At 56.7% G+C, this 70,405-nt stretch overlaps 1 protein-coding gene and 1 pseudogene across 1 annotated transcript in view; one reads left to right on the forward strand and one right to left on the reverse strand.

Moving 5' to 3' along the window:
- The first annotated feature begins 33,577 nt into the window (after positions 1 to 33,577).
- LOC112296781 (small ribosomal subunit protein eS1-like) lies at positions 33,578 to 34,434 on the forward strand (annotated as a pseudogene).
- A 28,557-nt stretch (positions 34,435 to 62,991) lies between these two features.
- SHCBP1 (SHC binding and spindle associated 1) overlaps positions 62,992 to 70,405 on the reverse strand; it is an 18,379-nt gene continuing 10,965 nt past the window's right edge. Inside the window, exons 9-13 of the mRNA XM_053916228.1 lie at positions 69,297 to 69,428; positions 68,530 to 68,648; positions 65,872 to 65,958; positions 65,400 to 65,541; positions 62,992 to 64,097 (exon numbers count right to left, since the gene is read on the reverse strand). Coding sequence (XP_053772203.1) covers positions 63,772 to 64,097; positions 65,400 to 65,541; positions 65,872 to 65,958; positions 68,530 to 68,648; positions 69,297 to 69,428 — 806 coding nt within the window. The 3' untranslated portion in view covers positions 62,992 to 63,771. The remainder of the gene's footprint in view (positions 64,098 to 65,399; positions 65,542 to 65,871; positions 65,959 to 68,529; positions 68,649 to 69,296; positions 69,429 to 70,405) is intronic.

Here is a 70,405-nt window from a genome sequence, read left to right on the forward strand (position 1 = left end):
AAATACCCCAACTCCAACGCCCTTGGAGGGGATAGCCCTGAGGTGTGTCTTACATATTTTCTCAGTCTTGCATGGCCTGTGCTTCCGCTGTCCCCCGTGGTTCCTGGACGATAGGACCCTGTGTCTCTCTCCACTTCTCTACCTGTTTCTCGCACGTCCCACCTAAATGACTGGCACTGGAATCCTTTCTCAGAGGTACCTAGCCTAAGACAGCCCCTTTCCTAAGACTAAGCCTGGGACGACCTATTCCACTAAGCTGACTTATTCACCATTGCGTCTGGTAATACTCAGTCAATTATTGAACAGAAAACAGGGAAACCATTTATCTTTAGTATTCACTGTGCAGATGCAGCAGCTTACTGGATTTTGGACAAACTTGGGTTCTGGGACCCCTGTGTGTCTCACTTGGGGGGAGGAAGGAAGGGCTTAGGACTGGACTTTGAGGAAAGGCTGCCGGATGACGGCTAACGTCCTCCCTGTCCTTCCGGAGTCAGGACTCTGAAGGCAGAAATGACTCACTCCTCAGTGTGAAACCTTCTGAGGTGTCAGCTCTTTGACAGACACTTAACAGGACTTCAGAAAGCGTTGACCTCAGCCGGCACATGGTCTCAAGGAGGTAATTCAGAACCGCAGCCACGTTGACAAGCCACTCCTATAATTGAGGCTAAAAGCAGGAGAAGCTGTAGCTATCTTTGTGGCATCGAGAACAGACATGTCACCTCTGGAAAAAAGTGCAAGTCGTCAGCATGTCACCTCCCACTACGGGCTATGCAGAGGTCTTAATGAAACATTCTCAGGATTAATCGGCTCCGAAGGCCTGCCTCGCCTGCTCCTGACAGCGGGTAATTTATAGCTTAAAGAGATGTCATCGGCTTTAATAGGCTTCAAATCTCACCTTAAAGCCGCTGGCTCCTATCAGGGTCCAGTGTTTCGGCTCCTGCCTGTCTGCCAATTTCACCTCATTCAGGAATGCAATCGAAGAGGAAAGGAGCTCTAAAAGCCCTCCAGCTTCAGGGCTGGAAAGGACCTTATTAGCCAAGGATTCACACAATGACATGTCTGTCGCGGGCAGCAGGGAGCGTGAGTGAACACTGTCGGGACCCGGGGAGGACCCGCTGGGATCAAAGGAGCAAGCACGTTTCCACCACAAGCCACTGTTCCCAGGCAGGAGAGAAGTTCAGGTCCAGAGAGGTCTGAGCCTTTTTATTTTTTCCAAGAGAACCTGAATATCCAGGTTTATAAGCAAACATTCCCCTGTTCTTGCATGCTGATAATTAATTTAACATTTAAAACATAATAGAAACAAATAATAATTATAGAGCATTATAAAATCACTACATGGGAAAGGCTGGTGGTTGGCTCGCATTCACCAGGTCTGCTAGGAAGGTCGTTAAAATAGTGGAATCCTTCCATTCGAACTAAGAAGTTATTATCCCGGGCCCTCCACATGACCCGCACCAGTGTCCTGGCAGCCCTGGCCTGCCCCAGAACCTGTCAGACTGTCCATCCAGCGACAGCACGGCCAGGTTCTGCCTGCCCTTAACCCCTAACCAGCATGCCCCCTCTCGAGCCCTGTTTCAGCACCACGGCCAGCGCCCCGCCTGCCCTGTGCTCAGCAAGTGTTTGTGGTATGGCCTCCGTGCACAGTTCCAGGGAAACACTGGGAGCATGGATCCTACAGGAAGCCAGTCTGGGAGCCCTGACTTATTCCAATCCCCCTTGTGTGACAGTCAGGGAAACAAGGTTTGGCACAGAAGAAGGTCCTTGTTGGAAGTCAGGAAGCAAGTCCCTGACAGACCCCTGATAGCAACCCAGGGCTCTCTCTCCTCTTCATCAATAGCCGCCAAGACGTCTAACTTCCTCACGTGCTCCAGGAAGCAGCACGGGGCCCAGGTATGGGGGTGGGCTTCCAGAGACAGAACACTGGACTCCCGGCCCAGCTCGGGCCCATTTGTCTCCTTCGGACCCTTCCACTCACTCCTGGCCATTTCCAGACTCAGAGGCAGAACACCTCTGGCTGCCTCCCCTCCCCCCAGTTAGCAACTGAGGTGAAGCTCTTGGGAGAACGCCTGACCTGAGTGGTCATTCAGAGTTGGAATGAAGAGGGTAGGAAGGAAAGAAATGGGAAGGAAGTCTAGAAGAGGACCCTGTGGGCGGGGTGGTACTGGATGACCGAATAGCCATTCAAGCCTTGAATGCCCGCATGAGCTCCTCGAATAGTAAGGACTATAGGTCCCCCCCCTTTCAAGGGATTCCTCCAGGAAGTCCGCCAGATTGCCTCCTCCCTTCCTCACCTCACCCCTACCAAAGCCTCACAGATGCAGTTTGAGTATTCTTCCCGATTTACAAAAAAAGCCCGTAAAGACATGCCCATCACTCAGAAAATTAGCTGCCATATATAATCAGGTTACTTTGACACAGAAGTCATCTGAAGTGGGAACCGTTGTTAATGATGAAAGCAGACATGGGTGGTGTCCTTGCTCTGAGGAAGGAAGGTGGCTGTCATGAGCTCTGCACGCAAATTGGCACCGTCCCTGTCCCAGAAAATAAGGCAGCTGAATGGGAAAACGTCACGGGGACCCAGAACCTCAGAAGAGCCCCCACTCAAAAACACTCCCTGGGGAGTTATAACTCTGTAGAAGCCGACTTCGCATTCGGCCAGTTAGAGACCCCTAAGGTTGGGCAAATTCAGGACGAAAGTGAGTCGCTTCCTGAGCCTCCTCTCTGCCTCTTGATCGACCCCAACGTGCATCCTCTCTGCTGACAACGGTCGCAGATGGGGCCCTGGCATGGGGACGACTGGAGCTTTCCACTCACTGGGTGGAAAGAAATACATGAGGTGGGGGATGGGAGATGCGTGTGAGTGGATCCCTTGTGACAGGTGCCGGATGCTCTGGGATTCCTACCAGCTGCCCTTTGTCACGTCACCATGGTGCCCACACACCCTGGCCCTTCCATCTCCCCAGCACTGTGACCTCCCAGGGCTCACTCACAGGCGAACACTCTGACCAGCCGCCCTAACGCTGAGAGACTGACACGAGGCCCGAGCATAACTACAGGGGGAAACTGAGCAGCCCCCGCTCCAGCCCCCTGGCCAGTCCCCTGGGAAGTTGGCTTTACCTCCCACACTAAGGCACCTGGGAAGGTCAGACCGGACTTTCTTTTCATTTCTCTTAAGGATGTCCTCATTAAGAAATCTCCCCTAATTACATTCAGCCGTAACAAAGAGGAGTGGGAAGTTCAGACACCAAAGGCATTTTTCCAAAGAAGACAAACAGATGCCCAACGAGAAAAGATGCTCAACAACATTGACCATCAGGGAAAAGCAGATCAGACCCCCAACCTGTCGGCTTTTTTATTTAAAAACAAACAAGAAATGACAGGTGTTGGGGAGGAGGTGGGGGAAAGGGATCCCTGTGCGCTGCTGGTGGGAATGTAAGTTGGTGCAGCCACTGCAGAAAACGGTGTGGAGGTTCCTCAAACAATTGAAAACAGTACTGCCATTTGACCCAGCGATGCATGTAGGAAAACAGGGTACGCAAGCGATACCGCAGCACTAGTCACACAGACGAGTCACGCAAACACCCTGAGTGTCCGCCAGTGGATCAGTGGTTACAGAAGTGGGATGTCTGCATGGAGCACAGTTTAGCCGCGAGAGAGAAGACGGTCCTGCCATTTCCGGCACAGTTTCCGCTGCGAGAGGAACAAGGTCTGAGGATCTAAAGTTAAGCGTGGTGACTGCAGTGGATGACTCTGTGTTGTGCCGCTGAAAGCTGCACCGAGAGCAGAACTCAAATGTTCTCACAAAAACAAAAAAAAAGGAAAGGAAAGGAAAGAAAAGAAAAGAAAAGGAAATGTGCAAGGTGAAGGACGTGTTAATTAACAATCGTAAGTTTTAAGTTGCTCGCCACTCCGGGTTGCAGAATGAAATCTCTTGCCCTGTACTCCCTCCCTCCCGGGAGATGAATCGTGACGCTGTCCAGCGTCTCCACGCCGCGCACACCACCCACCCGTAGGAGCCACATAGGTAGACGACAGGCAAGGCATCTGTGACAGATGATGATCTTGAATATGATGTCACCTACACTTAAAACGGGGTGCACCTTAAACATGTCCACCGCTGTGGGGGCGCCACAGGCTGCAAACATGAGAACTTTTCTGTCGCTACCGTGTTAACTTCCTGCCCAGACTTCACCTCCAAAAGGCAGAATGCACCCCGCGTTCCCGAGAGGTACAGGGATTGGAGACAAAAACCAGGAGTCTCCAAGCTGGAAGGGAGGTCGGAGACCACTGAGCCCTTTCTCTTCACTTCTTGCGGGGAAAACGATTACCCAGATTCGAGTAATCTGCCCAACGCCACACAGTAATGGAGAAGGTGTGAAGGTCTCAGCTCCTCGGACGGACGGTTTGGTCTCTTGCTCCCCAGAAACTCACAAGCCCCTTAGGGAAGACCCTCCATCTCCCCTCTTCCCTCTGCTCCTCCACCATCCACGCAGCACAAGGCACACGGCAGAGCCTGGGCGTGTAGACTCCAGACGGAAGGACAAAGGTTAAATTTAAACGATGGATGGACCCCTACCCCGCCTGTCTGCCTGGGCTACCAAAACTCATGACTGCCCGTTGAGACCGGTCTGCCCCCGTTGTTTTCATGATCAGAAACTACGAGCTGCAGGCACGGTGTCCCTTTCAGTGCAGTGACTAAAGTCACACGGCTACGTGCCTTCAGGCCAAAGGTCTTCCCACAGAAGAATGTAAATTTCACAGGGAGTCTTGGGAAGAATCTACATACCCTTTGACGAACCTCAAGGCCAACGTTTGAATTATTTTCTATCAACAACTGCCTGTTACATGTGTTGCCCTGGAATTCAGAATTTTCTCCCCAGTCCCGGGCTCCCTAACTGCCACAGACCCACACTGCAGTCTGTCCCTCTTGACGGCATTTCCCCGTCTGCTTCCTCCAGCAAGAAACCCTGAGACAAGGATCACAGGCTGAGGAAGTTATTGCAAAGGTAATCCCAGGAAACCCGGGTTGGGGAATAGAAAAGGAGATCAGGCAGCAAGGAACCAGCAAAGGGTGAGATGAGCTCAGCAATTGCAGGCAAATAGAGCTTCATTCTTCTGGGGACTCCGAAGCCAGTGTAGGTCACCCCTGAGACTTAGCTCACTGAAGGGACAAAGGGACATGGGCACTTATACACCGACACAAGCCAGCCTTCCATTGTGACATGCTCTCGGGGGTGTTATCTTGCCCACCGGGTCAGGGAGAGTGAACTCAGTCCTCGGGAAAAGCCCTCGGGCAGGTGAAGTCTGTATTATGACATTAAGACCCGAAGGGGGGTGGGTACAGATATTATCTCCCATGGACTTGTTGTCAGCAAAAGAACAGCTATGTCTCTACTAATCAGAGGGACCGAGTGAGAAGGAATTGATTCTTGAGACCAGGGCTTTAAAGAATTTTAGCTCAAGTCTCCTCCCCAAGATTGTGTGTGCTGCCCCAAAAGGCCCACTTACCCATTCACTGACTTCCCCAGTTCCTCACCCAGAGAGACTTGAAGGTCATTTCAGGGCATTCGGGGGTCAAACATTTGCCGTAATAAAGTCGCTGTGGATGCCGTGGGAGCTACTCCATGAGTGACCGTGTGCCTGAGCTCCAAGTTGCCCTACCGCTTCTCTGGCGCTGGGGAGAGGGCATCTCCTCACTGCCAGTGGGGAGATGGACTTCAGCACAGGTGGTCAGGCACCCAGTTACCAGCAGGGGCCTCCCCGGGCATGCCCCGTGAGGGAGACCACCTGCAGCCCTTTGCGAGGATGGGCACCCAGCACTGGGCAGGCTCCACCAGGAGTGTCCCGGTACCACCTGCCTGAGCTCACTGGTCCCTCCCCTTCCCCACGTGCACAGTGCCAGGAGGCTCTCTCCCTCGTCACCACTCAGCACGGGGCAGCCATGGACAGCCCGGGTTCTCAAGGTCGACCCTGCCCCTCCCGCATCACGAGTCTTGGCCCGGGAGAGCCATCGTGGGAAGATGGGGCCCTGGAGCGAGGGGAGGCAGACCTGGCAGTTCCAAGTTAAGAACAAGGAGGAAATAAAAAATTCATGAACCAAATCATTGGCTCGTAACTCTCCTTATGATGCCAGTTTGGGTCCAAGTGAACGAGACGGAGGGGGAGGGATGCTAATGGGTGGCGGTTACTGCTCTGAATGGGGAAGTGGGCAATTCTGGCTACAGGGCCACTGCGGGTGACCGTCCTTGGCTGAACCGTTAGCCTCTGTCTTCCATGCGGTCGTGTGACAGGCTCCCTTTTGGACGCTGGCCACGCTCTGCAGTGGAAAGAAAATCTTGCTGGTGGAGAGGAGAACAGGCGTGAGATTTACCGGCTGATGGGCAGCGGCGCATCTGCGCCCCCAGCTCCCTGCACGGCCTTGCCCGCCATCTGCACCTGGTACACCTCACCAAACAGGAGCCAGGAGTCCGGGGACCAGGCTAGGCCAGGGTGGGTGGGGCGGATGCTGGCGTTTCATGGAACTTCCGAACCCTCCCAATTCCCACCCAGTGCTACTTTCCCAGCATGCAGAGGTCGTCATTAGGAAAAATGACTCAGGGTAGAAACACAAATAAGGATACATGAAACCGTCTCTTTAAGAGACTAGAAAAGCCACCAATCCCGTGGACCATGGCGTACGCAACCGCCACCCGTAGGGACAGAGTCGGGGGCTTTTGCCCAAGTCCTTGCCACAGCTGAGGGAGCATGCCTCTCCTGGGGCCTGGGTTTCGTCAGGCCCAGGAGCCTTCGGGGCACACGCCCCAAAGTGTGACTCGTGCCCTCCGCACATAGCTGCCGAGACGTGGCCCCGAGGCACGTCAGCGTCCTAGCATCTGCCCAGCATCTGCAGCCTGCTCCTGCCCCCTGCTCCGCCTGTCAGCCAGGAAGGAGCCTTTTCATGACCCCAACCACCCGATAGACACATCAAGGTACAAATGAGATGCCCACTCCTCCCGTTACCACTGCGGGGGGCTCAGTGCCTGCCTGGGGTCCCAGCTGCCACCAGGGCTTGGCTCTGTTTTGAAAACAGCAGAAGAAACAATATGATTTTTCTGTTGCAAAAAAACAAGGAGTGGGCCCCCCAGTGAGCTATTTTTATTTCCTGACTGCCCGTCCTTCTGTGATCTCCAGTGGGTAGGAAATTAACTGGGGGCCTTGAAAGCAAAATTTTCCACAGGTGATTGAATAAATCACCTTCTGGGGTGGCGGGGGTGGGGGTGTGTTTCCAGTCCCAGGCTAGGAAAATTCAGGGCTGGTTTTTGCATCGACTGGAAGACATCATTTGCCAATTAGCTTCGAAATGCTTCGCTGGCTGCTCTCCAAAACCCGTCTGTCCTTGCTAACCCGAGACATGGGGGAGCTCTGGCCGCATCATTTAGCAGCTTTCTGGGCACTGTCTCCGCTAACACAAGCCCTCCCTCTCCGAGGGATCGGAGAGCAGCTACTTGGACCGATAACGATTCCCCAGCGTCACAGGTGAGTCGTTCTCAGTCCTTCTTCTCTGAAGAAGGGGTGGGGGAGCCCGTGAGGGGGCGGGTAGCAAGAAGGTGCTGAGATCCAGCACTTAACTAGAAGCCAGAAACAGGAAGTTGACATGCCAGCCTCCCCGCGTGCTAGCTATGTGACCTCAGAGCCCAGGAGGTTTAACAATCTGAACCCCGGTTCCGCCCACACGGAAAGAATTTTTCATCTATATCTCACCTACTTCCAGAAAGGGGCCCCGGGATTCGAATCCCCGCCCGGCCTTGAGTCATACCAGGGTGCCCGGAGGACAAATGAGCTCACGAAACGCGTTTAAACTGTGACCCACAAGAAATGGGGCTGTGAGTCACTGCTATCTGCGTGCCACCCTCCACGCCCCATTTACGCAAAACAGCCAACCCTTCTGTAAGCAGAAGGTTAGGTAAGACCTAATCCTTTAAAGGGCATTAATGAAAATCAAATCAACAGAAACGCCCCCAGCCCCCCAACCCGACATGCCCTCCTCTTCCCTTGGAGCCTGCCTCAGTCTGGGTGCGCCAGGCTGACTCAACAAAACTGCAGTCACAGCGCCTATTCCGTCGTGACGTGTGACGTGTGACGTGTGACGTGTGACGTGTGACGTGTGACGTCCTCGTGCTGTGCTGTCGTCCACCACCAGGAACAAAGAAAAGGTAGAACGTGTGACCTGTCCCTTCTCCTTTCTCACACCACAGATACACAGGCAAGCAGACAGCGAAACAGCTTTGGACTTGATGCCACGTAAGGCGAAGGTACGGAGAAGGGCCCGCCGTCCCTCCAACACTGTCTAAGGAAACGACCAGCACTGACCAACAGCCACCGGCCTCACGGGGCTCCCACGTCCTTGAAATATGTCTAATGCAGCCTGGGAGCGAAACTTCCACCTCACTCACTTTCGGCTCGCTTCCATTTCAACAGGCACGAGGGGCTGGCTGCTGCCGTCTCTGGGCAGCGTGGGGGGACGTTGGCCAGGCCCAGAACTGGCTGCATTTCACCCAAATCCCGGATCAGGCCCCCACTCTGTGCCCAGGCCCCGGAGGCCTGATACTCTGCTCACTGGTCTTCTGTCCCTTTTGACCTCCTGCTGTCCATTCCCCTCCTAAAAGCACGCTGACGTCCTTGGTGACCTACCCTTTCACACTCTGCGTGAGACAGCGAGGCCAGGACCCTGACCCCACCAGAGGGAGGCAGAGGGCACAGCTGGGGAGGTGGCTGACCCGGTGATGCTGGGCACATGGCAAGGACAAAACTGTCTGTTTCTTTGGTGTCTGCACCCCCTCCAGTCCTGCTTCCTCCCAAGCTTGGTTTTCAACCTTTACCCTACTTCCCATTCATTCATTTTTGCACCAATTAGCCAGACACTCCTGTTGGCCAGGTAGGCAGAGCACTACAGTGGGGTGGGGGGGGGGGGGACAGGGGGCAGAGAGAATGACGGGTCATGTGAAGGGGGACTGGACAGTCCCAGAGACAACCAGCAGCTTCTATTTGATTATTTCATGGAAACGGGGGGATTTTTGCTTCATATTCCTGTGGCCGTTATTCTAATATTGTTTAAAAAAAAAAGGCTTAAAATGAGAGAAAATGAGGCGAAATAAGCAAAAGAAAAGAGCTGCATGTCCCCCGCCCCTAGCAGGCACCCCCAGAAAGGCAGGCTGAGGTGAGGAAGGCACGAAGAAGTGCAAATCCCAGCCACAAACACAGCCACAAACACAGCCACGCGGACGCAGCCACAAACACAGCCACGCGGACGCAGCCACAAACACAGCCACGCGGACGCAGCGTCCAGCAGGGGGACTCGGCCAATAAACCCTAATAACCGTGTGGGGGCCAGGTGGGCACTAGGCTCATCGGGGGGGGCACTTTGTAAGTTCTATAAATGTCTCACCACTAAGCCGCACACCTGGAACTAATATGATATTGAATGTCAACTGTGATTGAAAAAGAAAAAAATTTTAATGCAAGCTGTCTGCTCAGAGGGCCAGAGGCCCCCAAACCTCGCCTGTTTAAAATCCTCTGGCAGAGCCTGGTCTCGGAGCTGGGGAAACCTCAAGAAAGGGTCAGGAAGGACAGGAAATTGGGAAAACATGACAAATATTTTTTTTCCACGCTCTGAAATACCAGAAAGTTCACTGAAATGGATTACTTTCCCTTTCTCATCAGGAAAGCAGCAGCAAGCTGGCCCCAGAGATGGGGCCACTCACTCCCGACGCCCAGGGGCCTCCCCTGCAGTGGGCAGTCGGCTCCATTGCCCTGGGTCAGTGTTCTTGGGACATCGGGGACAAACTCCATTAACCCTCTGTCCTGGCTTCACGTCTCCAAACAGGGCTGCTGGCCAGCCTCCGAGGGGCCCCAGCAAGCTCTCCGCCTTGCGGGTCTCCAGGGCCAGGTTTTCGCCTGCTCACTTGGACAGGGTCTCCAGGGTATGTCTCTGAGGCAGGCACACACCGAGAGTCCCCGAGACTCAGTCCTGAACTCAGCCAGAACGTGTATGTAAGGAAACGTGGAATCTCGGGCGTGTGGGAATAACTCGAACTCCTACCCGTGGTAGACACACGGATGAGCACGCAGGGCTCAGGGGAGAATGAGAGAGATGAGAAATTCCCCGAGTCAGCAGCTCTGTCTCGCAGCCTCTGGGATTGAGGCCGAGACGAGGCTGACAGGCGGAGCCAGGGAGCAAAATGAGGTGGGCAGTGCCACGCTCCCTCTCTGCCGCCTGCAGCAGGGGAGGCACAGACGATGCCGCTCAGGTCCCTCGACCCCCTGAGCTGCACGATCAGGGGCATCGTGCCCTCCCCCCACCAGCCTCACTGTCACCTATGCCCCCCCAGCTAGGGCAGCACCCCGATTCCAGGTGGTCAGCGGCCTGAGTGCCCCTCCTGGGTTTCTGAGAACCACTCAGAAGAGCAGAGGCGCACCCCTGGGGGTCAGTCACGACTTCCTGGGGCAGGAGAGGAAAGAAACCTGAGGCCCACACTGACATCCCTGAAGCGGGAAAGCTGGGAAGACAGGAACCTGTCCTTGTGCAGGATATTGCGGTCTTGTCTTTGTCACACTTTGCAATTAGAGATAAAGTTGTAGTATTAAAGGGGACAGCTGGACAGTGGCGTGTCCCCACTTGATAGGGCTGGGGAAAGAGGCCAGCGCCCCGACGTAGTCAGGGGTTGTGGGTTTTAAGCAATCCTGCCACTCCCCGGGCGAACACCGCCACCTCAAGGTACAGCCACCAGTGACCAGGAAGCAGGGACCCCACACTCCGATCAGCTCTGCCCAGTGGGGGCCCCGGGGCTGCCCTCGCGCCGCTGCACACAGACAGCAGGCAGCTCCGCGGCCTCACGGGTACAGGCTCTGTCTTACTTCTGTTGAAACAACCTGGCCCATCACGGTCAGTCTGCTTTCGACAAAGACACACGGAAACCTTTTCATTCATCTGCTAATTTTCCCACAAAAACAAACAAAAACACATAGGCGTAAGGACACGTGGCTCTTGGCACTCTGTCTCGGGCATGGTGAGGTGGAGGGCGGGGTGGTAACTGGCCAGGGATGTGGCCCTTCACAGGGGACGCAGCTTCTGTCCGCGTCGCCACCTCCAGCACGGCCCGGGGATGTCAGGCTGCCGACACTTTCCAGAAGCTAGAAACCCAGACTTCTGTGAAATCTGCCAGTCTTTCGGCGTCAGCCAGTAATTATTTCATTTTTAAAAACGAGTGTAGCCAGCTGTCCGCATGCCTTTAAGAACGACCCCGTCGGAACACCCGATCTGGTCTCTTGCTAGCAATGGCTGCATCGAAACAGGGGGTCCTCCGTGCCCCCTGTTAGCCGCTGAGGCCGGGACTCTCAGGACAAGACACCTCAGCTGGGCTCCCAGGTGCCAGCCGTGAAGTTCCGGGAGAAGGGTGGTGCCCACTGAGAAGCATTTCCAGCCGCCTACGCCAACACTTTGTCAAAACCTGGCGGGGGCGTCTCCACCCTCCTGTCACTCTCCCTGAGGCTGACAGTGATTAACACGCTCCCATGAAAGCACCGAATGAGAGCTTCACTTGCCCCATCGGTGTCGGGCGGTCCCCGTTATCCACACGACAAGTTAATGGGTCTTAATTAAGAAAGAGGCACAAAGCAATTTAGGAAGCAGGGATCGCTATGAGTCCCGGTGGTGACAGCGTGTTTTCTGTGCCACGGAGGAGGACAGATTTGCTCTCTGTGGTGTCTCCGGTCCTTCCTGAGACAACCTGCTCTTGGTGGCCGAGGGACACGGCCACATCTTTGCAGAGAGTGCCTGGGGTTGGTGGCTGCTCCCAGCAGGGCAGCAATAATGCGTTATGGAACTGGGCGTGGCCATGGGGACCAGGCAGGAGAGGGGGTCCTAGCAGGCACAACCGTGGGCCCAGGGCCGTGACCCTGGAAGCCGAAGGTCAAGGCAACACCACCCATCGGGGTCCTTCTCAATCTATCCCTCAGTGCCCTCCCCCAGACCCAGTAAGTTTCTGAACACCATGCATTCTACCCGAGAAATCTCCCCGAAATCCACACCTCATCCCTAAAGGGGTTCAGAGACCACTTCACACCTCGTCTCTCTGCTTCCCCTTGCCCTAAAACACCTCCCGCTGTCCTACTTCCGAAGCAGAAATCGAAACTTAACCATCTGACCGACATCATTCCTTGGGCTCACACCGAGTGTTCATCACGATGTTGAATTCATTCCATGTGTAATCAGGAGGCTTTGCATAAAACATGGATTTCTTGCAAGACTGAGTCCGTATTCCCGATGGCAGTGCTGAGATGGAGTTTCTCCATTCAGGCAACGCTGGTGGCCGGCCAGGTGGCCACCATCCCCCCCTCACCCCACCCTGTTACCACGTAACAACCGTCCCCTGCCTGGGTCCGTTGGTGCTGGAGTTTGCAGCGTGGCCAGTAGGGGGCGTGAGGAAGGACTCAGAAGCGGCGCCCAGGATGCGAGAAGGTGAGTGGTTTTTCCACAGAGAAGGGCCAAGACCTCGGGGAAATGATGCAGGAGCACAGCCCTCGGGGCCCAGCATTTTGTCACACGAATGGGAGCCCTCCTGTGAAAGAAAGCAGCTCGGCACGTCCCTCGGAACTAGGACGACTTTCTACCTGGCCTAACCACGCCAGTGTAGGCAGCCCCTTGGACACAAGCGCATGAGCCGCCAGGACAGAGCCCAGGAGGACGCCTGCCGTGCATCAGGTCCAGAAACGTCTGCGTGTGACGTCCTTGAAAGTGTCTGAATCATGGAGCGGGCTCTCAGCCAGGATTACTCCAACTCGTTCTCAAACGCTTTTAGTCCAGCTCTTGTGTTGTGACTCAGGGACAAGTGTGACATAATTCCCGGGCCTGGAAGCCTTGGGTCCCTGCCCTGTGGGAAGCTGCGGCTCAGTCGAGCTGGCCTCCCAGCCGGGAGCCCGCTTCTGATGCTCCCTCTCCTCTGCCTTGCCTGGACCCGGGCCGGCCGCCCAGGGGCCCACTGCCCACAGGGCCCTCCACATAGGAGAGGAGGAGAGAGATGGGGCCCAAATAAAACAGAGCCATGGTGGCCCCAGCTCCTGTGAGTGTCTCTCACCAACTTCCAGCTCTCAGGACTCGGGCTCGCCAAGGCTGAGAGGCAGGAGCCAGAGCGGCTATTAACAGAGCCGCTGTGTCCCGGCCGCATCCTTCGCACACAGCTCCCTGAGGTCGGCCCAGCACCGGGCCTGCTGCGCCCACAACTGGCGAAGCTTCAGGGCGAGTGGGAAGAGACATCGCGCAGAATCAAAAATCGGTCTGTGCGATAGCAAGCCACATCCTAGATGCCAGTCACCGGTGACCAAACCCCGTCCTTTCTCCAGCCATAACCTCAGCACATCCGTGGCCACAAACACGGGTGAAATTCAGATTCTGCTGGATTCTAGATCAGTGGTTTTCTCTGCTCAGACGCTGTGCACGCCCGAGGCCTGCTCTGCGAACGTGGCTGACACTCGACTTCTAACGTCGGCACCAACCGCCTTCTGGGCTTTCCTTTCCAGCTGCTAAGTTGATGGCTCCACTAAACGAAATGCCCACCGTGCGAGGGTTTCCAGATGGAAATGCCCTGGGCCCCGCAGGCCGAGGGGAGCTAGGTGGTGCTGTGATTCAGCTCTGCAGCCTGAGGCCTGAGGTCAGCCGCTGCAGGGACGGAGCAGGTGCTGGCTGTAATTGCTTCCAGACTTCCGGCCGCGGTCAGTTGAAAGTCAAACCCCTAAATGCCATCTGACCCCAGGAAAACTGGAGAACACAGGCGGTTTTGCGTCCCGCCTGGCAGAAATACACTGACAGTGGGGGGGGGGGGGCTGCCATGGCAACACACTAGCGGTCAGTCTCGGCTGCCTCTCCTCATCTTCCTCTCATTCCCCCAAGTCCAAAAAGAAACCCAGCTCTGCGAGGAGACCGATTCGTCCATTCCCAGCGGCAGCTTTTCCTTCGGCACCCCCCCCCCCGCCCCCCGACACAGTCAGCAGAAGCTGTCACTGTGTTTGCAACCTGAGTCTCCTCCGTGGGTGTTTCCCGACTTCGACAGGCCGCTCCGTTCTCTCAAGTTGGGTCCGCACCGCCCCCCCCCACCACATCCAGACAGTGAGCCGCAGGGGACAGTCGGCCCTTGGATCCCGGGAGTGGAATGAGCTCTGACAGGCTCTTTTTCCCAGTGTCCCAGGGTGCAGCGCAGACAAGCGGGGTCACAACATGCGATCCGACCCGCGTCCCAGGGAGACAAGGGCTCCCGGATTGCGACCGCAGTGTGACACCGCGTAGAACAGGGGCAATGATAATAAGAGGTGCCACATATCGAGTGCTGGCACGTGTCAGGCGTGGCTCTAAGCTCAGCAGTGGTCAAAGGCACCAGGAGGGACCCGGGAGGCCCATTGGCTGCAGGGCCGTGTTCCCGGGGCCTGTCTCCTGCCGCCCCTGAGGAGCCAGGAACCAGGCCTTTTACTTACTGCACGACCCTCCCCAGGTCCTCACAGAGGCCGGCACAGGGAGGCCTTTTGCTGGATCGTTCCATAAACACCACAGGGTACTTACTATATGCCAGACGCCGGTTCTGAGCACTTCACAAACATTCTCTTAACCCTCCGATGCCTCACAAGTAAAATCAAGCGACTAACAGCAACCTCATCAGCTTGACAAGAAGCTAAACAGCTCTCTTAAGATTGTAGAAATGATCTGGCAGGATCTGAACCCAGGCTGCTGGCTCCCGAGTCCGCACCCTTAAACGTGCCACCAAGAGGAGCGAGGGTTTGCAGAAGCAGACAGACGCTGACTCGCGTCCCAGGCTCAGTCAATAAAACTGCGTAGCGTTGGGGAGCCCCTGCTTCCCTGTCTTTAAAAGGGAGGTCTAAACATGGAAAACACAGGCCCACATCTCCGGGTGAGACCGGCCCACAGGTGCGGAGGACGTGGCAGGTACTCCTGCATTTCCGCTATCCTTATAAAAACTGAGTGCCTGCTCCTCTTCGATCCAGCTCCCTGTCTGTCCCCGGCAACTCTCCCCAGTGGCAGATACGTAGACAAGTCAGAACCCAGCCCTGGCCGGGGCGGCTCGGTTGGGTGGAGCATCGTCCTGCGCACCAAAAGGCTGCGGGGTTTCCTGGTCAGGGCGCAGTCTGGGCTGCGGGTTTGACCCCCGGTCAGGAGGCAACCAACTAATCAGGGTTTCTCTCCCACATGGATATGATATTCCTCTCTCTCTCTCTCTCTCTCTCTCTCTCTCTCTCTCTCTCCCTCTCTCTCCCCCTTCCTCTCTTTCTAAAATAAATAAGTATATCCTCAGGTGAGGATTAAAAAAAAGAGATAAAGAAATGTCAAAATCCCAATCACCCACCACGTAGACCAGAGGTAACGCCCTGGGGACACAGGGCCATGTCAGGAAACATTCCCGGTTGTCACTGTTCGGGGAGGGGGCTACTGGCCTCTAGCGGGTGGAGGCCAGAGAGGCCACTGAACCCCCAACGGCGCGCAGGGTGGGCCCTCGACAAAGGACTGTCCCGTGCAAGAATGTCAGTCCCTTTATAGGTGTGGACACCGACAGACCAGGGGCCCCACACGAAACTCTCTGGACACCCGCAGAAGGGGCAGCGCACCTGCCTGGAGGCTCGTCGTCTGTATAAAGTCACACGAGGCAGGAAAAGTCGCAGCCCTCTTGTAACTGTAGCACTGAAGTGGCACAGGAGGCGTTTGTTTATCATCCAGGAGCTTTTAATATGCAGGCAGGTCTTGCGTTAGGTCAGTTAATTTTCAAACCACAACCTCGGGAGCTTCAGGGGCGGCACCTCCACAGCCTGAAAAGGGCCCCCGCTGTCCGAGTGGCTCCGGGGGACCCATGCCTGGCCGATCTGCCGCACGGCGGGCCCACAGGGTGCTGGACTGTGCTCCCCCGCGGCCGACAGGCCCACATGCGCCCGGCAGCGCCTCCACCCACACGTGCCTGTGGGCACAGAGCTGAGCACACACGAAAGGCACGCCTGTCTCACTCCAGCCACACCACTGCCGACCAATGCCCCATCCGACTGTCCCCACTGCCTGCCACCCCCAGGGGACTGGGCCGACGCCGCACGTGGCCTCAAGTCCCTGCAGATCCATTCCACCATCACAGGGCAGCGCGAGGTGGCAGGCTCTGGGCGGCCAGCACGTGGGCCGTGTCCCTGCGGCAGGTCCAGGCAGAGCCCCTCCCGCCCCCGGAAGCTTGGAGAAGTCTCTTGTCGGGTGTAGATCAGGACTTAGCTGAGTCCCCAGGGTGAGGAGGCACAGGCGGGCACAAGGAAGGAGTCCCCTCCCTGTCCTCCAACCCCCACGCCGTCTGGCATGAGCCAGGGACCTTCCCCTATTACAATCCACCCACCCCCACGGGGAAGGCGACCAGGCCTGGTTCTCGGCCCCTCCCGTCAGCACGGGATGACCACGCCGGTCCTCCATGAGGCCCTCTGTCTGGGCGAGCTACAGTACAGACAGAGGCTCTCGGGCCGACCGAGAAAGACAGGCATCCACACCACACACGTGTGTGCGCGCATCATGCACATGTGTGTGTGTGCACATACATGCTTGTGTGCTCTCACACACGCCCCCCCCAGCAGAGAGAAGCTCCTTCGCCTTCGGTGCTGCGGGTGGAGGGCGGGACTCCGGGGCGATGAGTGGGGGTGGGGACTTCTCCATCCTGTTTCCCAGAACAAAGACCTGAGACCGTCCCATATGCATTTTCCTTTTTTCTAGTTTGTTTGTTTTATTCATTAGATTCCACATGTAAGTGAAACCCTGTGGTACTTGTCTTTCTCCAACTGGCTTATCCCACTCAGCATAACGCTCTCCAAGTCCAGCCGTGCTGTTGCAAACGGTAAGATTTTTTTTTTTTTGCTGAGCAGTATCACATCACGTAAATGTACTGCAGCTTTTTTACCCACTTGCCTGTTAATGGGCACTTCGGCTGCTCCTATACCTGAGCTACTGTACATAACACCGCAATGAACACGGGGGCACATGTATCTTTTTGAGTCAGGGTTTTGGATTCCTTCCGGTAAATACCCAGCAGCAGGATTGCTTGGCTGGGACAAGACAAGGGCCAGATAAATCTGAAAGGCGTGTCTTTAAGAGGAGGGCCAGGCGGAGCTGTTCACAGAATAGCCACACGTAATGTATCACATAGCTGCTTGTCGGCCTGGGGTTTCCCCAAGGACAATTGTTTCTTTCTGTAATAAGATCGAAAGTCTGCCATGACGTGAGGTGTCTGGTCCCTGGGGGTCCGGGACCCCACTGCGGACAGAGACCCCGGGGAATTTCCTCCTGGTTGCTGGGCTGGAGGCTGGAAGGAGGGGCCGAGTAGAGGCTGCGGGGGAGGTGACCTTGAAGATCAGCTCCAATTCCGTAATGAATGCAGAAAGTAATCAGAATGAGATAGCTGGAGTCAGTTCTTCAGAGAGATTCAAATTCATTTATCCCTTACAGGAGCCAAAGGGAAAAAAAGCCATTATTAATTTAGGCAATTAGAGAGCTTTGAAAGCAATATCCAGTACATTAAAAAAAAAAAAAAAAAAAAAAAAGCCTGTCCCAAGCGGGCAGCCCACAGCCTGGGGAACCTGATTCTCACAGCCTCGAAGAAAGGTCATTTCCTCGGTGCACTCCACGGTAGGTGCCGCTTTAAACCGGTCGACTTGAGGAGGAGTGGGGCTTTCATAAAAGGGAGTGAATGCCTGAGTGAGCTGGGGATGAACTCAGGGGTGCATGGGGCACGCAGCCTGCGGAGACACCAGGTCCCAGTGCTTGGCACATCAGGAGACCACTCCCAGGGGGCACTCGCCCCTTGCGCCGACCGCCCCTCCCCCACACCCACAAAGCTTCCCCAGGTCCCCTGGACGGTGTCACCACTGTCCCAGCCAAGTGCACACGCCCTGTTCTCCCCCACACAGACCAGGGTCCTCCCAGAGCGCTTTCTCACCCCTGGGCCCTTTCACTGCAGGGTGGCGCTCTCGGCTGAAAGGGGGCCAAGTAACCGGAGCTCCCGCAACTCTGCAATAAATGAAAGGTCCCCTTCTGTCCTGAGAGGGGCTCAGCTAACGCTGGTGGCCCAGCTTTCCGGGAAGGGCCACAGCCCAGCACAGCCCCCCTGTGGACACAGCATCCGCAAAGGCTCCAAGTGCCACCACCACCCACCCACTCGGTCACCCGGTCACTGGTCACCGGGCGTCACTGCTCAGCAGGCGCAGATCCAGGGCAACACACAGGACCGGGGCGGGGGGCGGGGGGCGCTTCAGAACTGCCGGTCCACAGCAGGGGTCCGTGCAGGGCATGCGCGTGGGGGCCCGGGGCTGTCGGAAGGGACCCGGGGGACTGCACAGAGAGGGAGCAGGTGCCCAGGAGCTGGCCCCGAGCCAGGATGACGGCAGCAGAGGCTCCCTGGGGCAGCCGTGTTCACCCACTGCTCCGTGAGAATGTGTAAAACAGGTGACACCTGACTGTTCGGCAGGGGCACCGAGCTCTTTCCCCAGACGGTCAAATAGAAAACGACGACAGACAACACAACAGCAGGCGTCCCCTGTGAACGAATCAGAGTTGCACCTATATTTTGTCAGACCGGCAAAAACTGTGGTCTTTGGTGCGCCCCGGAATTTCAGTAATTAGTCTCTGTGTGCCAGGGTGAGCGGGCAGAGCTGCCTGGCCTGGCTCCACGCCCGCCAGACTCTGGCCGCCGCCCCCCATGGGGAGGTCCGGACTCAGTCCTCACCCTGAGCTCTGAGGACCACTGAGGAACCGCCCAGGGATGGCGGGGCACTAGGTCTGCTTGTCCTGACTCCGAACAGCAGGGCCAGGGCACACTCCATGGGTGAAGGGGGGTCTCGGCCCCAGGGTTCGGGAAACCTGCAGGATGCGGTCCCCACGGGAGGGTCACAGTAAGCGTGGAGGACGGGGTGGGAGCTGCCCTCCCCTGGTTTGGCTGCTCTTGTCACAACAGCAGCTTTCTGTGTCTCTGGACAGCGGCCCGAAGTAAGGAACTAATTTTACGCTGCAGGTCTGAACAAACACCACATATACACACAAGCCCGCAGCGGAAGCCAAAGATTAATAAAGCGATATCCACCTTTGCTACATGGGATACATGGTTTTTCTACTCTGTTTTCTTTCCAGGCGGGGTCACGGCCCCCTAAATGCATTTCCTGACTCCGTGGTGTGAAAAGCACCAGGGTAAAATACACGACGCCCCTGCATCCGGATGAAGCGGCCGCCGGCGGCACCAGGGGTCACGGAAGCGTTCATGAAGCTGGGAATTGGGAGGCTGAGCCTCCAGTCCCAGCGTCTCTGCTTCCCGGCTGGGTGACCTGTGCCCATGGCTCCTCCCTGAGCTGACGTGCGGTCCTCATTGCATCGGTCCCCAGGGATACAGACCAGGAGCTGGAAGCGGGTGGCTCTTGCATGGAGTTCCCAGAGAATTAAAAAGAGGAGTTCTTTGCAGGGCTGAGTGGAGGGTGCTGCAGGCAGGGGGTGCCCCTGAGAGCCAGGAGAGAAGTCACAGGCAGCAACCCCTGACGTACCGGCTGTCAGCTGTGAGCAGGCTGGACAGAAACCATGGCCATAAGCCCCCAACGCCTTCTCCTTGTCCAACCAGCCTCCTGGTGCCTCCCCTTGGCCAAACCCACCAAAAGCCCAAGTGCAGGAGAGCCCACTGGTGAGATCCTTCCAGGCCAGCTCACTGGGACCCCAGCAGAGTGACCAGCAGCGAGTGGACTGGAGGGAGAGGGGAAGAAGAGCCCTCGGCCCTATTCCTGCCCAGGTGGCAGGAGCAAGAAAGGGCGGCTGCGTCCCATCTCTCCGATGCCATAGCCCTTCTGGGACAGCTGAGGCTCTCGGTCCCACAGCCCTGAAAGTTTGAGAGTGTCCCTGCCCATTTGCTGACCCGGCGCTCAGTGGCACCCGCTTTTGCAGAGGGGCCTCAGACGTGGCAGCGGGGGGCACAGCCATGGATCGGGCTGATCACTGCCTCAGGGGGGCCCCGGAATTGAGGGAAGAGGCCGTGGCTAAAGGGTAGTTGTGTGAAACACTAGGGGGAGGGCCCAGAGGGAAGCTTTGGCCGGGTGTCTGGGGGTGACGAGAAAGGACAAAACAGACCCAGGCATCTGGGAGCCGGCCTCCCCCCCATGGCGGGACCAGGCCCATTTCATCCTCTGCCGGGTGTGAACAGACCCAGCCTCAGGCTCGATGGTAATGAGACCAGGACGAGGGCTCCACGCAGCCCACATGACGTGATAGCCACCAATCACGGCCTCGCCCTACCCTCGGCTGTGCCCCCACCGAAGAGATGCACCACGCCCAATCACAGATCGTTCCTGCCTGGCCCCGAAATCCACTGGTCCTCCCCCAAGTTACCCAGTCGACGGCCAATCTGCAAAACCGTTGTTTTCCCTGAGGTGCTCCTACGTGAGGTCCCACTTTCCCCGGGAGGGGGGTGGTGGCAGGCGTTCTCCCTCGCTGAATCCAGTAAGGCTGGGTCTGGGGCTGGCCGGAGGTGGAGGTCCTCCTCTCCCGGACAGAGGAGGACCCATCAAAGCCCCGGAGGGTGGAGATCTGGGCCTGTGTCTCCATGGGAAGCAGAGGCTCCGAGCGCTGTGAAGACCAGAACTAGGGCTTTGGAGCACTGGACTCAGGGGACAGAGCTGCAGCTTAGAAACATCTGCCTGGCTGGTCCGTGTAGGAGGGGCTGAAAGGAGACTGGAGCCAGGAAGCCCAGCGAGGGGCCGTGAGAAGGGCCGTGTCACTGTCCCCAGACCACTCTGCACCCCTGCCACAGCCTGAGGCCCTCCCTCCCTCCTCCTCTGCCAATGCCACAGGTTCCTGGGCAGCCCCGGTTCCCGGATTTCTGCGCTGGCCCTGAAATAGGCGCACATGTCTGAAGGGGAGCTGAGTCCTGGGGCTGGAGGTTAGATCCTCTGCCAGCCGCACAAAATGCATGTTTAATTAATGAAGAACACGCGTTTGGTCTTGCAAGGGGACAGGTCTGGGGCAGGGGTTTTGTTCAAATGCATTTTCTTGGCGCTTCCTCCCAAGGCCCCTGACTAAGGAAAAACGGAAGGCAAGCTAAGTGCGAGTGATCACCGGTTTCCGGTTCACGGTGTTATATTTAACAACATCCAGTTCACTCGTCACGTGGGAGAGAAATGCTTAATCCACAAGGCACCCAATCAGTCCTCATCAGGTCCTCTGAAAACTCTACTTAGCACCTATGAAAAGCGGCTCCCGCGTGAACTGCAAGAAGCTAAATAACCATCTGGGGATTTGCCGGGCTGCCGGGGACTGGCAGGGCCGCCGCTGGGCTTCGGGGAGGTTGCCTGCCACGCACAGTCGTGTGGGATGATGGCGGAGACTCAGCTGCGCCGTGATAAATGGGCTGTCCCAGGCTCCATTTCCGGTGTCACGTGGAATGACTCAGCAGCTAGACTCCATTCCACTACTGTCTGGGCCACAGACATGTACATTTATCAAAAGCTTTGCAGTTCTGGCGGCACAGACTTAAGGACACAGGAGGGACAGGTGAAGCCCTGTGTGTGGGTAACCAGCCCTTCGAGAGCGTGAGATTCCTGCCCAACCCCCCAGCCTGGCTTTCCTCTAGGTGGGAGACATCACGACTCAGTCTGGTGTGAGTGGCTTCGCAGAAGCAGGAGAAGCTCCTGCCCTGGCGAGGACACTGTCACCGAGGTGGGGGACAGGGCTGCCCACCCATCTTGCCCCTCTGTCTCTCTTCTGGACTCTCTGTGCCCCCCAGCACCCCACCCAGCTCCCCGGCTTCCTACCCAGGGGTAGCCTGGCTCACTCCCTGGGCAACAGACAAGAAGTGTCCAAAGCTAATTAAGTGTGAATCAAAAGAACTTGGACACAAACTATGAGCAAGTGGCCGGGGGAGGACCGAGTGTCACACTGAGGTCCCAGGAGCAGGGACAGGTGTTACTGTTCCCGGAGATGTGGCCTCATCACAGTCCAGTCCCCAGCTCCTCAAGTCACCAAAGCCACCAACAGCCCAGAGGGCGGTGTAGAGCGATGGACAGAGCGTTCAGAGCTTGTCCCCAAACCTGCTATCTCTGAACTAGAGACAGGGGGACGAAATCAAAATTGCAGGAACGTCAAGTGAAGAAGTGAAGCCAACAGCTGTGAGGCAGTATCTCGGCAGGTCTGGGGGCTCTCTGGGAGCTCCCAGACCCCCCAACCTGCCCTCCAGCCAGCCTGCCTTTAATTCATTCCACTGTCATTCGATGAGCACCTACTGTGTGCCGGGCACAGGGCTGAGCATTGAAGTCACAAAGACAAATTCCCACCCCAACCCTCCATTCACTCACTCACTCATTCACTCACTCACTCATCCACGCTGTAGCCACTCGCCGGTCTCCAGCGGGCTCACACATGCCGCCAGCTCCCAGCTTCTAGCAAAGAACAAAGCAGAGCAGCAGCGACCCCCGCGGAGTTTAGCTTCTTCACCAGCAACTATGTATCTATTTGTTTCCTCACTTGATGGTCAGCTGTACAATGTGGTCAGCACTATGGAAGCCAGGCACTCGGTATGCAGCAAGAACCAGGGGGGAAATGCCAGATGATTTCGCTTATATGAGAACTCCAGAAAACAAACCAACCAGGCAGAAGAGAAGCCGGCTCACAGAGGCGGGGAGCGTTTCGATGGCTGTCAGATGCAGGAGGGGCTGGGGGCTGGGGAAAGAGGTGGAGGGATGGAGAAGTACAGATCGGCCGTCACAAAATAGTCACAGGACCCAAAGCGCAGCACAGGGAACACAGTCAATGGCATTGTGATAACAGTGTACGGTGCCAGGTGGGTCCTGGAAATATCAGCAGGGACACTTCATAGGTTACCTAAAGTGCCTAATCACAGGGGTGTGCACCTGAAACTCATATAATGTCGTACATCAACCGCAGTTTGAAAATAAAATTTTAAACAGGAAAGATGAATGCCAGTGTGAGACCTTAGGGAAGGCTGCCCTGGGGAAGGGCAGCCTTCCCTGTCACCCCGGGGCTCCTGCGGCTGCCCCTTCCATGTCCAGACGAGGTGTGGGGGACCAGGGAAGGTGTCCTAGGCAGCAGGGACACGGGCATGTGGGCCCCGACTTTAGAAGAACTGGACGTATTCACAGAGGCCCCGCCAGAAGGGGCCACCGTGAGCAAGGGAGAGGGCGGCAGGGGCTGGGGTGCACGGGAGGACGGCCAGGAGGGGGCTTCCCTTGGGGACCAGAGACCCTCACCAAGGGGTCCAGGGAGAGAATCCCGGGAGTTTGTGAACATGAATGAAGAATTACCCTTCTGTGTGCACTAACCTGGAACTGAAATTTGGCATTTCCTCAGCAGAAGTCCTGACGTTGCCGTCAACGTACATCCCAGTGTTCCTACAGCACGTGGAGGTGCCTGCGGCACCCCACGGCACCCCACGGCACCCCACGGCACCCCACGGCACCACGCGGCACCACACGGCACCCCACGGCATCTACCGATGGTACCGTCAGACCACCACAACCTCCTGTTCTGTGATACATTGATAGAGAAGCGTGTCTGTTGTTACGTTACATTTCAATATGCTGATAACTATTTCAAAACCCTTGGCTTTCTTTGTGAACCCTGTGTGCCTTGCCTCGTCCACTTAAAAACATCACTCAGTAGAGAAGAAACATTCGTCCAGACCGGTAGGACGGGCGGAGATGGGCGGCCGGACGGAGTGGACTCTTGGCAAGGCAGCAGCTGGTGGACCCGGAGAGGCGGCGGCTGGTGGAGCGGGAGGTCCCACTGCCCAAAGATAAACCGGGAGGAACAACTGGGGAAGGAGACAGACCGCACAACCCCGGGTCCCAGCTCGGGGAAATAAAGCCTCAAACCTCTGTGTGAAAACACCTGTGGGGGTTGCAATGGCAACAGGAGAAACTCCCAGCCTCACAGGAGAGCTCGTCGGAGAGACCCAGAGGGTCCTAGAATGCACACAAGTCCACCCACCCGGGACTCAGCACCAAAAGGACCCAATTTGCTTGTGGGTAGTGGGGGAAGGGACTAAAATCTGGCAGAGAACAGAGCAAGTGGCACTGTTCCCTCTCGGACCCCTCCCCCACAGACAGCATCACAATGCACCCAACGTGGGTTGCCCTGCCCTGGTGAACTCCTAAGGCTCCGCCCCTTACTACTTAACCGGCCCACTGGGACAAAAAAAAAAAAAATAGCCCAAATGAAAGAACAGATCAAAGCTCCAGAAAAAATACAACTAAGGGACAAAGAGATAGCCAGCCTATCAGATGCACAGTTCAAAACACTGGTAATCAGGATGCTCACAGAATTGGTTGAATTTGGTCACAAATTAGATGAAAAAATGAAGGCTAGGCTAAGAGAAACAAAGGAAAATGTACAGGGAACAAACAGAGAAGGGAAGGAAACCAGGATTCAAATCAACGGTGTGGACCAGAAGGAAGAAATAAACATTCAACCAGAACAGAATGAAGAAACAAGAATTCAAAAACATGAGAAGAGGCTTAGGAACCTCCGGGACAACTTTAAATGTTCCAACATCTGAATTATAGGGGTGCCAGAAGGAGAAGAGGAAGAGCAAGAAATTAAAAACTTATTTGAACAAATAATGAAGGAGAACTTCCCAAATCTGGCAAAGGAAATAGACTTCCAGGAAGTCCAGGAAACTCAGAGAGTCCCAGAGAAGCTGGACCCAAGGAAGCACACACCAAGACACATCACAATTACATTACCCAACATCAAAGTTAAGGAGAGAATCTTAAAAGCAGCAAGAGGAAAAGAGACAGTTACGTACAAAGGAGTTCCCATAAGACTGTCAGCTGATTTCTCAAAAGAGACCTTACAGGCAAGAAGGGGCTGGAAAGAAATATTCCAAGTCATGAAAAGCAAGGACCTACATCCAAGATTACTGTATCCAGCAAAGCTCTCATTTAGAATGGAAGGGCAGATAAAGTGCTTCCCAGATAAGGTCAAGTTAAAGGAGTTCATCATCACCAAGCCCTTATTATGTGAAATGTTAAATGGACTTATCTAAGAAAAAGAAGGTCAAAACTATGAACAGTAAAATGACAACAAACTCACAGTTATTAACAACCACACCTGAAACAAAAACAAAAGCAAACTAAGCAAACAACTAGAACAGCAACAGAACCACAGAAATGGAGATCACATGGAGGGTTATCAACAGGGGAGTGGGAGAGGAAAGAGGGAAAAGGTACAGAGATTAAGTAGCATAAATGGTATGTAGAAAATAGACAGGGGGAGGGTAAGAATAGTGTAGGAAATGCAGAAGCCAAAGAACTTATATGTATGACCCATGGACATGAACTAAAGCGGGGAATGCAGGTGGGAGGGGGTGTGCAGGGAGGAGAGAAGTGAAGGGGGGGAAATGGGACAACTGTAATAGCATAATCAATAAAATTTATTTTAAAAAATAAAAATAAAAATAAAAATAAAAGCATCACTCAGAGAAGGGGGCCCGGGGCTTCCCTCGAAGAGGATCTCCGCAGGATGGGGTCAAGGACCCCCATCCAGCACAGCGCCCCCAAGCAGCCTGCAATGCAGCAGGGAAGGCGCTTGGAGCCTCCCGACCTGGACTGGGAAAGGGGAGCCCCAGCAGCCCCGGGAAGCCAGGAAAGGCCCCCCTCGGGCAACTTGGGAGGGCCATCGGTCACATCCCCTGGGGGGCCAGAGACAGTCTTCCCAGAGCTAATCACACCCGGCAACCAGCCATCAGGGCCATTGGAGAGGAGGCCACTAAGCCAGGCCCTGTCCCTGCTGTGGCAGCCTGGGCAGCCTCGCTACAGGGAGGGCAGCCATCACCCTCGCACTGCATCCCGTCACCATGGCGACCGGCAGCTGGGGTAGAACCCTTTTGTCTTTCATTCCTTTATAGTGTCTCTCCCTACTGTTGATCTCTCTCTCTCTCCCTCCCCCCCACTGTTCATCTCTTTCTCTCTCCCCCCCTCCCTACTGTTCACCTCTCTCTCTCCCTCCCCCCACTGTTCATCTCTTTCTCTCTCCCCCCCTCCCTACTGTTCACCTCTCTCTCTCCCTCCCCCCCACTGTTCATCTCTTTCTCTCTCCCCCCCTCCCTACTGTTCACCTCTCTCTCTCCCTCCCCCCCACTGTTCATCTCTTTCTCTCTCCCCCCCTCCCTACTGTTCACCTCTCTCTCTCCCTCCCCCCCACTGTTCATCTCTTTCTCTCTCCCCCCCTCCCTACTGTTCACCTCTCTCTCTCCCTCCCCCCCACTGTTCATCTCTCTCTCTCTCCCCTCTCTCCCTACTGTTCATCTCTCTCTCTCTCCCCTCTCTCCCTACTGTTCATCTCTCTCTCTCTTCCTCCTCCAATTTCCATTTCACTTTTCCTCTCTGCCTCCCCTTTGTCCCTCTGTCTCCCCCCGCCTCCTCTTCCTCTCTCAGTTAACTTGTGCATTTGCCTCTGCGTGTACTCCACCACCTTCTACTCCAGACCTGACCAGAGCCTGGAATGTGCGGAACTGGACGGAGCACACGGACCTGCTTGTTAAGTGTCTCTGCAGGAACAGGGGCTCGGAGGGCGGAGACGCCGTGCGCAGGGGTCAGATGCGCGGAGGGCCCTCAGGCCCAGCCCTGCACGCCTGCCTCCCACCCAAGGGGCCAGTGAGAGGGCCTCGCAGTATGGCCAAAGCTGCAGAGGCAGAGCGCGGAGGGCCCTCCTCACATCCTTGTCCCTCCCGCCAGCAGCCCTGGCAGGGTCCCCGGGAGAGCCGAGAGCCCTCTTCCTCACCCAGACCCAGCCTTGCCCGCAGAACAGCCACTTCCCACGCAGACCAGCAGCCAGTGGGCCCTAAAGCACGTGGCTTCCCCAGGACGGGGAGTGCTCTCTCCCTGGACAGTGAAAACAAGCCTTTCTCTCTGCTCCACTTGCCTCCAGCACCGGTCCTGGGGATGGAACCCCAGCATCAGGGGTGACAGAGCAGGGGTAATGGAGCTGGCGCCCACCTGCAGAGCCACCCAGCCTCTCTGCTCCCCGAAAAGGCCATCGTGGAGGGAAGCAGGGAGGTGAGGGACCCCCATTCCAGCTGACTCTGCTGGGACAAGGGCGCCTCCCTGGGGTGACGCTGATGCCCCCCCGGGTCCCCTGTCTCCTGCCCCATGCTCCCTGAGCACTCCGCACCCCAGTGCGTGGTGCAAACACCCCCTCCCTGTGCTGCCCGACCAGGAGGCCCGTAGCCCACAAGCACAGGGTGCTACATTCCAGCTGAGGATCAGTGACGTTGAGTGACTTAACACAAATACAACCTGGGCTGAAAAATGCCCGAGGTCCGAGAGCAGAGGGAAAAGCAGCAAAATTCTTACCATGCACCACAGCAAACCTCCGAGCAGGTGACGTGCCTGCGATGAAGGACCTAAAATGTGCAATTGGACCGGGCCACCGCAGTGACCTTCGGAGGCCAGAAGGTGGGGAGAGTGAGTAGCGCTCTCAGGCTGGAGAGCAGGCCCCTTCCCGAAGGGACAGCGGCCCCTCGACCCCAGCAGACAGAGGGGTAGGATCCCCTACGGCCAGTTGTTCTGGATTTTAAGGAGAGACCAGCAGTCTGTTTTTTCATGTGAAATCTCCTCATGTTTAAATAGTGGCAGTGAATTCCATTTTTTTTTTTACACTTTGGGCAAAGTGTGTGATGCCACCTGGGGACTGGGCCTGGGACAGGGCCACCCTGGGGTCCGGTCGGAGACAGCGAGAGGGCCCCGCACGGGCCCGGGCAGCTCGCAGGGCTCACACACCCCGCGGCAGCCCCTGCCTGGGAACTCGCCTCCCTGTTAATGAGCTGGAAAGGAGAGGAATAAAAACCATTACGATCGCCCTAAGAAAGCATTTCTGATTCATGGATCATTTACTATTGATTATCGAAGCCAGCGCTGTTGCGCACACCCTGTGGCTGGGCTTAAAGACTCTCTGCCTTCGGGGTTTCCCATGCCGCTGGCAGCGCTGCCATAAGCAGCACATGACAATTACCTCCTTCAGTGCCCCCTGTAATAAAGATAAATTATCCCGCTACAGATGTAAATGGGGCATGAAAACCCACAGCGCTCTCCCGAGGAGGGTGAGCTCCGCGCTATGCTCGCCACGTCGGAATTTTGCAGCGAAATCGTTTCGGGGTCAGTCAAAAATGCGTCCCCCCAACCGGGATTGCCGGCGACCTGAGTCACCTCCAGAACCAGCCAGCGAGCCGTGCCCGCCGTGCCGGCCGGGAGCCGCCTCACTGGGTGTCGGGCTGCGTTGCCATCCGCTCCTTCGCCTTCTGCGAGCCGAGGTTCGCAGACCTGCAGCGTCATTTCACACCCACACGTGGCTTATCATAAACGCACGTACACGTGATACATATTTATTCACAGTTCCTTTTCCCTGTTGCCAAACAACCTCTTATGGAAAATTTGGAGTACAATTAATCGTGTGTGAGTTTTCTGTAAACACAACAAAACACCAAAAAAAATTCTCCATTTGCATTATTTCTCCTCTTCTGGTTTCTCCCTCTTCTTCTCCATCAAGGGCTTGCCTTTTCAGCCAGCTTTTCTCTTGCGCGTTTCTCTCCTGCCAGGAAAGGGGTGGCCCTGAGCTCTGGTCTGTGTCCCTCTGTCCCCAGCTGTCCCGGCCTCCTTCCCGAGACGGCCCCCAGGGCAGGACCCTCTGGCCATCTGGGAGTTCCTTCAGCATCCAATCTCTCCCTCTGGCTTTGCTGTCTAATCTACTGTTGTTTTGTTCAGCGTCTTCACTGTGAAAGTCGCTTCTGTGCAGCAGGACGAGCCTTAGGTTCTCTCTCCACCACCTCTCAAGGCGCTTCTTCCCCCCTTGGCTCTCCTATCCCCCCAGCCCCCAGTGGGTGAGAAGGAGGGTGGGGAGACGGGGAGGAGGCTCCGACACCCGCGCACAGGGTTATCATTCCGGGGAGGGGCTACGGGAGAGTTATTCTGCCGTCCGCTGTGGCTCCAGGATCATGCAGGTCGGCTCAGATGAGCATTTACCCTCCACACCCAAACCGGCACGGGGCTCCAAGACAGAAGTCATGATTTTGGGAGAGAGAGACACACACACGGATGTGAGAGAGAAACATTGATCAGCCGCCTTCCATACGTACCCCGACTGGGGATCGAACCCGCAACCTCTGGTGTGTGGGACAACGCTCCCGCCAACGGAGCCACCCCGCCAGGGCCAGACCTTTTGAAAGGAAAGGAAGAGCACAGTGTGTGTAGGGACATGAGCTTACTTACACCACGGGACCGTGGCAGCCGGGCCCCAGGCAGACCCTGCGAGTCTGTCCTCTCCCCGCGGCCCCTCCCCTGCCCTGTCCCTCCAGCTCCCCTCATTGCACAGCGCCCCGCGTTTGCTTCCTCCAGCGCCAGGTGATTCCACACTGAGCAGCGGAATCTCAGCCTCAGACGCAATTCCCTGGAGGGAGAACCTGACTGTTTCCATTTGGAACTAATAATCACCTGCAACCACAGGGGTCGGGCTTCGTGATACATTGGTAGCAACCAGAGCGGAGATCGTGCCCATGGGCATCTCAGAAATGAAACACCTAGGAACCACGCACTGAGCCAAGGCCGAGCTCACGTGACTGAGGAGAGGAAGGGAGACCTAGGCCAGAGCCCCCAGCGTGAGCACACAGGCAGTCCCACGTACGCGGTGACCAGGCCGCTGGGGCGGGCAGGGCCCGAGAACCTGTTTCTGATGGGCTCCTGGTGACGCTGCTGGTCCGAGAGCCACACCTGGAGCAGCGGGCTGGAGAGTGCAGCTCCACCTTGTGCATTCCGGACACAGGCCCCAAGGGCTCCCTGGGCCTTCCGGGGGTGCGCACACTTTCCAACGTGCAGCGAACGGGAGGTGAGTGCCCGGGGCCGTAGGAGATACAGGGCGTGCGTGTGGAACGAGAACACTGGGGAAAACAAATGTAAAAATAAAAAAGAGGGGCTTTTCTCCGCCAATGGGGAGGGTGCGCTGAGAACTGAGGAGGACAGAGCCCAGCCCTCGGTGCCTGTGGCCCAGAGGAGCAGAAGGCGGGAAGCGCTGCCCGCAAGGCCCTGGAGGGCCTCCCCTGTGGCTGGGACACAGAGAAGGGCAGTGAGGGCCGGCAGAGACCGCGCCCAGCATCCCCACCCTCTGTCCGCACCACCAGCAGCCCCCGGCAGCCCCCAGCCCAGGGTGGCCTGGCAGGTTCGCCCAGCCCTCTGTGAGGACTTCTGCCCCTTCGGGGACCACTTGAAACGATGGCCTCATTTCCACCCATAAGAAGACGGCCTGGCGAGGGTGGCGAGATTGCAAACCCAGTGTCCCCACGCTTCCCACACAGTGGCGCTCGATGTCCTTCGGGGTCGGGGGGTAGGAAACCCATCGGCTCAGACGGACACGAACAACTTCATACACAAGCACAACAGAAACAGCACAACAAATCAGCTTCGGTCGTCGAGGAGGCCAACAAGCAAACACGTCAACCCTTCTCCCCCAGGTTTTCTAATAAGAAAATGCTGAGAGACAGCAGCCAGGGACGGGGACAGAGCCGCCACCAGACCAATGCGAGGAGAGAGGGAGACCACCGAGCACGGCCCTGAACGGCAGCCTCGTGACGGACTCCTCCTGTCCCCAAACCCGCTCCCTCCAAAGCATCGGGGAGCCGGAGAGCCCGGCGTGGCCCCGACAGGACGGACGCAGATGTACAAAAGGCCCCGCATGCGGCCTGAGGTCCGACCCGGTCCCGCTCTCTGTCTTCCTCAGAAACCCCATCCCGTCCCCGCGTGTCTTCACGTCCACATTATTACCAGGGCAGGGGGAGGGGGTTGGTTTCAAGTAAATCACCCAGAGGCTACTGCTCAGCTCGGGGGCCTCTCCGCTGTGGACACACGAGCATGCACTCCGAGCCACTCACATCCCCCGAGTCACTCGAGTGTGGAATGCTCTGCCACGTGGCCTCCGGGCTCATCGCCAGGTGGGCGCGACCTGAGCACCTGCTGCCGGCTCACCTGGGGGCCGGGCAGTGGGATGGGCACCAGGCAGGCTCGGGCTCACACTGGGCTGTTAGGTGCCACTGTCCACCCAGAGGGGTGGGGCCCACGTCTACAGAACCCATGAGGGCGAGGGGCTGGACTCCTCTGCGTCCAGGGGCCCACCTTGCCGGAGCTGCGGGCTTCAGGCCCGGCTGACCGGAAGACACCACCATGTCACCGTGTCACCCTGCCCCACGAGAGGAGCTTCCTAGGCACGAAACCCTCCCAGAAGGCGCAGAGCTGGAAACCGAAGGGGAAACAGAAGACACCGGCAGGTCCTGGCTGGGCTCGGCTCTCCCGCGGTATTGTCACTCTAGAGACCAGAAAGAGCCCTTCTCTCCTGCAGATCAGTGTCCGTCCCCCAAGTGAGCTCCGAGGCGCTCCCTCTGGGTCACCTGCCCTTTCTCCCCACTCAGGCTGAGAGCCAGACTCTGGGACACTCTGATTGGTCAGTATGATTATTATTCCCACCCCTGAAAGGACTCTGGGACACTCTGATTGATCCGTCTGAAGGTCTGAAGGCGGTCCCCACTCCCAAAAGGGCAAAGTGAGCTACCCGATTGGCAGGCCCACCAAAAGCACATGGAGTGGCACAGGGCGAGGGCCCCCGAAGAAAGGTCTGCTGGGCGGACCAACGGCACCACACGGTGGAAACTGCAGTGGCAAGTGTTTCCGAAGTGGTGAAGCTGAAGGCGACGCCCAACCTCACCTTGGGTGGACGCCGGGGCAGGCACGCCCGGGCTCTTATCGCAGGACATGAAATCTCAAAACTCCAGGCCCACAGGGGCTGCAGGAGCCATCCCTGCCCAGGCTCCCACCTTCGTCTCCCACCGCCTGGCCCCTCCTCCGCTATCTCTCCCACTCACCCCAGGGCCCTTGAACTTGCTCCTTCTCGCATTAGGAAACGCCCTTCCTGGCGTGTCATGCAGCTAACTCTGCTCATCCTTCGGTTTCCATCATAGCTATCACCTCCGTAGGGGCCTTTCCCTCCTCACAAGGCAGGCTGCCCACCATGGCTCCATGGCAGGATACTGAGACCCCCAGGGCCGGGAGCGGTGACCAGTGTGTCCCCACTGCACAGCCCCGAGGCACAGCAGGATAAATAGTTCACTCATTCAGCCAACAAACGTTTGTTGAGTGCCGGCTGTGTGATGGGCGCCGTGGCAAGTGTTTAAAATAGTTTGGGGACCGAAACAGACACGAGTCTCTGCTCTCGGGAAGCGGAACTGTTTTTCAGATCCGTGAACAAGCACACGGAACAGAGACTGGGAGGCAGGGTGACGAAGCAGAGCGTTTTGGGTGGCGGGAGGGACACAGGGGCGGTTCCACAGGCACCACGAGAGTCAGCAAGGGCCTGGCCTGGCCTGCCGGCCCGTCCTGAGCCCAACCTTGGCTTCCCCAGCCTGCCCGCAAGGCCGAGAAGGGTGCATGAACACCCTCGGGGCACAAGGCCGCCTGCAGGTGTGCGCTGAGGGCCCCCACCCCATGAACAGCACTTGGAAACCAAGGACCCTGTGAACAGCACTCGGGAAAAGTCAAGTGCTCTCTGGCTGCTGAATCACACTTGACTTTTTGCTAAAATCAAGACAATTACGAGATTGTTCCGGACCCTCTTAAGTATGGCTGGAAGGCCCTTGAACCAAATGAGACCTGGGGTGGCCCCGACAAGGGGCGGTGAGCGGCCCCCGTGGAGCTCACAGAAGGGTGTCACTGCCCCGGAGGTGACGTCACCACCTTTGCAGGCCGCACCGAGGGAAAGACCCGCTCAGCCGAGGGGCCCAGCGACTCTCAGTCATCTGGATTCCTGCAGCATTTGCGTCAGAGTGAAAGTAAGTGTTCGGTTGAGGTGCCCTTTCCACCCCCACCCCGAGAGCAGCCCCTCTCCCCATTTCAGGAAAAATTACAGTCACGCGCTCCATAACGACACTTCCGTCACGGAGGGGCCACATGTGGGACAGTGGCCCCATAAGAGAGTCACAGAGCGGCGTGTCCTGTACGCAGTGGAAGGGTGTGTATCGGGAGGAACCTGCCCTTCAACAGGAGTGGTCCCTGGGCGGCTTGGCCGCAGGCCCCTCTCACGCAGCCCCTCAACTCCCAGTGCGCAGACTCCAGCCCCACTGGTCAGCACCCAGGAGCCCGTCCCCCAGCGCTCCTTATTCACGGGGCGCCCCAGCCTTGAAAGGGCAACCCTGTAACAGGCAGGTTTGTAAGTGCCTCCCAGACACTCCTGGGGTCCCCCGCACAAGCAGGGCAGGAAATCACTATCTGAGAGCCTTCCATGGCTGCAAATGTGGTGACCGAGACAGAGAGGTTAAGCCACTGGCCCAGAGTCACACAGCCAGGGAGTAACTCCTATGAGGCTGCAGGACCCGAAGGCCACGCATCTTCACTGTTCCCCAAACCTGCAAACTGCCTCCCCAGTTTTGTTCATGCCTCGTGTCCTCTGTACCATCATTTGCCTACATTTTTTTAATTAAAAAAAATTTTTTTTTTTTTAGCCTTTTGGCTCTCTGAGCAGCACCATGGCAGTGGGCAAGAACAAGCGCCTGACAAAAGGTGGCAAAAAGGGAGCAAAGAAGAAAGTGGTTGATCCATTTTCTAAGAAAGATTGGTATGATGTGAAAGCACCAGCTATGTTCAACATAAGAAATATTGGAAAAACGCTAGTCACGAGAACTCAGGGAACCAAAATCGCATCGGATGGTCTGAAGGGCCGAGTATTTGAAGTGAGCCTGGCTGGTCTGCAGAATGATGAAGTGGCATTTAGAAAATTCAAGCTAATCACTGAGGATGTTCAGGGCAAACACGGCCTGACTGACTTCCACGGCACGGATCTTACCCATGATGAAATGTGCTCCGTGGTCAAAAAATGGCAGACCATGATTGAAGCTCCTGTTGATGTCAAGACTACTGATGGGTATTTGCTTCGTTTATTCTGTGTTGGTTTTACTAAAAAACGCAACAATCAGATTCGGAAGACCTCTTATGCTCAGCATCAACAGGTCCGCCAAATCCGGAAGAAGATGATGGAAATCATGACCCGAGAGGTGCAGATAAACGACTTGGAAGAAGTGGTCAGTAAACTGATCCCAGACAGCATTGGGGAAGACATAGAAAAGGCGCCAATCTATTCATCCACTTCATGATGTCTTTGCTAGAAAAGTCGAAATGCTGAAGAAGCCCAAGTCTGAACAGGGAAAACTCATGGAGCTTCATGGTGAAGGTAGCAGTTCTGGAAAAGCTACTGGGGATGAGACAGGTGCTAAAGTTGAACGAGCTGATGGATATGAGCCCCCAGTCCAAGAATCTGCTTAAATTCAGACATTTAATGGTGACAAATAAACAGGCCTATTTGTGAAAAAAAAAATTTAAAGACTTGGCTTAATTCAAGGGATAGGTTTTATGGGGAAAAAAGGATCATAGGCTTAATGGCTTTACTAAAAAGCCGTGGGTCTTATATATTTCTGAGTCACATGATAGTAAATAGCAAATATTAAATCCGTACAATTGCCTGTCTGCCCTAACAGCCACCTCCTAAGTGACCAGCTGTCCTTCGCGACACGCCTGGTGGGCTCGGGCTCCCCTTCGTCCAAGCAGCGCAGTGGATAAAACTCTGCTGCTATTGGTTCAGATGTGTGGTGTGCGGTCTCTGCTTTCTGTTCCTGGGAACCAGAGTGAGGGCCAGTCTCCCCGCAGTCGGCCTCCAAAGGAAGCCGCACCCGTGTGTGGCAGGAAGGGCCTTCTGCTGGGGCAGGCCGGGCCTGCTGCCCACCCGTGTGCGCTGGGGCCTGAACGGTCCCCTCCCATCCGTAGGCTATGCTGACCCCGTGGCAAGTCTCCCCCAGCCCCTTGATTTGGGAGCCTGACTGGAGGCCCCAGCCCCCCCCCATTCTGTTCTCTGCTTTTTTTCTGCGAAAGAACCACTCTGCCTCCAGCTGCGAAGTCTGATTACCTATCTGGAGCGGCTCCCGCGCCCCTGCTGGGCTCCCAAGGCCCCTCTGTCCTCATCTCTCTTCCAAGGTGCGAAACAAGGAGCTGTAGGAAGAATCTCCCCCGCCCACCCCAGTGTGTCTCAGACTTCTGCCCAGACTTCTCTCAGGAACACCCAACCATCCAGGTGCTCAGAGCGACCTGGCCCCTCCCTGCTGTTCCTCCCTCTGACCATCCGACTCGGAGCCAGAGGTGCTGGGTATGTCCCTCCCGTGGGAACCTCACCTCTGCTCCCTGAAAACGCTGCCCCAAACAGGTGCACCTAAGGTGCCAGCTTTTCCTGCCTGAGCTCGCTGTGCAGCTTCTTGCTCTCTGCACTCAGGAACAGAACAGATTTGGATAGAGAGGGACACGCTCGAGATCTGGACAGTGTGGGGCACCAGGTCTCCAACCAGCTGTGCTGCCATCCCAAGGTCTGTGGGCACCAGCCCACTGCGACGTCCCGCCATGTTCCAGGGGACAAAACTGTCACAAAAGGTTTTCCAAGTCGGATTCTGGGCGGGGCCAGAGCCTCAGGGGCACCGGCGGGATCACTTTGGAGATGTGGCAGAGTGACAGCGTCACCACTGCCCTGGCCAGGCTGCACTCACCCTGCTCAGGTGGGGTCTTGGCCACGAGACTTTTCAGAGGTACAGAGGCTGCCTTTGTTTCCCACACCTGTTCACATCTGGTGGCGCTGTGTCCGTCCAAATGGCCTCTCCCAAGGGCAGCTGTGGGGGTTTTCACAAGCATGTTGTCAAGAGCCATGAGCCTGCGCCCCCCCCCCTCTGCAGACCAAGTGGGAAAACTGCGGTCCCCACGCAGATTCTGTCTGAAGGCAGCACGTTGCAGAAGTCAGATGCAGCTTCAGCGCCATCTAGTGGAAGGTCACCCAAAGGAACAGATGGCCTGCACTCCACCCAGGGAGCCCAGCCCTGGGGGAGCCCAGCCCTGAAGGACCCTGAAGGGCGGGTCTGGGAGAGGCCCGGGGGTCCCCAGAGGCTCCCTGGGGGGTTCTGCGGCAGAGCTCTGGCTGAGAAAAACGGTTTTGGTGACACGTGGCCCACAAACCAGGATGTGCGGGAGATGAGAGGTGGTGGGGAGGCTCAGAACTGATGGGATGAGCTTCCACGATCTGCTTTCTTGCCAAGGAAAAAAGGTCCTTTTTTTCAGATAGATTTTTCAAAGGTTTGGACAAAGATATGGGTTTTGAGGGGAAACAGTGTTGAGGTTTGGGGTCCCATCGCTAAGCTTTGAGAAATTAGAGGAGAAGAAGCCAGGTGCCTTCCTACTAACTCCACCGCACGGAGTCACAGGGGGGTGGGGGGCGAGCTTCTGGATGAATGTGACCCCTCGCAGTTGACAGAGGGGGCGGTGGGGGGCTGTGAGCCCTGCACCTGGGAACTGGGGTAAATGACAGTTCCCCCAGCCCCCGCCTCTCCCGCCTGCCCACCTCAGAGCGAAGCTTGGAGGATGTATGTGTTGCTCAGGGTGAGCGTGCACTGTAAACTCTAAACCACTGTACAGGTGAGAGCTGCTTTTTACTGCCCGAAGATGCAAATAAGTCCCAGCTGACTGAGGGTGGCGAGGTCACCTTGGCACGTGACCCTGGAGGAAGCCTTGCCGCATTGGCAAGTTGATTTAATGCACTTTGTTTCCCGAGACCGTGGAGGCAAAGATATTTTTTCCCTCCTGCCAGAGTCGTCTGTCTAACCTGTAAATCTGACCGGGCTCCCGGCCCCGAATGCCCCCGGGCAGTGGCTGCCCCTCAGGCACCCTCCCTGCCGAATTGCTTTATTGTGTCTCCACGCTGGGGGCAATGCGAGGGAGGCCCCCTGCAGGAAGGACCCACGGTCTGTGGCAGCAGAGGCCGGCCCAGCGCTGATGGACTGAGAGAGAATACCAGTCCGTCCAAGAGGGAGACACTAAGGGACTAGGCTGGTCCAGGAGACGGCGTCCTTATCTTCCACACCAATGCCAGGTCCTCGGGAGGCCCAGCTGCCTGTGGTCCCGTGAAAGCCACCGGCTCAGTGGTTTCTTCCCTATTAAAATGGAGAGCTGTCACTTCGTCACCCAGGCAAAGCCACGCCTACTGACTGCCAGGCCTGGGGGGGCAGGCCGGGCCAGGTGGGGAGTGATGGGCGCGGAGCAGACACTTGGGAATCGAGGCCATTCTTCGCTTCACTGCACAGAAACGCATTTTTCGGTTCCCACTTACACGGCTTCACAACGTCCCCGAGGAACCGTAGAGGTCAGAGGTCACAGGCTGGCTTGAATAGGCCGGTAGACTTATTTTGTTTTATTTTCCTTCTGTTTTGGTCTCTACAGTTTAGGAAGGAATGGAGGGAGGGAAGGAGGGCGGGAGGAAGCCGCCATTAAAAATGGAGAGTTTCACATAAAAATCCAAATCTTCAGCTTTTCCTTAAAAATCACAACATTTGACAGCACTAAATCCTAAAGCCTTTCCTACCACGTTGTCCAGGGGGACGCGGCCGGTCCCCTCACGGGGGGGGGGGCGGGGGGGGGCAGCCACAGTCTGGGACCCGACCAGCTGCCCCCAGGGGGACGATCGGGGTCAAACCCGTCTCTCTCGGCATGTGCTCCTCAGCACGGAAAGCGCGCCGTCCTGGAGACAGCGGCTGCAGGGCGAGACGCGGGGGCCCAGCTGCGAACCAGGCAGCACCCCTCGGGGGCCAGCGAGCCTGCAGAGGGACGGCCGCCCTTGGAGCTGATCTGCAGGAGGCTTCTGGCCTTGCCCCCTGCAAGGAGCCCGCGAAGACAAAGGTGGTGTCAAAGGGAAGCTCATTACGTTTTTCACCGCTCTGCACGCGACCCTCGCTTGCTCTGACACGTGTGACTCTCGGAGACTTTGGGTGGCCACCCGGGGGCTCCGTCCTTGGGCCCTGGGACCACAGACACATGGAAAGGGAGCTGGCTTAGCCAGGGGAGGGGGACATTGCACCCCCATCGCCGAAGCACACTGCCCACCACGCTGTCTACACTGGGAGTGAACCCAGACAGGGGAACTGCGGACCAGGGCCACCGACTGGGAGATGCTCCCAGACAGGAAGTGAGCCCCTCAGCCCACAGGGAGTCACCCCTGGGCCACGGGCATCCAGTCCCCCCATCAGGGTGATGCCTGCTAGGGGTCATAGCTGGGAGGGTCACTAAGGGTCTCACTACTGTCAGAGGTCATCAGTCGTCCCCACGTCTCACCCCCAGTCAAGAGCGGTCCTTCACGTGCTTAGAGGAGGTTTGGTCCTGGTGGCTGCCAGGCCTGGGTCGCTACCACCACGAGCGTCTCCCGGTTCCCCCGAAAGCTACCTTGTAGCTCTGCCAAAAATAAATAGTAATTTAATAACCTCCATAGCCCGCTCTTGTCTCCCCAGCCAGAGATGGAAATTGCACCCACGTTCCCTCGCCCAGCGGGCAGGGCTGGGCCGGCGCCCTGGCCGTGGACGTGCGGGGCCGATTGGCAGGCAGACGTCTTGACGGGCGTTATCTCCTCCTGGACAGAAACCAATTTCAGCGAGAACAGGGTAATTTGGAACACAAGGATGTAAGATGCATGATGGGAGTCACTTTCCCTCTACAAATTACGGTTTGACATTTAAGAGGTTTAATATCACTGGAAAGTCCTGCTTCTTTTTTTTTCCCTTTAATTCTAAAAACTGCCACATTGATGCTCTCAGAACAGATGCTTAGACAGGAGAGCGAGGGCCTGAACTTGACAGAAACACACCCATCGCTCTCTGCACACAGGCGGGAGAGCTGCCTCAACATTTATTTATTCAGCAAGCGCCTGGGGGTGTCGGCAGAGTAGCAGGCCTTCGTGGGGGGCACATAGCAGGTGTTCAGTACGTACAGGGAGGGAGGGAGGGAGGGAAGGAGGAAGGAAGGAAGGAAGGAAGGAAGAAAGGAAGGAAGGAAGGAAGGAAAAGAATAAATGAACAGGCAAAAACTGTATGGCAGAAAATCCAAGGCCTTGACTGTCTTTCCCAAACACGGGCACACCCAACAACACAGCATTCGAGCCACGATTTTCCCGTCATGCGCTGGGGCAAAGGCAAGAACCGGGCGGGAGAGAGACGTAGGTGGCAAACGTCTAGAACGAGGAGAGCGGGTCGGAGGCCGAACTCTGAGTCCATCACGCTGAATCCGCTCCTTTTCCGACCAGCTGTGCGGCAACAGGAAAAGGGACTTCATCCCTCTGAGCCCCAGCCTCCTCGTGTGAAAAACAGGGCTTGTTACTGTCTTGGGAAATGCTGTTAATTCACTCAAGACCCCCATCCCTGGCCTGGTCCTAGCCCATCCCTGGTCCTTCTCCTTGTTAAGGAAGCCCATTCTCTGGCCAACGTGTCCTCCAGAGACAAGGGGCAGCTGGGGGGCCACCAGCTGCAGTCTTGTGGCAGAGCTGTGTCCCTCCTGACGGAAGGATGGCGGGGGTCTGCTGTCTGCACATGGGAGCCTCCTGAGGGCAGGGGCCACGTCTCCTTGGCCTGTGAGACCCCAAGCCTAGGGCCGGGGCGTGGGTTGGACGCCCTACTTAGAGCTTAGTATTCTCGTCTGCACTTGACACCCAGCCAGGTGACGGCAGCAAGTCACTTCTGTGGTGGTTGGTTCATTGCCTCCAAATCTGGGACTTGGAGGCTGCGCTGGAGGAACCCACAGGGGATCTGGTCTGCGACCACAATCAAATCAAATCAAAACTCCTCGTGTGCAGGCATAGCCGGCTTCTCATTTCCCGGCAACATTCCTCCTCTCCGAACTCAATTCCGGCAAATGAAATTCCAGTTGCCACCGGTGCAAGAACTGAGAACTGAGAATAACCTGCCTGGTCTTCCTCAGCTTTAAAAAATTTAAGGGAAAATCACTATCAGTAGGAGAGTGAGAGAAACTCACTGAAATTCACACACGTTCTGAATCAAATCAAGCTTTTCTGACGGCCCCTCACCTGTATCATCTGACTTAATTCCTCGGAGCAGCCCCATGGGTTGCACTTGCCCCCGCTGCCCACGGTGTGTGGCTGGGGATATCGAGGCTCAGAAAGAGTAGGCTGGTCAGTCCGAGCCCCGCAGCCGGCCGGCAGTGTGCAGGGCGGAGGTTCAAACCCAGCCGGGACTTGGAGTGTGTGCCGGTGCCCATGGCGCCTACACGCCTCCATTCAGAGCGGCCAACGCGAGGTCACGGAACCCAGCGCTGGGCAGCACCACGCCTGAGCCCCGTGAGCCGACCCCAGCACAGCGCGGGGCCGTGGCAGAGAGGGAAACAGGAGAGAAGAGAAGAGCAGACAAAGCGGGGAGACTTTCAGGAGAGGAGGGTCGAAGGGCAGGCAAGGGCAGGCCTGGAAGGAGTTCAGACCGAATTCCAGTTACAATGGGAACCATTGGGGGGGCGGGGTTTAAACAGACGAGTGGTACCTCCTCTTCCTTTCTGTCTTCTTGATGGTTCTCTTGAGGGGAGGCGGCATAGGTTCCGCTCCTGGTTTTCTGCGTTAACATGGACACGCCCCCGCCTCTCCCGCCTACCTCCTGAGACCTATGTACCAACCAACACTGGGCTGTTTAATGCTCCCCCTCTCCTTTCCGTGTAAATGCCCAATTTTTCTGAAAGAAGGTAAGTAAATTCATTCTTTTAATTCTATGCAGAAACAGAACTGTTGTGTAAAACTGTTTTAAAGTGTGCTGTGCTGTTAAAAAATGGCCACAGAGGTCATTTAATGCCTTTCGCAGATCAATCGCCATCGGCAACGGCTGGCTGACGGGCTGGTCGTCGGGGCTACGGGAGGAGAAAGAGCCGCTGATGGGCGCAGACCGACCTGCTGCCCCAGGAGGGTGGCTTAGCTGACCTCAGACCAGGAGCTGGCGGTGCGGCGGGAGAGGGAGCGACCGGCGGAGGGGGGAGGGTGGCCGGGAAGCAGCCACATTGTCTCTTTTGAGTTTTGCTCTAAATGGGGGTCCTGAGCTGAGGCCCTGGAAGGTTCGCTTTTCCACGCTGCCCTGGGCGTTAAGCTCCTTCCTGACGTTAAGCTCCTCCCGCATGCCCAGTGGGCGTCTGGTGAGTCATAGGTGTTTATGAAATACCCGCTTCCCAGCCACAAGTTCTACTAGATGGTCCTGCGTGCCCATCGCTGCACACAAGCCAGGGCTCAGGGATAAACGGGCCACAGCGCCATTGCCGCGTGGCCAGAAAGGGGGCGAGAGCAGGAGACCCAGAGACGGCGCGGTGGAGGTGACAGGAAGAATGGCCCCCGGAGAGTTCTCCAAGAGACTGACGTGGAGGCTGACAGGCTCGCGCGAGGACAGCGGGGTCAGGGGCCCGCGACAGGTCTACAGAAAGAGCGACGAGTAACATGTGAGCGCTCCTTCGAGGGTTTGCGGCGTGGGGAGGGGACAGTGATGGCCGCTCTAACTCTCCTCCAGGACATCATGGCCTTAGCCGTGCTCAGTGGCGTCAAAACACAACAGCCTCCCTCAGGGTAGGGGCCGCCCCACGGGGCTTTCTGAGGGGCCTCCCGGCCCGGCGAGGGGGCCGCAGGGTGGCCATCCACCGGCCAGGGGCCCAAAACGCCATCACTCCCCACATGGCACACAGTGGGGGTGCGTGGGATGCGGTAGTTAGTGAGCCCTGGTGCAAGTCTGCCTCACGGCAGTCCGCGTGGCGGTCCGCGTCCCTGTCCCCGAGTTTGTGGTGGGGACGCCGATAGCACCAGTGGCTTCAGAGCACTGGAATTGCCTCCTTGACTTTGGGAACAAAAACTGCTCTGGAAGGAAAGACCAAGCGGAACGCCCCGAAGTGGCCCCCACTCTCTTTCCCGTCACAGGCGGCATTCGACGGCGTCTTGTATTGGTCTCAGGTGTCGGCACAGCGGCCAGTCAGTCCCCGAGCGTTCACCCCGGTGTTCCCGGTGCCCAGCCGTTGACGGTGTCCCGTGCTGCACCTCACACACCGGGACTGAGCTGCAACCGCCCATCGGTGCCCGTGAACCCCTCGCCCCTGTCACCCAGCCCCCAGCGCCTCCCCTCTGGTGATCCCCCATCTGTTCTCTGCACCTGAGTCTGTTTCGATTTTGTTCCTTCGTTCATTTGTCCTTTGGATTCCGCATGCACGTGAAATCATGTGGCGTTTGCCTCTCTTCGACCGACTAGAATTCAAGGTGGAAAGCATCAAATGGGAAGGAGAGCAAGATATTATGAAAATTACAGTCCCCGAAGAAAATGTGACAGTTATAAACCCTTATGACCAGAACGCCACAGACAGGGGTATTTTTAAAGCTCACCCTCTTGGAAACGTGAGAGAAGTTGACAAACCCCCACCTTGGTGAGAGAGTCAAAAATCTCTCAGAATTTAAGACACCAACGCGGCGGAAGTGCCTGCAGGTGCCCAGGTGCTGGAAGTTGCTGCTCCTGCCCCAGGGGCCTGGAGTACTGCCGGGTCCAAGCAGCTTCGCAAACTGCCCCCACGAGGAGCCTGTGCAGAGGCCACTTCTACAGGGGACCCTTGTGGTGCAGCACAGGAGACAGAGGAGACTGGGAGCCATGGGAGCTCTGGGGGCCGAGGGGCAGACGGGCAGCGTGGTTTGGTCCCCTCCATGCCCAGCGCAGGCCAGGGCTCCACCCAGGGGCTCTGGCCTCCCTGCGAGGTCCTTGCAGCCCAAGCCCATTATTTCGGCCTGAACAAAGGGAGCAGGCGGGCCAACAGGGCATTACTGCACGCCCCCCCCCCCCCCCCCCCCCCGGCTTCCCCGCCTGGAGCCGCTGTGGCTCAGGGGCCGGGGCCCCGGCACCTTCAGAAGGGCTTGGTTCTCACAGGCCTTTCCAAACCACCCAGCACACACAGGATTGATTCCTACTCTTCTTGAACTAGTTTTTAAAACTGAGGAGGAAGAAACACTCACTTTGTGATACAAAGCCAGCGTTACCCTGACACCAAAGCCAGATGAAGTCGTTACAGAAAAATAAAGTTACAGGCCCGTATCCTTCATGAACATACCCGCAAAACTTCTCAACAAAATATTAGCAAATCAGATTCAATAATACATGAAAAAGGTTATGCACCAGCCGGGCTGGTGTGGCTCCATGGATTGGGCGCTGAACCTCGAAGCAAAGGGTCGCCGGTTCGATTCCCAGTCAGGGCACAGGCCTGGGTTGCAGGCCAGGTCCCCAGTAGGGGGTGCGCAAGGGGCAACCACACATTGATGTTTCTCTCACTCTTTCACCCTTCCCCTCTCTCTAAAATTAAATAAATAAAATCTTTAAAAAAACAAGATTATGCACCATAACCAAGTGGGATTCAACCCAGGGATGCAAGTTTGCAAGTTTGGTTCAACAACCATAAATTGATGAACATGATACATCACATTCATAAAAGGATAAAAAATAACACCATTATCTTAATACCTGCAGACAAAGCATTTAATAAAATTCAGCATCCGTTTATGATAAAAACTGTCACCCAAGTGGGAACAGAAGGGACATGTCTCAGTGTGACAAAGGCCACACGTGACAGGCCCACGGCCAACATCGGCCTCAGCGGTGAGAAGCTGGAAGCCTCTCCTCTGAGATCAGGACCAGGACGAGGAGGCCACCGTCACCACCTCTATCCCACAGAGCCCGGAAGTCCTCGCCGCGGCGATCACACGGGGAAGGGGAGGGAAAGACGTCAGATTGGAGAGGAGGAAGTGTAACTCTTATTATTCGCAGATGACGCGATACTATATAAAGAATGCCCTGAAAACCCCACCAAGAAAGCTGTTACGACGAATACGTGACTTCAGTACAGTCGAAGGGTCAAGGATCAACACACAGGAATCGGATGCATTTCTATACGCCAGCAACAGGTGATCAGAAGAAGTTAGCAAAACGATACCATTTACAGTGGCATCAAAAAGTACAAAATAGCTAGGAATAAATTTAACCAAAGAGGTGAAAGACCTGTATTCGGAAAACTGTAGTACGTTGAAGGAAGAAATCGAAGAAGATACAAATAAACGGAAGGACACACCTTGCCCGTGGTTGGAAGGGTTAGTATTACGCAAACACCCTTACCACCTAGAGCAGTACACAGACGCGGTGCGACCTCTGTGAAAACACCAACGGCATTCCTCTCCGAACTAGAACAACGAGCCCGAGAATGTGCATCGCAGCACAAAGGACCCCAGACAGCCAAACAAATCTTGAGAAAGCACGAGGCGGGAGGCATCACACTCCCTGGTCTCAAACCACACTACAAAGCTACAACAGTGAAAACAGCCTGGCTTCTGCCGAGGCTGCGGGTGGGGGGCCCAGGATCGGAGGCTGGCCTGGAGCCTCTTTCCTCCCACGTGGCCACACCATTGAACCAGTCCCTGCTTCTGTGCAGGTCACAGCCTCAGGGCTTCCGAGGGACAGGTACAAAAGCCACCATCCCTCTGAAGGCTGGTCTGGAGCAAGCACACCGTCACCTGTGACACGTTCTCCTGGGCCAAGCATGTCACTGGCCAGCTCAGCCCCAAGGAGGGGACACAGGCTACTTCTGGCACGTTTGAGCTGGGAGGTGTGGAGGGGATGGCGGGTCCCCTTGCCATCTGCCCCTCTGCCCCAGCCCCCACGGTGGGGCCATGGGAAAGGGCTGTGGCCTGGAGTTTGGCACCCAGGCCTCTGGAGCCGCTTCCCCTTGGGTTAAGGGGGAGGGTGAGACCAGTTCTGAACCTCCAGGGAAACAGGTTCGCTGCCTTGCTGGCTTTTCTCTGGAACTGTCTCCACCTTCAGGGGTCCAGGGGCCTGGGTGCAGAGAGACAGGAAGACGGATGGGGCTACATTTAACCTCCTAGGAGTCCCGACTAGATCACATGGGGAGGACTTTGGGGCCAAACCCCACCTAAGGAGCTCGCCTGCAGTGAGCCTTCAGAGGTTCCAGGGTCCCGTGGAGGAGCAGACCCCAGAGCTCAGCCAAGCGCCACCGAGGCCTTTGCACGACTGGACTCTGTGGATGGCTGAGTCTGCGGACCCGTCTGTGTCCCCTGAGGGGTTTGGATGCAGTGAGGAGTGTCCGCCCCGACCCAGAGCGAGCTGAGCAGGGGACCGCCTCACACTCTGCATTCAGAGCACCTTCCCTGGATCTTCACGGGTCGACCGTGCCCCCAGCGGACCTCTGGCCAGGCCTGCAGACTTTTGTGGTTGTCGAACTAAGAAGATGCTGCAGCCTGTCGTGGGTGGAGGCCGGGGAGGCCGCTCAACACTCCACCGTGCCCAGGACGGCCCCGCGGCAGAGACGGTTCTGTCCAGGCTGCAGGCAGTGCCAAGGTGGAGATGCCCCAGCCTGGGTGACTTCGCTGTGAGGGGCCGCGTTGAACAGGGGAAAGGACCGCAGGTTAGGAGTGTGTTTCCTTCTTCAGTCCTGTAACCAGCAGGGCACCGAAAGACAGCTTGGTGACTGCATCCTCCCTCTGCTGGCCTCTGCGTCCACTTCCCTGTCCCTTCCCTCTGCGGAGGGCGCTCCAGCTCTGCTGTGACAGGCAGCAGATGATCGAGGCAGCTTCAGATCTTTGCTTACCTCCCCTCCCCCACCCCTCACGGCCTCCCTCTCCACGGAAACATCTGGTTTTCTGTGAAAACCACCAGAGAGGCCAGGGCTGTGTGAATGATGGATTTCCGGGGCTCCCCCAGCGAGCCCTGCCTTTGACTTTGAGCAGCAGCTCCTTCCAGAACCACGAGAGCGGCTGGGGCCTGGGGTGGGGGGCTCGCTTCCTCTTGTGCTGTTCCGCGATGAGCAAAGCAACAAGGACCATGGTGTCGCCACCTGTCCGGGCCTCTCTCCGAGGATGGCGCCCTGGACGGGGACTCCGGCTCTGCCTGTGATGTCTTGGTGAGTTTCTTTTTCGGTTCTGCTCGTTACCGTGCCAGTGGCGATGAGGTTTCCCTGACACTTCCGGGGAGTTCTGTCCGTCCGTCCGTCCGAGGGTGGCAAACAGTGGCTGCAGCTGTAAACCGAGAGCCCTGTCCCTCCCGGAGGTGGTGGGGCCGGCGTTCTCTCCACAGAGGGGACGCGTGGCCCTCCCTCCGCCTTGCCTGTGCACGTGGTCATCCGCATCTGTGTGATTCCCCAGCGAGCCCAGCACGGGTTAAATAAAAGAGCTACGTTCGCTTTTGAGAACACATACGCGAAGGGAGGTAAAACGCGTCTACATGTGCTCGGCCGTAAGACAACCCAGATGGACGGAGTTCCGCGCAGACGGCCCGGCAGCCTGCGTGACGACGGTGCTTACAGCTACTCCCTGCCTTTACTAAGTTAGCATAGGCAGGTGGGCCACCTGAGGAAACACAGCACCTCTGTCGGTAACGAGGGTCCTAGGACTGGCAAGGAGGTGGGGAGAGTGTTTCCGGATCCCCAACTGGGGGTTCCCAACAGAGCGCCACCCAGCCCTTCGCCCCGCAGCTGAGAAAAGTCTGGTGGTGGGAAAGGGGGCCCAGCGGGGCCAGAGCCCCATGTCCATGAGAGACCCCGCATCGCGCCTCAGATGGTGACACCAGCCCAGGAGCACAGTTCACCCAAGGCCAGACCAACAGACACTGATGTCATCAGGGACATGAAGGGGGCTGTCAGGGCAGGCAGGCCGCCCCCGGAGACCCCACCGTGGCTCGTAGGTTATTTTGAATGACAGTTACTTAAGAAACTGCCCGCGCACGCACATGCTGGCGTCTCTGTCCCCTGAGAGCAGGAGACAGATCTGAGGTGCCAGGTGTCCCCCTGCCAGGGTCTGAGATCGGGACAGCCTCGCAGAAAATGAAAATAACCCAGGGCCCAGAGCAGGCGAACAGGAGCTGAGACCACCCTTGCTGGTGCACAGACCGAGCCTAGTCGTGCCCCGCCCCCTCGCGCCCCCTCGTCTGCCCCGGTCCCCGCCTAACGAGGGTGTCTTGTCCTGTCAATTCCTCACACGCTTACTGTCTCGTCGTCTGAAAAGTGTTACGAAGGTGCCTGGTTTAATCACCTCTCCGGGCCTCGTTCTGTGATCTCAGCATGGTGTTGAGAGTCTCCCGTGCACGCATATTAAATTGGGTTTTCTCCTGTTAATCTAGTCCGCGTCCAGTTTATTATTTTATGGCCAGTCCCCCAGGAAGAACTCAAGCAGGTCGGGGGTTCTCCCAACCCAACAGGAGGAGACAGCCAGCTTCACCGGGGGGACTGTGGGTGCACAGGCACAGCACGCACGGGGGGACGGTGTTCCCGGGGAGCACGTGGCTCCACGAGGCTCCCCCATAGCCGCAGCGGGAGCAGAGCACAGCACAGTAGCCGAGTCTAAGCCGAGGCACCTGAGACTCTGAGAAATTAAATTAAAGGGGCTGCCACGGGCCCACAGCCAAGAAAGCGCCGGGCCTCTGATCTGCCAGCCACCCTGCCTGTCCCCCCGGGGAGGCCTCCCTGGGGCTTCCGACTGCAGTCTAATGAGTATGCACCCCGAATTCGAGCACCAGGCTGATAAAATGATCCTTTGGTGCGTGTTTTCCCATTACGGAGAACTATTATCTTGCCTTTTCATATCCATTTTCCCCCAAAGCTGTGTCGTTAACTAAAGAATATGTTCTGACTTATCCAATAAAGTGTTTAACCTTTTTAATGTTTTATTGATTCTCAGAGCTTTGGTTCCACCAGAAGATCCTGATTTGCTACATTAACAACCTCATTGATATTCTTTTAATAGACCCTCTACCACGGGGGGTACAGAGTGGGAAAGATGAGACTCCCAACCAGCCAGTGATCGATGGGCTAATCTCAAGCCTGCCATCTGCACTGCGGGGAAATGGGTTGGTGAGGGTGCGGGTGTACACCCAGGTCCTCACGGGGGCCGGGACACACAAACCCAGACGGCGGGGCTGCCAGGGCGTGAGGCTAGGGCCCCCTTAGGAGAAACTCGGGGAAAGAAGGTAAAAACTTCTGCACACAGCTCCCTCTAACCCCTTATAACCAGCAAGCTTCTTGCAAAGTCAAGTCAGACCCTTCAAGGGTGACCGGGCGCCCCTGGGTGTCTTTAAGCACAACTGAGCCTGAAGTCCGACCCTCGGTGCGGCAGGCCCGCCATCCACACTGCAGCCACGCCCAGCAGCTCCACCGATGTGTTTGGGGGTGCGCTGGGAAAGCCCCCGGGTCACTCCGGCACGAACCCACGTTTGAGGAGTGCTGACCTACAGGCACGCTCAGAAAAGGGGTAGGGATGGCGCGTGGAAAACCAGGAGGCGTGGCTCAGAATGAGAAGGAGCGGCAGGTATGCAGTGAGAGTCCTGCCCGGAGAGAGGAGTGCAGAGAAAGGAGGAAACGCTTCTTGTAAAATGACGACCGAGACACTCGAAGCCTGAAGGAAACACTCAGGATCTCGGGGCGATGGATAGAAAGAGCTCAAAAAGATCGATTTTTTAAAATCCACACACACACCCTGGCTGGGATGGCTGAGTGGACTGAGTGATGGCTTGTGAAGCAAAGGGTCACCGGTTCGATTCCCAGTCAGGGCACATGACTGGGTTGCAGGCTGGGTCCCCTGTAGGGGGCACACAAGAGGCAACCACACATTGATGTTTCTCTCCCTTCCTTTCTCCCTCTCTTCCCCTCTCTCCAAAAATGAATAAATAAAACCTTTTTTAATATCTACACACAGATGTATTATATTGATATTTGGGAACACAAGGACAGAGGGCGACCTTCAGAAGCAGCAGTGTGAGAAGCAGGCCACCCAACATGACCGTGAACCAGAGGACCATGTCTCGCCAGCAACACTTCAATGCAACACCAAGCCTTTCATGCATCCAAAGGGGGGAAGAAAAAATTCTGAGCTCAGAATTTTATGTCCAGCTGAACTAGCACTTGAACCTGAGGGCCACGGAACACGCCCCCGACCACGGCAGGCCGCTGAGGACTCACTGCACCAAGACCCTGTTTGAAACCCCCAGGGGTGGGTTCAGACCCACAGCGGGAGCATGCCCAGGCAGGGCTGGAGGCTCAGGGGACGTGTGGGAGGTGCCAGGAAAGACACCCCGGGGCGGGACAGAACAGTATGACAGCTGCTCACAGCTGTTACTGACCCTGACTGCATAGGAATGGCCAATATTGGGGTGATTGTGGATCTTTTGCATTGATTTTGATGTTTTTAACATTGCATTAAAATATTGCTTGTCTTTGGTGAGTTCTTTGACACCCCTCTAAATACGACACCCCAGTGAATGCCCCTCCCACTCACCCACCTCGCCCTAGTCCCTGCCCAGAAGCCTCAAAGCCCCCAGGCCTTCGAGGACGGGGTGTTTGCAAAATGGCCCCAGCTCCTCCGTGCCTCCAGCCCAGAGGCTGTGCAGGGTCTCGGGAGGGCTGCTCCATGTGGGACAATCAGAAACCAGCCCACCCACGTGGCGTGGCCCTGGCCCGGCCCGGCCAGCAGATGCCGAGCAGCAGGCTCCCACACTCACCGTCCCGCAGATTGGCATGCAGCTCGAGCGCTCTGTGGTTGGAGCCAGCTCCTGCTGCGAGAAGGGGCTGTGACAGATGGCAGAAGAAATTACAGCGATTTCACTGACAAAGCACTAAGCATATCACAGCAGAAGTTCAAAATCGATCCATCGGCTTCCCAGCAGAAGACAGGCAGTGAGGCGTAATCTCGATAACGTCCTTGTTCCAAAAGAAGGAAGAGTTAACGAGGCCGCCCTGAGTGTGTCTGCGCACACTCTGCTTTGTTTCTGTTACCCTGAGAAGGACGTAAACCCCTTTCGTATGGAAATAAACTCAGCTCTGCCGTTAGATTCCTGTGGGGGGCGCTGCCCCGGGAGGTCTGCCCCCACCGAAATGGGGTCTTTGTCCCGGGCCCTGCAGCTTTGTTGGTCGAGAATGAAACACACTCTCGTTCCGAAGCTGCAACTGTGGCTTCTGGAGGGGCTGTGTTCACTGAGGCTCTTTGGTGGCAAACAAAGAAAAGCGACTCTGAGCAGCCCGGTATCCTTCCAGTTAAGCTCTTTTTCGATGGGGATGACCCTAGGAACCAGCTGAGCTGGAGAACCAAGCGGTGCGCCAGGCAGCAGGCGACAGCTGACAACTTCATCAGGACTCGTCCGCTTAGGCAACAGGGCCCAAGCGATGTTTTACATGCCAGCATCACTTCGCCGGGGATTCGAGGTGTCCAGGGGTCAAGTGCCCGTGTGTGGGTCATGGGCCCGCCCTAGACTGACAACCCTGAGACCTTCCTCTATGAGTGAGGAAAGGTCCCCACGGAGATACGCAGGTGCTGTGACCCAGAGAAGGGCGAGTGGGCGATGGGGGGCAGGGACCGCAGAGAAGCCGAGAACTGTCAGGCGCCAGGCCGCACTTTGGAGGTACATGGGTGTGGTGACGTTTTCCTGAGCACAGAACAACAAGGTGGGAAAAGTCTAGAAAACGCACCTTCTGTTCCCAGCGCCTCTGTGTTACTCCCTCAGCGTCCCCACCAGCCCCTGCCCAGAGCCGTGGAGCTCCGGACATGGGGAACGGCTCAAAACCATGTTCAAGGCCGAAATGAGACAGGAGAAGCTAGGCTGGGTTCCACCAGGAAGCACTAGCTTTGGGGATGAGATGCAGCAGGCAGGCGAGACAATGGGTGTGTGCGGGCAGCGGTGATAGTGACCAGCAGCTCCATGCATGGTCTAGCAGGCAGGGTGGCCATACACAGGGAACAGCGCAAACCGCCCCCAGGCAGGCCACCACAGAGGGACCGGCCACAACCTCCGAGATGTCTCGCACCAAAACGGCACCCACGGTCATAGTTGAAGAGTCAACTCACTTCACGGGTTTGCTCCAGAAACTGCAGGCCTCTGCCCCTCTACCCCGCCCCCACCCCCAGAGGCAACCACGCGCCACTCTCGCTGCTGGTCCGGTGCTGTTACCTGGGTTTCTCTGAAGCCGTCACAAGGAGCGAGGGAAGTGTGCTGCCCAGGAAGTTCACTTGGGTTTTCCCATACGATCGTAGCGCTTACTTGTCTTTAACTTCATTGGAAACAATTTTGTTAGGTTGTGTTGTGACAGCTGTCATCTCAATGTGCATTTAAAAAAACTTATCAAAATTGGCGCATTTTTGTGTAGCTATTACTATTGAAGATGAAGAAAATAAGCAATACTTTTGGTGCATTATGCTTTATTATTTCAAGAAAGGTAAAAAATGCAACTGAAACTCAAAGATCTGTGCGGTGTGCGGAGAAGGTGCTGTGACCGATCGAACGTGTCAGAAGTGGTGGCGAGGTTTCGTGCTGGGGATTCCTCGCTGGACGACGCTCCACAGCCAGGTGGACCAGCTCAGGTCGACAGCAATCAAATCGAGACATTAATGGAGAACAATCAATGTCCTACCACACAGCGGGGAGCCGACGCACTCAGAATACCCCAATCAATAGTTATTGGTGAAAATGAAACATGTGTCTATTATGGTACAGAAAACACCGCATGGACATTTTGGCCCGCCCAGGCGTCTAAGGCGCTGTCTTTTCTTCCCCGTGTGGTGGCAAAGCAGCCCTCTTCACGGCTCCCCCAGACCCCATTCCCTTCCCTTCCTGCTGGCTCTCTACCCTAGGTCTCCTTGAAGAAATCCCCAACCAGCTTCTCCGACCTGCTCCAGACTTGCTCCTGTGTGGTCGCCGTGTGGTCCTGAGATGCCCCTCTGCCGCCCCCTGAGAACTCCCTGCCCAGCCCTCTGGGGTTAGATCCCCTCTCCTGTACCCTGCTCCTCCTCTCTCTCCCTCTCCTTCTCTCTCTCTCTCCCGCTCCCCGCACCGCGACCTGAACTGCAGTTTGGGTGGAGGCCTCTTCCAGTAACTTCCTGAGGAAGAGCACATGGGTTTTAAACATCAAAAGACGTCATTCTCCAGTCCCTGTGTTGGCTCCTAGCTTGGCTGGAGACAGAGCTCCCGGTTGGGAATCCTGTCCCCCAGCCCCTGATCTTCAAAGACACTGAGCCAGCATTGGCTCCCAGCTTCTAGTACTGCCGACGAAAGGTTCAAAGCCCACCCCTTCCTGCAGGTGGGCGTGGGATGCAGGCCTGCAGGTCACAGTAGCTCATTCCCCAGGGCAGCCTCGGCCCAGGAGTAAACGTTCCGTCTGACCAGGACCAGAGCCCTTCCCTGGGACCAACAGGTGGTGCTGGGAGACCAGCCGCCTCGAAAGGGGACTTCCCAGATGGAAGGGCGCCGACTCACAGCTGCCCACGGCTGTCTTTTCCACTGCCCACAGAACGCCAGTACGCAATGAAAAAAAATAAGGCCAAGCAGAGATGAGAGAGAGACATGAGAGACACAAAGACAGAGGGAGAGAGAGAGAGGCAGAGAGAGACAGAGAGAATGAGCGCCAGGTGGAGACATGGAGAAGGCTGGCAGCCTGCACAGACTGTGGGAAGACTGAGAAGGGAATTTCTGGGTAAGATAGAAGGAATTTTGTAACAGACACACAGACTAGTAGCTGGTGTTCGTAGGTGGGAAGCAGAAACACCAGTTGAGCTGAAGTCAGGGCCCCAGATAAGTGGCCCACAGGCGTCAGCGTCCAGAGGGAGGGAGAATGGGAGGCCCAAGAAGGCGAAGTCTTCAGACGAAAAAGAACAAAGAACAGAAAAATCTGAGCTTCACCGTGGTCTCTCATCCTTCGTCTGCATTAGCAAAGCAAAACCCCAAGTCCAGTGGGCGTCCACCTGGAGTCTGACTCAGCCCGCTGAAGGAGGGTTGACCCAGCACAGCCGCACCGGGCTTAGCCTCTCCAGTGGCTCCCCTGAGTGACGTGGGTCTCACTGTATCCTGACGGCTCTAACACCATGTGGCCTGTAAATAACCCACCCACACCCACAGAGAGAAATTAACCTTCCCTCCACAGAATAACACACCAACATTCAAAACCACCAACTCTGCCCGTTGCCATGGTAACCGGCAGCATTAAATCCTGCTGCTAAAATTTCAAGAGCAGATGACAAGAAGTATTTATGCATAATTGCATCAACTGAAGAGAGACTTTCTTCCGTGTGAAATGCAAGTGTGTCTCCTGTCTCCATGAGATGGGTGTTCACAGCATGCGGCTGTCGGTAACAGAGCCCTGCCCTCTCCACCGTGCATGTGGCGGCGGCAGAGAAGGCAGACGGTGCGGGCTGCACCAGAAGCCCTGGCCCAGCTGGGTGGGGACCACTCCAGAGACCTTCAGGGGCTCAGGGCTCTTTACCTCCCAGATGGAGGGGAGACCCTGTTCATTCACACTTGGACGGGCTCGGGCGTGTGCCAGCTCTGCATTGGGCTGGCTCCCACGCCAGACAGGTGCACCCTGGCCTATCGGCATGGAGGGGACCGCCTAGGGTGGGGACCCTTGGTTGTGCAGATGGGGATGGAGAGGGGTTGGAACCAGATGTTTCTGGGGGAGGGGAATGGCCAGGACAGGTGGCTAGGGCAGGGCGGGGCCTCACGGATTCACCCCCCACCCACGGCTTCCTGCTGGTATTGTAATGTCGTTTTCACAGACCCGTTGCCTTCCACGCTGGACAACGACCCAGCCCTCCAGCCTCCAACACAAGCACCACTGTGGCCGCCGCCACGCAGGCCACCAAGTGTCACTGAGGGTCTCAGCAAACTCAGATAAGAGCCTCCCAGTCACCTGGCACTTGGTTCTCACACTCGGGGCCAGGAGAAGGAAGCTCATTCAGTGACGTTTTGTGATTGTTCTCCGGTCACCTCTGTCATGAGCTTCCTGGGACAACAGGCAGAGGTGTGTGGTGAGAACTCACTGGTGCCAATAATTCTGAGCCCAGGGAAAGGCTGTGTCACAGGACTGCCCTTCCTCCTGTGCTGGGGGGGGATGGGCAATGGGCAGTGATAGTCCTCCCCCCAGCGAACACACAGGAATGAGTGAGTGAATGAGTGAGTGAATGAATGAGTGAGTGAGTGAATGAATGAGTGAGTGAGTGAGTGAATGAGTGAGTGAATGAATGAGTGAGTGAGTGAATGAGTGAGTGAATGAATGAGTGAATGAGTGAGTGAATGAGTAAGTGAGTGAATGAATGAGTGAGTGAGTGAGTGAGTGAGTGAATGGTCTGAGAAAGGAGGGAGGACTGAGGGACCATTTATGCCGGGTGCTCCTGGAGGAAACGGGCTGGCTTTGTGGAGAGCTTTCTGGGGTCAGACAGGCCCAGGTGGAGCTGGCCTGGCATCTGCACCCCCGCCCCGCCCTGCCCGGCCCCGCCCCACCGCGGCTACTGAACCCTGACTCATCTGGGTCGCCTGCTTCAGTGGCAGGAGGGAAACAAGAAGACAAAGGAGAACTAACATGACCATTTCCGCTGCTGCCACAAGACAGGTGCATTGGCCTTCGATGCCCCATGAGGGGAAGTTACACCTCACAGCTCTGCTGAGCACCTTCTGGGAACCTCGGCTGGGCCTGCACCTGTGACTCGAGGGCTCTGCCCGTGTTGGCCCCGTCCTGTGGCACAGACCCCACCCGCCCCGCCCAGCAGACCCCAGGGCCCCTGCCTCCCTGTCAGAGTCACATACTGAGGCTGTGTGGCCTAGTCCCGAACCATCCCCAGGCTCTGTCGCCTTCTCAGGGGCACACACAGTGGGATGTCCCTGAAGCTGCTATCCATCCTGGTGGCCAAACCGTTTCTCACTTCCGCTGCTAAACAAGGCACCTGGGCTGGATGGAAGAGTTTCCTGTGGGGTGGGGGGCGGGGGGCGGGGAGGGAGAGCAGCAGCCTTCCCTTGATGAAAACGTCTGCCAGCCGGTTCCCGTCTGCTCTCGGGTGGCCTGAATCTTCAGGAAAGTCGGACGCCTGAGTGGCTCGGTGATTATTTCCCCTCTGAAAATTCTCTCTTCCTCTGGGCGATGGATTCGCACCCCCTCGGTGGCCCCACTTCCACTGCGGCCCTGCGACTGCCCCCAGCTGCCCAGACTGTGCCAGTGGCCCCTGGCCTTTGACACCAGGCGTGGCCAGGACTCAGCTCCTGGTGACAAGGTCACCCGAACATGTGCGCCAGGGGCCCCAAAGGGCCACAGGGCTGTTGGAGCCTGGCTGTGGGAAGGTGTCTCCCAGCGCATGGTGGGAGGGCGAGGGGTGCTGGGCTGTGCCCCAGGGGACTCCTCTGAAGTCTCCAGGAAGCCAGTCCCTCTCAGCAAATGCATCTCTTTTTTCCCCATTCATTTTCAGGAACCTTATTTTTTTAAATTGAATGCATTGGGGTGACCCTGGTTAATGAGACTCCATGGGGTTCAGGGGTGCAGTTCTAGCAGCATCATCTGTACACTGCTGTGTGTTCAGCAGCCAGAGTCAGGCCTCCTTCCACACCCACTGTCCCCCTCTACCCTCTCCCACCCCACCCACGCCCTGAGCATGGACTGCCCGTGTGCCCAACCCTGGCTCTGAGCTCCCTGAGAGCAAGGCCTGTGGTCTGTCTGCCTCTGTCCCCAGAGCCTGCCTCCAAAAGCAGACGCTACAATGTCTGTATTGGGCGTTGCCGGTCCCAGCATCTGCAGCCCAGACCCCAGCCCACTGGCCTCCGCCAGCCACCCTGCAGCCCTGGGCTGCACCTGGCAGGCCAGCTGTGTGACCCCAATCCGCCTCCTGCCATCCTGATGGCTCTGAAACCACCCGGCCTTTCTTCCCGGTGCAGACCTCCCCGGAAGGACGTACCTTCCCAGCGTCCAGGGGCCCCTACCCTTCCTTGCAGCCTCTGTACCTCCCAGGCCAGCCCAGGGACCCAGCGCATGCCCCTCACTGCGCACCCAGGACCACGGGGCTCCCTGCCCGCCCGTGGGCACTCCATCTGCAAGATGCCGGCCCCCCCACAACCCTCCCTGTAGGGAGCGGGGGGCCTTCCTCTAGTCCCCTCTCATCTCCCGCTCTTTCAGAACTCCCATTCCCGCCCAGGAGGACTCCCCTCTCATCCACAGACACCGAAAACCAGTTAGAGAGTGCTGCTCTGTGCCGCCCACGTGCCAGCGCCCCTGACTCCACCGGTGAAGCACACGCCCCGCGTCCCCCTCTGCCCACGTGACACATGCCTCGCCCTCCCCAGGCGCCCAGCGCCTGCCCTGCACCATGGTGAGCAGGTCCCGCTCCCTTAGCGCCGTGTCCTGGAACATTCCAGAGGATAAGGAGCGTGCATCTCGGTATAGAGTCCTTCTCAGCTGCTGCAAAACTGTGACTTCTGGGGTCAAATGCCAGCAACTCAGAGGCACCAACGGAACATGACGATTTTGAATGAAGAGACTTCATTAAAAAAAAAAAAAAGGTTACATCTCAAAGCCCTCCGTCTCTGTCACAGGATAACCAACCTCTCGCTGTAGCCGAGAAAGCAAGTGGCCCTCCTGTGGTGCATCCGAAAGCAGTCGGCACACCAGCCCCTCCTTATGGAGCGGGTAACAATAGCCTGCTCACTGACCCTGCCCTGAGCAAACCCCACAGTTACACCCACGGCAGCGGCTGAGCAGAAATCCCATCCCGCGGGGATTTTCCAGGCCGGCAAAGGAAAAGGCATGCTGCCGCCTCTCTGTGACATAACCCAAGTGCCGGTGAACTCCGTGGACCCCCGACTCGCCCTATCTCAACCAGAGCGTCCACCCTCCCTCTGGCCCACGTCTGCCCTTCACGCGAGTCGTGGGTGCATGTGAAAGCTTTTCCATTAGAGACAAGAAGTGTTGGCACGTCCCACAGCCCAAGGAGGCATACGCTTTCCAATGTCTGTTCTCAAATGTTTACACCGGGCGACAAGGGAAGCCAGGTTCCCAAGTTATAACAAGTGTCCGTGTGACGCCAGCAAGACGCCCTGCGGCCATTGAGAGCCACGGAGCAGAGAGGACACCAAAGCCAAGGTGACGTGGGGCTGGCTGCAGGGAGCCAGCGTCTCTGTTAGTTCCCTAGGCACTTGATCAGCTGTAGACACGCTGCCTGCCGCCCCGACTCCCAGCGGTCTCTTTGTTATCACTAAAGTAATAATGACAAACAGGGAAAGGCACAGAGGACAGGCAAAGGGGAAGCCACACCCTGAAGACGGCAATAGGAGAAGACAGCCAGCAGCCCATAGACACCAGGAAGGGCCAGGTTGACCTTGGGGAACTCCTGTCCCGGGAAGCAAAGTCAGCCACCTGCAGGAAGGGCAGTGACCGAGGACGGTGGCCAAGGATCCACCCGCTGCTGAACCAGCCAGAAGGGTCAGGTCCTGCTGGGAGGGAGGGGTGGGCAGGAGCTCCACAGGGGCAGGTGGGCTGCACTGCGCCTGCAGCCCCCGAGTTCCAGGGTCCCTTCTGTCTCTGAGTCACAGGTTCAGGCAGAGCCTGCTGCACCCTCCTGCAGAAGATGACCCCAAAAAGCAGAAGAGCTGGCCCCAAGTGCCTGGGCTCCCCGAGGCCCCAGCTCCCGAGGTCCCGAATATTTCCGGTGAGCTTTGGGAGTCTGCTCGCTAGTCCATGAGCTTCCGCGCTTCCTGGTGCCTGACCCCACAAGTCTTCTTCACCCGGAGAGCCCCCACTGCCCCTTCACTTCCTGGGCGAGACCCCTGGTCCCCGGTCAGAGTGCGCTTCGTGTCACCTGCAGACATTTCCGCAGACAGCACCGACGTCACGCCAGTATCCTGTCACCGCATTTGACATGTCAGTGTCCGGAAGGAAAAGGACATGACCGGGGGAAATGACAGACTGTGCCGAGAGCCTGAGCTGAGGCTGTCAGAATTGAGTTGCTGACCTAAGAGGGCACACGCGCTGTCCCCAGCCTGCTGACTTGGGGACCCTGTGCCTGCAGCTGTCGTCACAGGGCGGGGCACGAGGCCGCAGCACAGGGCCAGCAAGGCGTGGTGGCCCTGCGGCCACACGGCCCCTTAACGGGAGGGGACCCTGAATGTCAGCCTTCTTCCCTTCCTCCCCGCCCGGCCCCGCAATTCATTTCTCATAATTAATCCATTTGGCAAGTGAGAAAACTAGTTTAGTTTCCAAGTAAGCAGAATAAATCAAGATGGTGCTAAGTTCCCCCACTAATGCCCTCCATCCATCACAGCCCACGCATGGCTTGCACAAAGGTGGTGGCGGGCAGGGTGCGGGCTTCCACGCAGCCGCCCCATCCCCCAGGTCGGACTCACAGAGGTACTGGAATTGATTTGTTATTAGGGTGATGTTCCTCAAGGGAGGAAAAATATCAACATCACACCACACAATTGGCAGACAGGCAAGACAGTAGAAGGGTGGGATTCCTTATCGATTCAGAAAAAAATGCAGTAAAAGAGAGTCCACCGCCTTCACACAGGGCAGGTGACTTCACGGGGCAGGTATGCCTGGCGGGGCATCAATTCATCAGACCCCAGGTAAGCGGGGAGGGAGGTCTACAGGTGCCTTCTCCCCAGTCCCCAAGGGCAGGACCCTAATTGTTCGCTGCAAACCCAACTCACCAAGGGGAGCTGGGAATTGGAGCAAAGGGGCATAGGTAAGTGGAGTCCCCAAGGATGCCAGGGGACCGAGGAGCAGTGCCTCTGAACCAGGAGCCAGATGCGGGGCCCCACTGTGAGTATGAGTCACATGTCCCCATGCAGATAAAAAGCAGAGGCGGCCCCCATGACACTCCCCCTCTGTCACTAACTAGATTATTTTAAGCACCATGCAGGCCAAACAAAGCAGCTGTGTGGGCCACTGGGCAGAGGGTCTCCCCTTGAGTCAGATGGTGCACAGTGTGCTACCCAGGGCCCTGTGGGCTCCACGCTGCTTTTCGCCTTTTTCTCCTGAGTTCCTCACCTCCACTCGGGGGTGGGCCCCGCTTAAGGCTAAGCCACTGTCTTCTCCAGGTCTCTCGAGGTTTTGGAAGTCACATTAACTGCACCCCCTAATCAATTTTCCCCTCTAGTTAACTGGGTAATGGAATTCCAGGCCCCATTCTGGAGTCGGTTGCCTGACATGACCCAAGTTCCAGCAGAGTTGGGGCAGCCGGCGCCGCTCTGAAACCAGGCCAGCCGGAGCGGAAGCGAGAGACTTCCCCACAGTGGCCCAAGAGCCTGGCACGGAAAAATGATGTCCTGGTCCAACAGCCACCACCCAGGGACATTCCAGGGTCCCTGCCCCCGATGCCCATCCTCAGCCCGAGCCCCCACCACCCAGCCTTCCTCTCTGCTCCATGCCCTGTGCCGAGCACACAGAGAACATCTCCAGACGCCCTCTCCAAGCAGGAGACGCACCGGGGCTCCGAGGAGCTGGGACGAATGCGATGGTGAGGCACAGCCCACGAGACACTTCCATCTCCTGGAGCAAGGCGGAATAAAGAGCCACGACATCTGTCGCCAAGAGGCCGTTTCTGCTTTCCAACCTGAAACATCCAATAATGAGGCAGGATGCTCTGCAAGGTAGTGAGCTCCCCAGCACCAGAGGCATCCAAGCATAACTGTCAGGGCAGAGTCTCTTTGACAGCCCGAGACTGGACCTCATGGCCACCTGACCATGGATTCCACCAGCAAAGCGTCACGCTCACACGGTGCCCGACAGAGCCCAGGCCTTCTCGCTTTTCGTCCTCCCAAAGCTCTGGGAGGGGAGTTTTGTGCCCTTTTTATAGAGGCAGAAATGGAGACCCGTAGGGGTCAGTTCAGTAGGGAAGAGGGAAGCCCTTTTGGAGAAGGTGGACTTCCTGTTGGGACCACAAGTGTGGACATGGGGAAGGCGCATGAGGGGCACGCTGGGCGAACAGCTCAGTGGACCAAACCCACCAATTCCAAAGCACTCCCCCAAACTCCCACCAGGTCCCTGAGACCAGCAGCACAGGTTTACCCTGAGAATGAGCTCCCCCTGCAGCACCTGAGGCCCAGGGCAGGACAAGAGGCCCCAGGAGAACACCTGGGCAGTGCAGGAGCAAAGGGCTGGGGATGCAGCCAGGACACTGAGGACAGCCAGCCAGCCAGGTGCCCCTGGCCTGGCGCCCCTGGCCCTGGTACTTTACACCTGTGCCGCACCTGCCGGGCCCTTGGAGAGTCTGCACAGTCTGCCTCTGAACGAACTTGTCGATGAACTAGGGGAAGGGACAACAGGCAGTGGGTGGGGTGGGAGGGGGGGCTAGAAGGGAGGCCAGGTAGGATGGGTGGGTGGGAGTTGAGACAGAGGGTGTCGGTAGGGGGAGGCTGGGCCTTGGGGAGAAGAGCAGGCTGTCAGAGGAGGGCCCTCGGTTCTCTCCGCTGACACTGCGCCCGCACAGCTGTGCTCCCACTGGGCCTGGGCACCCCGCTTGCCCTCCAGGGGGCTGCCTGACTGCAGCACCTCTGCCAACAGTGGGCTCGGCGCCGGCGCCGAGTTCCGCGCACCAGGGTTGCATCTGAGGTCGTGTGTGCAGACCTTCAGGCAGGGTCAGTCTCAGGGTTTAGTTTTCGTTCTTGTGTTTAAGACCTGACCACATCCCTCCTCTTTTTTAATAATAATAAAAAACCTGGAAACTGGGCTGAGACAATAGGGTCATTCGTTCCACCAATTTCCTCGTTGCAGCTTTTTTAGGAAAATAAACTGGGCCAGGCTGTCCACTCTCCCACCATCTGCGGCCCCGACGGGGGCCTTCCTTCCTCGCCCGCTCCGAGTCAGGGCAGGACTTCTCCCCAGGAGGGCATCTGTGTGGGCAGCGGGCAGTGATCCCACGGTGGGGTTCCGGCCACAGGTGAGCCCCGGCCCTGCTGGGTGCCTCTTCCAGCTTCTCAGGCAGACAGGCCTTCGAGCCAGCGGCTCCTTGAGCCCCCTCCTAAGTAACCGCCCCCAAAGGAACCCCACCACTCTGTCACATGCGTGACAAGACCATGACATCTGCCCTTCTGTAAACACTGCCTGCAAGTAGGACCACAGATTCCGACCTGCGGCGGGTCTGGCTTCCCCCACCCACACGTGTGTCAGACACGTGCCCCACGGGGAGACCCCAGCCCCCAGCGCCGCACGCACCTCCGCTCTTCCGCTGGCTGACGTCTTGGGGCCACGTGAGCAATGCTGCTGTGGACCCCCTTCCTGGGGGTTAATGACAGGGGTGCAGTGACATGTGGGCTGAAGCTTGGCAGAGAGGGAATTATTATTTTTACCACAGCCGAAACGCCCCTCCAAGACACTGCGGCACCGCCACGCCTGGGCCACTGTGGCAGCCCCATCCCTGCTCTGCCCATGACGGAAGGGCTCCCTGGGGGCGTCCCCTTGCCTCCGGCCAACAGCACACCCTCTCTGTCCCGCTCTGTGCACCTTGTCTGATCGCTGACACAGGGAGAGGTCTCCCCACCCACAGACGCTCCCACATGCCCTTCATCGCCCATGGCACGGTGTCCACTGTGCCCTCCAGGGATGTCATCTCCGTAGACTGGGACGTCAGGGAACCCTGCGGGACTGCGGCCCAGGGACAGCGCTCCCGGAGGGACCCCTCCCCGCCCACCACAGCGTGGAGCCCCAGGGCCCCGCAGCCGCTCTCAGGCCAACGCTGAATGGTCAGCCACTGCCTGGACGTGTGAGCTTCACACCGATTAAAATAAGAATCACAGCCGTGGACTCTGCTCTTCAAATTAAGGGACAACCTCAGTGGGATATGGAATTACAGACTCTTGGTTTAACAGAATGGTTATTTTAAAGTAGAGAAAATTGGCTTTAGAGGAAAACCCGGTGACCAAGAGGAAGTGACTTTCTAAAACGAGGAGGATGACATCCGTCAGCCTTTCTCCGCCTCATGGGATGGAAGGGCCCAGGAAACCGTCAGCTCCAGCCTCACACCTACGCCGTGTGGAGAAGCCAACGGGCCCATCGCCTAGGGCCTGCAGAGGGTCTGTCTCACTAGCAAATTTTGGATGTAAACACCCAGTCGGAAATAATTCTCCAATGACTCTGAGCATTTTACCAACGACAACAGATTTGAAATGCATTTTAGAGGCAGTGACAGGGAATTAGGTTTCTAGGGCTGTAAGCGTAATATTACTTTAGAGAATGTGAAACTGCTCGTTCGCCACCTCGGAAGCGCTGAAGGAAAGCTAAGTGCGGAGCATCCTCTCCACGCACCACAGCCACCAGGGCAGAGCTGGGTGCCCGACACCGTTGAGTCCCAGCGCTGGGGGAGGGAACGGTGCCCATCCCGCCGGCCTGGAACCGCCCGAGAGCCGCCTCGGGTGGAGGGCCAGCCCTAAGTCAGAACACCTGACACTGTAGGAACTTTCTACCTGCCATGGATGCCACCCATGAACATAATACAAAGATGCTAATTAGATTTTAATTGCTTGCTAAATTGGTCCGATTTTATTCAAAATGGCCTTTAAGGAGCTACACACCAAGATTCGTTCCAACATTTCAGGGAGAATGGTGTCGGCCTGCCTGGCCTGCAAGCGGAGCTGGACACCAAAGAGGTTATTTGCCAGCTAGCTGTGACCTCACCCCCCTTTATATTTAAGCTCCAAAAACGTTCTTATGACAAAACACCGACCATCCCCGTAAAGCTCTCGACAAGAACTAGAGACACTCAGAAACATGACCGGGTAGCAGCTGGACAGTGCTAATGGTGGAGCCCCCACTCCCTTCGGAAATGCTCTGACCCAGAGGACTCGAGACCTCCACACTGAGTCCAGGCTGAGCAACAAGGATCCCATTTACCCTCACTCCTTAAATGACAGCTGGACAAACACGGGAGACGGCAGTTTCCCAGGTGGCAGGCAACGGGCCACGCAGGCCTGGGGCACCTGGGAAGGGCAGGGCAAGCTCGGCAATCCGACCCACTCGGGGCCCGGAGGGGCTTCTGGGACTGGGGCGGGGAGGGACAGAGCCCGGTGACTGACCAGGGTTAGAAGACAGGAGTCAGCTCTGTCTGAGACCACAGCACCCAGGACCAGCCAGGCCGAGTCCCACATGAGAGGTGGACGGAGAAGGGAGCCCTGGGGCCCTGCAGTGGGCCCCAACCCGTGTGCATGTGAGAAGAGACTACCTGAGGCCGGGGACACAGAGTAGCCACAAAACACGACAAGATTCGACTTGTTAGTTCATCAGTACAATTTTAATCAGTAGACACATTGATGTCACATGTAATGTCTTTAAGTATAAATATTTTTAAAAGGCGGGTTTCCCACACGACGTCACGAGCACAGCGCTGACGTGGCTCGCACCGGGTGTAGTTTGGATAAAACTGGATCAGAACGCTGTCGTGGGGAAGCAGCAGCTTCGGTTTAATCAGCACCCCCAGCAGCGGTGCCCGGCGGACGCCCAGGCTCCAGACAGCACGCTGCGCCTCCACTGCAAACCTGCTCCTCCATCTCCTGTTTCCACGGTGACGGGGTTCAGCGAAGCTCTCCCGGACCCTCAGGCAGAGGCTGGGAGGCAGGTAGCACCCGTCAGAACAGAGGTTCTCCTGAGACAGGTATCGTGCCAAGACGGCCCAGACACCAGGCCGGGAGCAGCAGATGCCGTGGGAAGTCTGCGTGTCCGACCCGGACCACGCTTGTGTGCTCCATCCTGAGCTCCTAGACTCCTTCCTGCTCTCGAAAGTGCTAGGTCATCAAAGTGTATCTACACTGGGAAGTGACCGATAGGCCCAACATCGGAGAACCGTGCAAGACTTTCTAGGTATGAAATCTGCAAGTACTTTCTATTTTATACAACTTTATCACCTTGTACACAGTTAGAACTTTCTCTGTGCACCTGCAGCCAGGAACCCACATGTCACTTGAATGGGTGGAACAGGCCCGCACAGACAGGAGGCGGGCTAGGGCGGCAGTGCGTCCCGGGCCATGGGTGCCAAGCCCCGTGCCCTGCTGCCCGTCCACCAGGTCAGAACAGAAACGTGCCGAAGCTGCCCTTCCCGTTCCACTTGAACTGGTTCCCCTCGATGCACACAAACATCTCCTGAGACATCAGGTTGTCATCCGCCTGCGTGATTCCCAGCTCGCTCAGCCTCTTCTTCTTCATCTGGCCCTTCTGGGTGGAGGCGGCCACCAGCTCGCTGACAATCTCGCAGTTGCCTTCGACCTGCTCCGAGAGGCCGGGCCTGGCGCAGAGCCCCACCCTCCCGGCCACGCACTCAATCAGCTCCTCCAGGTCCACTCTTTCGGCTGCGTCGGCCTCACCGCTGGTCTGGGACTTCAGAGCTTTATTTTCTGGATAAACAAATGCAGTTCAATACACAGACGAACCCAACCCACCTGTGATTCCATAGTCGATTAGAGCTTTCAAGGTCTTCCCACCCAGGACCCCCGATGTTCCCTCATTGGATGTGACAAACTGCCGTCAGTGTCACAACGAACGGCGGCCTTATGCCTGCAACAAAGTCTGCTGACCCTCGCGCAGGGTTACCAATGCTGAACTTCTCTCTTCTGACCCCAGAAGCTCACCAGACCTCTGTGCGTGTTCACTCCACACAGTGCCGTGGCAGAAGCTCGGCGGCGCCCAGGACGCCTGACCCGGCTGCCACCTTCCTAACTGGCAGATGTGATAAAGGTGACTTACCAGGGGCCCTCCAAGAGAACACCCAGGCCCTGTGCGAGCAGGGTACCCTCTGGCTAGAAGGAGAGAGGGAGGCGGGGAGAGGCCCCCGCACTGACATGGCCTGAGGTAGGCCTTGGTGCTGAGAGGGGTCCCCAGCCAACAGCCAGCAAGTGCATAGGGACGTCAGCCCTACACCCTCAAGGCTATGGGTTCTGCCAATAGCCTGAGTAAGCTCAGAAGACCCTCCTTCAGAACTTCAGGTGGGAGCTCTGGCCGGCTGGCAGCTCAGTGTCACCCCTGTGAGGCCCCAAGCCCAGCCCACCGGCACTGTGGACCTGGGACTGTGAGAGCAGAGGGGGCTGCAGAGAGCGAGCTGGAGCAGACCCTGGACAGTGGGGGCCGCCCCCCTGTCCCCCGACAAACGCCTGACCCCTTTCTGCAGCTGAGATTCCATAGCCATCTGGGTCCTGACCTGAAATTCACGAGTTTCCCACCGGGTTAGCTTGGCTTCGCTGCCCAGAGAGACAGTCCGCAGGAGAGACAGTCCGCAGGAGGGACAGTCCGCAGGAGAGACAGTCCGCAGGAGAGACAGTCCGCAGGAGAGACAGTCCGCAGGAGGGACAGTCCGCAGGAGGCCTGCACGCGACCAACAACGAGCAGCAGCGAACTCCGCGACCCCCGCCAGGAGACAGCCTCCTGCAGCCTCCGGTCTCCACAAGGCCGACAGCGCCCGCCGTGGCTCTCGGGCGGGCACCTTCCTCCGCACACGCACCCAAAGCCGAGTGGGGTGTGGAGGGGACTGCCCCGCAAAGTTCTCAGCAAGCTGCTGGAAATTCCTTTCCCCCTGAGCTTCCACCATGCTCCACTCTACCAGGCTGCCCTCTCCACGCCCAGGCTCAGGCCCGGCCTCTCCTGGGGAAGAAGCACTCAGACCCCAGCCCGGGGTCAGTGCGGAAATGAGTCGAGCGGCCTACCTTCGGCTGCACCAGGGGTGCTCTCCTGCAGGTCAGAGAAAATGGTCGGCTTCACGAGCACGACGCCATAGCCTTCGTTGTTGTGTATGATGTTGTTCACCATGGATATCTTGGGAAGGTCGTAGTGCTCGTCTAAGAAGTCCTGTAACGTCGAAAATAAGTGCTTTAAGCAAGCGTCGCAAGCAGTGCTGCCTGTTCAAAATCGCACATTTTCCAAGCGACTCTAGAAACACAGTCAAAAGCCGTGCTTGTTGCCGCGTGCCTGTGGCCCAAGCTCCGAGGGACACAGCGCTCCGTCGCTCCCGCAGGTCCACACCCAGCACGTTCCCACAAGACCCTTGGACCATCGGGCACTCACGGTACTAACGGCCACACACCGCTCACACTTTCCCAAACCGGAAAGCCCCAGAACCCCACCTGGGAGTTCGGCCACCCTGGGAAGCCGTCCTGAGCCCCGGGGCGGGGCGCCCACCTTGATGAGGATGCCCTCCTTGCAGTGATGGATCCCGCTGTCGCTCAGCGTGCACGTGCTCCCGGGGTAGATCTCCACGCCCGCTCCCTGCAAGGCACCACGCGGCCCTGACAACCGGTTCTCGGAAGGCAGGGCCACTTCTTAGACTTGAACGCAGTGTGAATGCAAAGTGCAAACAGCGTGTTTTGTAAAAACTGCACTAGGTGTTTCTAACGAACGCTGCCTTTGCTCCAGCTCCTGGGAGCTGTCTATCATTCGTCACTTTCAGAACCCACGTGTGCTCACACACACAGCACTGGATAAAGCATCAGCACTCATTTTCGGATTCAGTCAATCAATCAGTACCATGTGGCCACATGAAATAATGCAGAAAAAACGTGACAAAAGCGAACACACTCACTCTGGCTGGTGGGGCTCAGTGCACTGAGCGCCGGCTTGTGAATCAAAGTGTCACCAGTTCGATCTCCAGTCAGGGCACATGCCTGGGTTGCAGACCAGGTCCCCAGTAGGGGGCGCACGAGAGGCAACCACACATGGATGTTTCTCTTCCTCTCTTCCTCCCTCCCACCCCTCTATAAAAGTAAATAAATAAAATCTTTAAAAAGTGAACATGCTTCATTATAAAAATTCTCAGGAAACAGAAGTAGAAATTTACAAATACACTATCAGGATCCCTCCAACAAAATGAAATATCTAGGAAAAAATCTAACAGAACACACACGAGACTGGAATGCTGCGAACTCACAATGCCGACGGAGGAAACCAAAGACCAAAACAGAGACGCACGGGTTCACGAGACTAGGCTCAGCAGAAAAAATGTCCACTCTCCCCTCACCAACACACAGGCTTAGTGAAGTCCTACCAAAACTGGAGCAAGGTTCTCCATAGATACGAGACCTTTCTGAAATCTGTATTGGAAGGCAAAGGAGCTAGAGTAACAGACAGAGATTTTAGAGGCGAATGAAATGGTAGGGACGACTGTGCCCGATGTCCAGGCTCCCTGGACAGCTGCAGGCGTGGTGGGGGGCAGGCACCCACAGGGCTGAGGGGGGAGCCCCGAAACCAGCCACACAGACCCAGAGGGCTTCGACAAGGAGCGAGCCAGCCTACCCAGGGACCACCTTTCCGGGAACGCAGCTGCAAGTGGGCATCCACAGGCAAACAAATGAACCTTCACCCGAAACTCCCATTTTAGGCCAAAATTAACTCAAAAATGAATCATGGCCTTAAATGTAAACGGTAACTACAAAATTTTTAGGACAAAAAACAGGTGAAAATCTTTGAGATCTAGGGCTAGGCAAAGAGTTCTTAAATCTAACAGCAAGAGCACAACCCAGAAAAGGAACAATTAGCAACCTGGTCTTCATCCAGACCTTTGCGGTACAAAAGCCCATGTGAAGATGTGACCAGCCACAGACCAGCAAAAGTATCTGTAAACCACATCCCACGAGGCACTGGTCTCTAGGATACACAAAGACTCTCAAAACCCTACAGCAGAAGAGAACAACGCAATCTGAAAATGGGGAGAAGTCACAAGTAGACATTTCACTGAAGAGGAGATAATGATGGCAAATATGCATGTGAAAAAATGTTCATCAAAAGAACAACAACAAAAATGTTCGTCAGCCATTAGGGAAATGCAAATTAAAACCACAGCCTATCAAAATGACTAAAATTAAAAAGACCATGAAACTCCCAAGTGCTGACGAGGCTCCGGAGAAGCTGGCCGCTCAGACACCGCTGGGAAAGAGCTACTCTGGGAAACAGCTGGGCAGTTCCCTTCAACTCGGAGCCACAGCTGCACCGCCGGGCACCTGCCCCAGGGCAATGAGACCACGTGCCCTCAGAGGCCTGTACACAAGTTCACAGCATCTTCACCCACAAGCTGCCACGGAAGCTGCCCGCCAGCCTTCCGCAGGTGGATGGCTATGCTGCGAGCGGCCTCATGTGGGAACACGGCTCCGCAGCTACAAGGGACCACTGACTGGCCCACGTGGCCACCTGGACGGAGCGCCAGAAAGCTGGGCTGCATGCAAAGTGCCCCGCCAGAAGGTGACAGACTGAGCCCGTTTGGAGAACATTCTTGCAATGAAGAAATGATAGGGAGGGAGGACGGGGGAGGGTCGGCTAGTGGCCACAGAGGCACTCAAAGGAGAGGCAGGTGGACGCAGGGCCTGGGAGGGAGCCTTGCCAGGAAGGAGAGAGCCAGGTGACCGAGTCAAGGGCACCCTGGCCATGCTGTCTGTCACACTGCAGTTTCGCAGGACGTGACCATGGGGGGAGGGCACGTGTCCAGGGGACCTCTACGTTCTTTCTTCCTACTGTGTGTGAATCTACAATTGCCTCAAAAGAAAAGTCTCATTTAAAAAAGCAATGGAGCACAACTGCTACAAAACCCTGCACCGAGTTAAACTGTAAGGGTCTCAAGCCCCCACAAAGTTATGGTGGAGAAGTGTAAGGTTAATGACTTCCCCTCCTACCTGCTTTGACAGCGGCCAATCAGAACCTCACACACTGAGTCTGGCCGACTCAGTCCGAAGTTTCTGAGCCCCTCTGAAGAATGAGAATGGGGGGCACATCCTCCTCCCGGCCCCGCAGTTTCTGGCATATTTAGAGCTTCAGCCCGAATGACTCCCTGAGAGGACGGGGAGGACCCACCTTGGCCCCATACAGGTCCGAGGTCTTCATCAGGAACTCCGCAGAGGTGCGCACGGTGACGCCGGTCGTCTCGCACTGCAGCACGCAGTTCTCCACAGTGGTCCTGCCCCGGTGGACGACTGCGAAGGAGACATGAAGTCACACGCAGTCACACGTCCTCTCCGGGTGACAAGGGACCCAGAACTGCACACCGGTCTAGGTATCTCCCAACAGCTACCACCCAAACTTTGTTACTAGTTACAGATTCAGAATGTATGAAACAATGCCTGTTTTCAGTGTCTAAAACCTAAAATCTGAAAGCGGCATGATTAAAAAAGAATGACGACCTCATAAACACAGAATCAAGGAAAAGAGCGCTTTTCGTTACAAAAAATAACAAAGGTCTCTGACAGTCCCTGCCCTGAGCAAGTGGGGGGCAGAAGAAAAGGAGGCCCAGCCCCGGGAAGGGTATGCAGACACAGGGAGACGGCTGGCTTGCCTCTGGGGCTAAATCGAACACCAGCAACACAGGTCACAATCTCGGGATGCTTCAGAGGAAAGAAACGAGCACACAGGAAGCACTTACCTCACTAACCAACTTTCAGGAATAGGCTGAACTACTTTTCACTTTGGAATAAGCTTCCTAACTGGTCATGCTATGTGCATAGATAATTAATCGGCCCCCTGTGTACTCCAGAGCGGCATTTCATTAGATTGCATCTTCCAGAGAAAGTAGAGTTTCCTTCCAAGTCTGGAAGAAATAATACACGAAATACCCAGGTACTTACTTAAAATCCCTTCAACCGCATCGTGCTGCACGAATTTGATGTTTGAGATTTTAACATCGGCGCCCGTACAGTCCACGAACGTGTCCCCTTTGCCCCTCTGCTCTATCACTATGTCGTCGGGGAGACCGTACCCTGCGGGGGAGAGCAAGGCGGCTTAGAACCGGCCAGGGAAGTGCTGAGCTCGAAGAGCTGCGGCATTTCTCTGTTTCAGTAACTCCTGACGACATTTGAGGTGAGTCAAGCCAGATGCACCTACATAAAACCTCACCCCCGCCCCGCAGAGCTTGTTTAAGTTCAACCAGAATGTGCGACTTTTCACAGTGGCCCCTCAGTTTGCTCCTGCTCAGGAACACCACCCGAAAACTGTCTCAGACCAGCTCTGCACTCAATTCACTCACAAATCTGCTTAACAAATAGTGACTAACCCGAGGTTGTCACAGCTGGTCAAAGGGCTTTAAAGCTCTTACCACTTAGAAGTTTGTTTTCCCAGCTCTAAGATTCTACTATTCTAATACAAATAAGGGTCCAGAAAGCCTAAGCATTTTTGAAGATTATCTAGTTTTAATATTCTCTTAAACAGACTGACTCAAAATTTGACAAACTGACTTAAAGCACTTTTAGCTGTTGGAAAAATGGGTCTGCCTTGTTAACCAGTAAAAAACAAGGGATCTCTACAAATCTTAAATAGTGCAGGCCAGCCTCCGAAGGGGCTCTCGGAGCTCGGGAGCATCGGAAGCCGAGACCTGGAGGGACTTTTCTCCTTCAACAGGACCATACGGATGAGGCTGCACCAAGTGCCCCCACCCCGGTGAAGACCACCTCTGCCGCCTAAGGGAAAGCGGTGACCACGTTAAACGGGAAGGCTCTGCACCCCTCTCAGTCGGGGGCACAGGCGGCCCTTCCGGGCACTGGCAAAAGCAGATCGCCCCGCGCGGAGCGCCTCCAGTGGTGACTTTGGGGAGTTGCATCGTGACCAATTTTCTTCTCGTTCACGCGTCTGCCTCTACTCGTCCTGTTTTCCACAATGGTCATTGTTTTTAATTTTCAGAAAAATTTAAAAAAAAACTTTAAAGTGCCATACTGAGAAAAAAACAGAGATTGTGACATAA

The sequence above is a fragment of the Desmodus rotundus genome, chromosome 12 (genome assembly GCF_022682495.2).
Source record: "Desmodus rotundus isolate HL8 chromosome 12, HLdesRot8A.1, whole genome shotgun sequence".
Taxonomy (NCBI): Eukaryota; Metazoa; Chordata; class Mammalia; order Chiroptera; family Phyllostomidae; genus Desmodus; species Desmodus rotundus.